This window comes from Pistacia vera, unplaced genomic scaffold (assembly GCF_008641045.1).
Source record: "Pistacia vera cultivar Batoury unplaced genomic scaffold, PisVer_v2 Contig27, whole genome shotgun sequence".
Lineage (NCBI taxonomy): Eukaryota > Viridiplantae > Streptophyta > Magnoliopsida > Sapindales > Anacardiaceae > Pistacia > Pistacia vera.
In genome coordinates, this window is record NW_022196079.1 from 39112 (window position 1) to 100059 (window position 60948).

A 60948-nucleotide genomic window follows, 5' to 3' on the forward strand; every position below is an offset into this window, starting at 1 on the left:
CGGCGGTTTTCTAGTGTTACATTTAATGAGATGCGACTTGATTTGCCATTCCACTTCTGGAAGCATTAGGGGCTGTAGTCGTTTAAGGGATATCAAAGATACACTATAGTGCTTTTTCCCCTATAAATGTAAGCATTTTCTCGGTTTGGGAGTTCATCCTTTACTTTTCTTTTCTTCTTCTAAATCCATTGGGTTGTGGCTCTTCTTGCTTGTTCTTTTTCTTTCTTGCTCTAAACATGTCATCCACTAGCAGATGGTTTGGTGAGGGTGCAAGGTCTTCATATAGTGATGTCCTTGAGACATTGTCAACACCGTCAAAAGAGGCTTGGACTAGTCCATTTCACCATGGCCTTCACCGCGGCGGTGGTGCATGTCCTTCGAATGCTCATCGTGGGCGAGGAGGTTCTTGCTTAGTTCAACATTCACCTTTTATGCCTCTTGCTCCCTTGGGGGATGTAAGAGGCAACACCTGTGGTCGAAGGATTTGATAACATAAAACTTGAAATTGTTAACGTTGAACTTGAAAATCAAAGGATTTGATACTAATGATGTTTTATTTGAAATTAACAATGTTGTACTTCAAACTTTCAACATTAATTTGACAACTATAAATAATACTTAAAAACTAGGATATTAGACATAAAATCTACAATATAAAATGTGAAACCTAGAACATATAACTTGAAATTTAAAAGATTTGATACCAAATTAGAACATTTCTTTTGAAACTTATAACATCTCACTTGAAAACTTTAACATTGATTTAATACCTATACATAGTATTTGAAACCTAAAACAATGTACATGAAACTCATAATATAGAATTTAAAATTAGAGAACTTGAAACTTAGAACATTGAGATTGATGCTAAAAATGACACGCTTAAAACCTTTAAATAGTATGAATAATATTTGAATTTTAAAACAAATATATTGGAAACATTAAAATTGAAATTAACAAGACTTTGATATTAATAAGATTATACTTGAAATTTTTAATATCAAACTTGATACTCTTAATATTTAAGTTGCACGCAATTAATTTAAAATTATATTTTTCTATTTTTAAAACTTAAAATGATTTAAAATGTTTTTTAATTAAATTTGTGGGACAGCCGGTTACAATAACTAACTATCCCAGACAATTTTTTAATCTGGCACCGTATAACCTTGCTCAAAATTTGATTTTGCATAAGGTAACAAGATCCACTTTTTTATTTAATAACTTAAGTTTTAATATGTTGTAATAATTGAAAAAGAATTTAATTAAAATATATTTATTTTGGTCTTTCCACCTTGCTTATATCTTCTCTCTTTAAAAGAAAATTAGTGATGGCAATGGGCCGGGCCGGGACCGGGTACCCCTTGGCCCAGGCCCAAGCCCGACCTCATGACATAGGCCCAAGCCCGGCCCAAGCCCGCTACGGGTATAATACGCAAAGCCCAAGCCCGGACCGACGGGTTTTTTATAACCATGGGCCCGGCCCAAGCCCGTCTTTTTTAATAATGTTTATTTTTAAATATTAATAAATTTCAATTTTTTTTATTTTTAATTTTAGAAATAGTTTTTAAATATTAATTGAAGCTATTTCTGCAAATAATTTAAGCAATAATTGAGCAATTAAAACTCCATAATATTTGATTATACTAACTTTTCAGCTGTGCATAATATGTTATGGTGAAATCCACTTTTATAAGTTGAACCAAACCCATCTAACTCATTTAAAGACAATTTTAACATGTTAAGCCTTCAATATGGGATAAAAATTGAGGTTAGGGTTTGGGAAAAATAGATATATATATATATAGGATAATATTGTAGTTAAATATATAGTATAAGGGTAAATTAGTAAAATTAATACTAAAATTTTCGGGACAGGCCGGGCCGGGCTGGGCCTAAAGATGTACCCATGCCCGGCCCGTACCCGAGGTCGGGCCTTAAAATCAAGCCCAGGCCCAAGCCCAAGCCCGCCAACCTCGGGTAAAGCCTGCCCCTTTCGGGCCGGGCCGGGCCAGGTAACCGAAAATGTCGGGCCCATTGCCATCTCTAAAGAAAATCAATTTTATAACCAAGAAAAACAAACACACTAATAAACTTAATCTAAAACTTGTTCTTTCTAAAGTTAATTTATAAGTAGCTATCGGAAGACAAGCTATATAAATCTCAATATCATGCCTAAAACTCTCTTTAATTATTAAAGACCAAAAAATTTTATTTATATTTGTAGACGGTAAAAATCTACGGGTACGAAGAAGAACTGATCCTGTGAGGTTGAGGCATTTGACGATTCGCTGAACCTACACACAAAGTAAACATGTGCGAAACTTACGTAAAACATCGGTGTGGTGTCTGTCGTAACACTCTGATGCCCAAGTAGCACTACTGAAAGAGGCTATTTAGTGAGGGTTAAGGGGAGAAAGGGTTACTGAAGTCTGATCGGAGACTAGAGCTACGCCGAAAGTGTATAGTTCTTAGAAGCAAGAACTTAGGAGCTAGTAGGTAGTATTGACTATTGCATGCTTAATGAGAGGCAGAACCTCTCTTTTTATAGTGGTAATAGGATCTTCTAATTCTAGTAGGACTCTGAATCCATAATGGTAGAGTTCTAGTAAATAGGAAGGTCCCAATTTACTTGCCCTTGAAGGAGTGAGAGTCCTAATTCATATAAGACACATGATTTTGGGTGAATTAGGATAAAGACCAAATATGATGTAGATATACCAGGGTTTGAGTAGGACTCTTGGACCCTTAGTGGATATCATGGGCCAACGAGCTTGGGCTTGGACGGGCTATTGTTGAGGCCCAATCTGGAGAGGAGCTAGGTTGGTGTTATGAGTCTAGCCTATGACATGAATCTTGATGTAAGCCCAACTGGAATTGGTTCATGGCCTTGGGTCACACAGTAGATGTTTCATACTTGGGCCTGATGAGGCGCAAGACGAATTTTGACCCATACAATATTTTAACAAAATATTTAACAATAGTGTTTTTGTAATTTCTACTTTAATAACGTCACTGCCAAAAGCTTTATCTAAACTTTTATTTTTTAAGTTATTTTAACAATAATCTTTTTTTTTTTTTTTTCCCGGGTATACCTTATATGAAACAATTAGATGAGAAGATTTTTACCGAGGTATGTTTGGTGTGCCGCACTAGAATGAACTAATTTTTTTCGTATTACACTTGATTGAATTATATTTAATACTGTCAGTCTGTCATATGTTTGATATGTAACACCGGCCGAAACATATAAATTATTATTTAAATAAAATATAATTATTTAAAAACTTAAATTATTAAAAAATTAAAACATGTAAAATAAACATTTAAAAAAAAAAAAATTTAATGCGTTTGTTTCCCTATTTTATCCTATCCTATTCCTATCCTACCTAAAATACATATTTGTTTCATTATTCTCAAAATTCAATTCTATTTTATTTTACTATTTTTAAACCCCATAGGTTTGCTTATTTAGCTAAACACCCTCTATAATAAAATATTGAAAATTAACAAAAACACTCCCACCCATCCATTAAATGCCGGAAGCCGACCACCACCGCCAGAGGGTGACCAATTGTCGGCATTTAATGGGTGGATGGGAGTGTTTTTGTTAATTTTCATTGTTTTATTATAGGGGGTGTTTAGCTAAATTAACAAGCTTAGGGGGTGTTTTTGTCAATTTTTAAATCCTACCTCGTAATAATAATTCAACTCAACTTTTTTAAACATACTACTCAAAATAATAAAACAAACACATCCTAGAATTTCTCGATGGTGTCATCGGATGCGACAAAGTCATTGAGCTTGTCGACACTCTACACACTATTTAAATTATTAAGTAAATAAGAATTGTTTTTATTATTTTCTTTTACAAAAAAAAAATTGTAAGAAATTTTAGTCCAAACTAAACTCGAGAGAGAATGCGGGTCAATTTTTTCGAGTTTAGTGCAACCATTAATGTAGTCCCATGAAACTAAAATTGGAGCCTTATAATAGAGTGCAGTCCCCCCTACCAAATGTAGAAGAAACTCCATTTTTTAAACATTATCGTTCACGGGGGCTTTTGATTAAAAGACCATCTTAAGTTTAAATTTAATTAAAAGGCTATCAACTTTCAAACTCTTAACTAAATAGCCTTATTTTTTATTAAGAGTAATTAAACATGATTAAGCACTAATCATGTTTTAATTAGGATTAATGAAGTATTGACTAATCTTTTAAAAATTATACTTTGTCCCCCAAAACCTGAAATTGTTGCAAAGAAACCTAAACCCAAAACAAATTCATTTGCCTCCTCCCTCCCGCCATTAACGTCGGAACTCCCTTTCCCTGGTTGCTGTTTCTTCTTAGCAAAACCGAAGATCTTCTTCTTCCTCTACATCTTCTTCTTCCTCAGCAATTAACACTTCTTCTTCCTCCGCCATTAACATTTTCTCCGTCGAAGATCCACCTCCTCTTCCTCTTGACATTTCGTCCAAGTATGTGTATCTCCTCTTTGCATTTTATATTTCTATTTACAAAGATTTAATGATGGATTGGGTTTGCGTTATGATTTTGATTTAGTGGGTTAGGTTCTTGGGTTGTGTTTAATGTAATGCAAGTTGAAAGGAGTGAAATTTGTTGATGATTTTCTTGCATTGTGGGTAGTTAGGGGTGGTAGCACTGATTATAGGCGGAGATGACTAAAAATGTATTCTGGATCTAATGGATCACTTAAGCGATTTGGTATACGTCTGGGATATGGTAGCAGATCGCTTAAACGTTCAGGTATATGGCAGAAGATCGCTTAAGCGATCTACTATAAGTCTGGTATATGACTGCATATCGCTTAAGCAATCAAGTATATGATAGAAGATCGCTTAAGCGATCAAACTTATTTATACTAGATCACTTAAGTGATCCAGTAAGCGATATACCAGATTGCTTAAACGATGTGGTCGCTTAAGAGACTTTGCAGATGCTTTTAAAAATCTATCAACCCTTAATATATTGGTTAATAATTTTTTTTTCTTGCATTATAGGTACTTGGCTATTATTAGACATGGGACAAGTTGTTTTGGGTGTTGAATATTTTGGTGAGTGGATAGAGGACGAAAGTTGTTGGAAGTGGATTGGGAAGAGCAAACAAGTTAAAGCAATTATTGTGAATATAGAAGTTAGTTTTGATGAAATCATTAGAAGAGGTGGGTTGAGTTGCTCACGTAGTGATATAGTTGTGAAGTATGTTTTAAGCAGAGTTCTTGCAAATTTTAAGGTACCCCCTATTGTCTTAATGTCTGATGAAGATGTGAAGTTATATATACTAGATGTGGTCGGTGATGGTTTGAAGCCAATTTTAACGGTTTTAGTTGTGGATAAACCTTTGGAAGTTGGTTCAAAAGAAGGGGATAACGGGGAAGTTAGTGTGGAGAATGCTGGTTTTAATTTTAACTACGAGGGCATTGATTTCTTTGTTGAAAAATCAAGAGCAGGTGGTGATTTGGGTAGTGAGGAAGACACTATAAAAGAGGTTGGTCATGTGGGGCAGAATGAAACTGTGGATGAGGAGGACATCGTACATGTTCCTACAAATGTAGAGATTCCTATAAATATAGATTATGCAGAAGGTGTAGTTTGTGAGGAAGAGAACACTATGGTCTTATATGTAGGTTTAGAGGTGGCAATTGCGAGTAGTAGTGAATCACCTCATGTTTTTATTGATGGATCGGACTTGCGTGTAGGGTATTTATTTGACAAGGAGGAGGAAGTGGTGAGGAGGCTAAAACTTGTTGTCGTGAGAGGTAATTTTGAGTTAATCACCAAAAAATCTAATTCATCGGTAGTGATGGTTGCATGTCGTGATCGAAAGTGCAAGTGGCGGGTTTATTGTAAAAGGTTGCTGGAGTCTAAAAAATTTATTGTTAGCATATATACCCATGAGAACACATGTGGGTTGGGACATATTTCAGGTGAGCAACGACAAGCCTCCGCTGATATTATTGGACAATCTGTCAAAAGTAAGTTTGTGGAAGGGAAAGGTCCATCTCCTAAGGACATTAGGAGATATGTGCGCACAGAGTTGACATACGATGTCAGTTACTGGAAATGCTGGAAACGGAGACAACATGCACAAGATTTTGTGAAGACACGCCAGAGCACGGGTACGAATTATTAGAAGCGTATCGTTATATACTTGAGTTAACAAACCAAGGTAGCAAGACAAATTTGAAGTGGGACAAGAATATAAGGTTTAAATTTTTTTTTGTTGCTTACAGTGTTGCTATAAGGGGTTTTTTAAACATGAGAAAGGTGTTGGCTGTTGATGGTTGCTTTTTGATGAGAAAGTATGGAGGTACATTATTGGTGGCTACTGCACAAGACTGTGAGAATTACAAATATCTCGTTGCATGGAGTGTGGTTGACTTTGAGAACGACAAGTCGTGGACTTGGTTTTTTAAGCAATTACTTACGATAGTGCTTGGCAATGATGAGTTGTACATAATATCTGACAGGCACAACTCTATAAAGAAGGGAATTTCCATTATTTACCCTCTAGCACATAATAGATTCTATATAAGGCACCTTGGCGAGAACATAAAACAAAAGTTTAAGTGTGTCGGCCTCCTTTAGACATACTACATGACAGCAAAAACTTATTGAGTTGATGAGTTTGAGGACCACTTCCAGCAAATCTGAATCAAGGATGATAAAATCGCCTTAGAGCATGATGTTGGTTTCGAGCGATGGAGTAGAGATTACTTTCTTGGAAGAAGGTTCAATGTCATGACCACGAACATAGCCGAGTCCATAAATTCGAAGTTGTTAATAGAAAGGGAGTTTCTAATTGTTGCCCTTTTTGATGAAATACAGAGGACATTGTCACGGTGGTTCCATGAACGTCGTATGGATTCAGATAATTTTACCACAATCCTAGTTCTGTCGCTTGAAAAATTATTGCGAGAACGTATGGAACTGTCAAATGCATTGTTTGCCTATCCTTTCAATGCTCAAGAGTTCACCGTGCGCAGCTATGGTCCGGATGCCCTAGTTAACCTTCTTAGTAAAACTTGTAGCTAGAAAGTGCTTGACATTCAACGTTTACCTTGTCATCATGCATTAGTAGCATTGAAACAACAACGCAAGCCGGATTTTGGTTCAAGAATTTACACGAAACTTTGCTCCCTTCTCTATGTGGCAAACCACTACACGCTGACTTATTCAGAAATGATATATCCAATTCCTCCAGAAGAGCAGTGGGTGGTGCCGCTAGAGTTACTTGACATTATTATTCATCTGCCATTCAAGAAGATAGAAAAATGGAGAAAAAGAGTTAAGCGTATTCCATCAGCCAGTGAGGTTCCTTGGAGGATGAATAAGTGCTCAATTTGTAAGCAACATGCCCACAAGAAAAGTAGTTGCCAGAATCGATCATATACAGATCAAGAAAATTAACTTCAAATCGATCAGAAGCAAGCAAGCATGCAACCTGCCGTTATTAGATTGCTCAAGCGATCTACTGTTGGCTTAAGCGATCTACTGTTCAGATTTGCATATAACAATAGATCGCTTAAGCGACAGAAGATCGCTTAAGCAATTTGCTGTTATTTGCAGATCTAAACAGCAGATCGCTTAAATCTGGTGAACACCAGATCGTTTAAGCGAACGGCAGATCGTTTAAGCAATCTGATAAAATTATTAATGTTGCTCCGTTTAACAGGTCATAGACACCTAGATTATGTTCCGTTTACCTGTTCACTAGTTTCTCTTGGCTGTATATCAATCTTTTGTGGTGCATAAACTGATTTTATGTCCTTCTATTTCCAGCTATGCCATCAAGAAGAATGATGAAATCGAGAGAGTTTCCAAAGCCAACTGTTGAAGACTTGTTTTTTTTCAAATTTTTATGTTGACAATTGGATATCTTTTTGTTTGAAGTTTTGAATAGATGATATTAAGGATGCTTGTAGTTACTTAATTGTTGCTCTTATTGTGCTACAAGAAAATCTTGTTAACAAGTTTAGAAAGAAAATAATAAAAATAAAATTAATTATTTGGAAAGGAGGACTACAATAAACTCCTTCAAAGTTGTGATGCTAATCTGTATGAGTTGTCTTTCAAACTGATTGATATAGATGGAGCTTGAAATTTGTTGTAGGCTAGTTGGTTGCAACGGTTTAGGGTGGAGAGGGTGGGTTTGGAATTAATGGGGGTTAGGATATTGAAATGAAAAAAATAATTAATAATAATAAATATTAAATAAATGAAAAGGACTAACAAAAATAATAGAATAACGTTAGATCATTTAGTTTTATTTACGGTGATGACTGACAAAGACCTAAGTGTTATTTTCAAATTCTATTGGACCTATGCAAAATTTCAACACCAAGAGAAAAATGTAATTAATTCACTTTTTGACTGTACTGAACAGCAAAATACAAAATTTACATGGAAGACAGCTGTAACTCTGCAAAATCATCTGCACAAACAATCTTTTGACTAGTCATTCAAACTTTGTTTACTCGAAATAACAACTCTTTTTAAAATCAGACCGAGAAGAATCTCAAAAAAGTGTAATATTTGTCAATGCTCTGAAAATTTCACCATCTTCTTCTTCGTCCATATCTCAACTCTCAAGCCATTTTCTTGCTCGAACTCTTAACATCTTTATGTTCTGAAGAAAGAAGAAGAAGATCTGTTCACTAAGCTTGCATGGTTATCTAGTTCTCTTTTACCCAAATCTCTACCCTTCAAGCTTAAGCAATGATGGCTTATCTGTACAAGATCGCTTAAGTGAGAGCTTACATCGCTTAAGCGATCATGAATTTTAGAAGTAATTGTTAAGTACAAAGAAACTTGGCCTTGGTCGCTTAAGCGACGTCAACTATTGCTTAAGCGATCACGGCTTATCTGTACAGAATCGCTTAAGCAAAAGCCCACATCGCTTAAGTGATCTTGAATTTGAGAAGGAATTGTTAAGTACAAAGAAACTTGGCCTTGGTCGCTTAAGCAACGTCAGCTATCGCTTAAGCGATCATGGCTTATCTATACAGAATCACTTAAGCGAGAGCCCACATCGCTTAAGCGATCTTGAATTTGAGAAGGAATTGTTAAGTGCAAAGAAACTTGGCCTTGGTCGCTTAAACGACACCAGCTATTGCTTAAGCGATCACGGCTTATCTGTATAGGAATGCTTAAGCGAGAGCTCACATTGCTTAAGCGATCTTGAATTTGAGAAGGAACAGTCATACAAAGAAAATTGGCCTTGGTCGCGTAAGCGACGGCGGCTATCGTTTAAGCGATCACGGCTTGTCTATACAGGAGCACTTAAGCGAGAGAATACATCGCTTAAGTGATCTTGAATTTGAGAAGGAACAGTCAAGTACAAAGAAAATTGGTCTTGGTCGCTTAAGCGACACAGGCTATCGCTTAAGCAATCACGCCTTATCTATATAGAATCGCTTAAACGAGATCTGACCTCGCTTAAGTGATCAAGGCTAATTTCCTTTTGTACTTGGAATAATCATTCTCAAATACACAATCACTTAAATGATGTCAAATCTCGCTTAAGCGATCCAGTATAGATAAGCTATGATCACTTAAGTGATAGCCTGCGTTGCTTAAGCAACCAAGGCCAAGTTACTTCTTTTCTCCTCAATCTTTTGATATTGTGAACGTTTGAGTGAGAAATTATATTCCGTATTGTGGGTCAGCTTTATATTCAACCATAACCATCCATATTTGTGAAATGAGATACATTTCTATTAATGTGTCAAACTAGTGTGCTATGATATTCCTCCATGTATAATATAGTTGTACATCACATATCGTAGCTCTTATATTTTGATGTTGTGAATGTTCGACATTTAAATTAGCGTTAATAATCTTCTTAAATGGCCTTAATATGTGTTAATAACCAATGTCGCTTAAGCGATCAAGGCTAATTTGCTTCTTTTCTCCCGAATCTTGTGATGTTGTGAACGTCCCAAGTTAACATTAATGTTTTCTTAATGTGGGGTTGTCAAATAATCCATAAAAAAAATATCGCTTAAGCGATCCAGTATATATAAGCCTTCATCGCTTAAGCGATACCCTAAATCACTTAAGTGACCAAGGCCAATTATAGTCAAAATCATCCTCAAGTGCATGATCGCTTAAGCGATGTCATGGCTTGCTTAAGCGATTTAGTATACATAAGCCTTCGTCGCTCAAGTGATATCATACATCGCTTAAGTGATCAAGGTCAAGGAAGTGTCAAAATCCTCAAGTGCACGATCGCTTAAGCGATGTCAGATATCGCTTAAGTGATCCAATATAGATAACCCTTGATCGCTTAAGCGATATCCAACGTCGCTTAAGTGATCAAGTCCAAGGCAGTGTCAAGATCATTCCCAAGTGCACGATTGCTTAAGTGATGATAGATCTCGCTTAAGCGATCCAGTATATTTAACCTTCGTTGCTTAAGTGGTACTTGACATCGCTTAAGTGATCAAGGCCAAGACAGTGTCAAGATCATCCCCAAGTGCACGATTGCTTAAGCAATTCCAGGTCTCGCTTAAGCAATCCAATATATTTAGCCTTCGTTATTTAAGCGATACCCGACATCGGTTAAGCGATCAAGTCCAAGACAGTGTCAAGTTCATCCCCAAGTGCATGATCGCTTAAGCGATTTCAGGATTCGCTTAAGTGATGCATTATGTTTAGCCTTCGTCGCAAGCGATACCCAACATTGCTTAAGCGATCAAGTCCAAGGCAGTGTCAAGTTCATCTCCAAGTGTACGATCACTTAAGCAATGTCAGGTCTTGCTTAAGCGATCTAGTATACATAAGCCTTCATCGCTGAAGCGATACTCGACGTCGCTTAAGCGACCATGGCCAAGGCACTATCAAGATTATCCTGAAGTCCATGATCGCTTAAGCGATGTCAGGTCTGGCTTAAGCGATCCAATATAGGTAACCTTTGATCACTTAAGCGATATTTGGTGTCGCTTAAGCAATCATGACCAACACATATTAATTCTATCTTTTCTCCTCAATTTGACAATCTAATTGCACCAACACATATTAATTCCATCTTTTCTCCTCAATTTGACAACCTAATTCCATCTTTTCTCCTCAATTTGACAATCTAATTGCACCAACACATATTAATTCCATCTTTTCTCCTCAATTTGACAACCTAATTGCATCAACACATATTAATTCCATATTTTCTTCTCAATTTGACAATCTATTTGTGTCAACACATATTAATTCCATTTAACAAGATTACTAAATAAACTCAAAGTCAAAAAAGGGAAAGAAATACTGAATTGCTCTTTTATAAATCTAAAATGTATCAATTACATGAAAATACAACATTATAAGCAAGAAATAAATGTCTTAAAGCAACCCAAAATAACAGCAGCCTCAACTGCCTCTATCATCCTTCTTCATCATTGTCTTCAGCCACTTCCCCATCTTCCAAAATTATCCAGCACCCCTTCAGCATCATCAGCAGCAGCAGCCTCTTCGTCTTCTTCTATAGCCCCTCTTCCAACATTATCCAGCCTTGGTCTTGGCTACAAAGCATATATAACATCAATTTAATGCACCATAACCCAATTATTAATAACCTGATGCCTAACAACACCAATTGATCCAATTAAAGACAACCCAATTATCCATATAAGAAATGCAATTCACATTAACTACAAAACTCTAAGTCCAACTTCCATACCTGTTGATGACAGCATCAACAATGACTTGGATTGGGTTCTGGTCAGTCAAAAGGTTATAATGTCCATGGAGTGCTTCACAATCCTAACAACCATCAGCAGAATTTGTATTAATAATAAAAACAGCATTATAATGAAAATAGCAGAATTTCCATGTTCAAGTTACCTATGCCCCAACAAACAACATTTCATTAGCAAAAACCATGCAATAGACTTGGCCGACTGGTCTATTAAGGCTAAGTTCAGCCGATGACTCAATGATCCATGCCTACAACATCACCAACAAACACAAAATAAAAGAACTGGTACATCAAAAACTGGTACATATTAGTGATCACAAGCATACCTTTCGTAGTAACTAAGGGATCCATATGATCGTGAAAGCACTCAACAGCTATGGGAACAATGTACACAACAGTTGCATCTCCATGTCCAACTGCCTCTCCCGAAAAATACTCGGGTTGCAATCAAGGATTTGTAACAAGCCTTCATCCAGTAGCCAAACGACAGTTATCCAATGCATATCCTTGATCTTCATAATGCAGTATACTCTTTTCACATTTGCCCAACTGTTGCCATATTTGGGCCTTTCCCCCTTTACATACTGCATCATCCTATCATCAAATCGATAATCAGCAAGGACATCGTTAAACTTCTTTACGACTATTCTTTTCCGCTTGCCTCCCCTTGTTGGACCTCCATCATTGGCCTTTTTCATTGACATCTCATATATACTTACTAGGCTTTGGCCAAAGGACACATCAGTGATGGCGTAGTGCAGATAAAAAATATCACCATTAGTGCTCTGACGCAACCTCATAAATGTCTATACCTCATCATGATATATGTCTTGGCAAACACCGTAAAACTATTTTTTCTTAAGCAATATATTTTTTTAACAAATCGCTTACCTCATGGAAAACATAAGAAAAAATAAGGAAAAATACGGGAAAATAACTCACCGAGTCATCCGGCCAGCAACCCATTGTCAAAATTTGATCAACCACTTTCGGGGATAATCCCCGGTCTTGCACTTCACAGAAACATCGCTTCCTTCATCATTGTAATAGGCATAAAAGGATTTTTTTCTCTTTATCATCTACTGGCCTAAACAAATCAAGCTTTAATTGCTTCACTTCCTCCATTTCCTCATTGTTCCTCCTTATCAGCCAATTTAGCTTCCCCACTTCCTCCGGCTTCCTCCTTATTAGTCAATTTAGCTTCCCCACTTCCTCCGGCTTCCTCTTTTTCTTTCGTAACTCTCCTCTTCTTTAGATACCTTATTTCCATGAAAGGGGATTTCACATGCTTGTTTTTTCGGGTCTCTTTTTTCTTCGGTTGAACTTCAACCATTTCCAAGACCACATCAACCTTCTCCTCCACCCTTTGCACCCTCTCTTCCAATTTATCTACCTTCTCATAAACGGTGTTGATCAACATGTCAAATTTGTAACTCAACATGTCAAACTTGTTGTGTAGACCGTTTATGAGGTCAACTAACTTAGACTGAGGATGCGTTGAAAATCCGGTACTTGGTGGCAAACTGATACTTGGTGTATCGGTTTGCCAATTAGGAGGAGGCATACAAACCTCAGCCTCTATGTCTTCCTCCTCATCCATCCCGCTTACTGCACCTTCGGCCTCAAACACATGCTCAACAAGCGGCCCTTCAACTGCAGTGAAATGTGTGACTCCTTTTACGTCCTGCATTAGGCAGTCTATCTTCTCATCAGAAACATCGTCCAATAGTACGAACAATGTAACATAATCCATCATCGATTCAGCCCTAGTAGGAGTGATGAACAAATGGACCACTTCCTACAAAAAGAAAAAAAATCAATCAAATTTACAAAATCATTTAATCTATTCCATATTCAAAAGACAAATCCTTTAATCTCACCCGAGCCACTTGAATTTCCATTTCTATTTTGTCATAGTCCCAATGGGCGCTCTTCTCGGTGTGCGCCACAACATCCTAGGAAATTACAGTGCCTCATCCGAAGTCTCCTTTCACCCCCTCACCTTTGCTAAGACAGGGATGACCTCATACATCCAAGCTTACATTGTAAAAAAACAGTTCATATCAGAATTAAAACACATATAATACAAAATAAATAAGAAAATACCTATTAATATTTACCTGCATTGCCCAAGGGAAGCCAAACAAATTGTATATGTTGGGTTTCTCCTTCTCGACATATTGGTAGTATTTTATCACCATGTCTTTTCCTTGTAGGGAATCAATGTTAATTGAAATGATAACCTTCCTCATGGATAAGAATAAAAGAAGTCATGGTTACCCTTTCTAACCTCTCTTCTAAATTATGACCCGAAACTGACTGTTGCCCTGCGAGAACCTTTCTAACAAACGTTTCGACAGCCTTGCTATTCTTTACCCTTTCTTCAACCTCTACTTCTAGAAATGGCCCACAATTTAGGCTTGTCATTAAGCAGAATTCCATCATCCCAAAACGAATCGGCTTTCCATCAACCACAAGCCACATTTCATTCTTCTTTTTGCATTTAACAAAGTGCACTAAAAGATAATGTGCACCTTGCCCCTAGAAGGCCTTACTCCAATTTTCTCCCAAGTCCACAAAATGACCAAAACATGAGCTTTTGAATCGGTCCATCCCTCTCCGATGCCCACCTAGAATGTCCTCAATTTTCCTAAACACTTGCCAACTAGACCTAATGGTAACCCTTGCCCGGAAGTATGGCACAACATCATTTACAACCTCAAGCCCATAATCCTTATAACTTATGCTCCTAGAACACTGCACAATCGATATACACTACATATCAACACAACAAAAAACCAAAACAAGCAACATGTTGGAGTGCATTGGGGGAGTGGTTGTTTTTGGCTTCCAGAGGTCCAATGAAGACAAGGGAGGCCCTAAGGAGGATGTTGTAGCAGGTTCAGTGCTCTGGGCTTCGCAGAAGAGAGCGGCATAGGGGGTCTCGGGGCTTGCCTAAATATTGCAAGGCTGGCTGCGCGTGGACAACCTTGCAATATGCAGGGTAGCCACTCAACGCCTCCTATTCCGCTCTCTTTGCCAACAAAAGCCATCCAAACTGCCACAAACAACCTCCCTAGGGCCTCCTTTGGCTTCCCTGGTCCTTTGGAATCCCAAAATGTAACAACTACTTTCTTTCTACCAAATTCGTAATATAGATTAATAAAAAGATAGCATATTTATCAAAACAGTTGTGCCCAAAAATTTTCTTTACTTAATAATTACATTCTTTACAAAACAAAACATCATGTGTACAAGGACTTTCAAAAAAAACGAAACAGTGGACAGTGCAGCCAAGTCTCCCCGCTTGCCGACATCCATCCAACCAAGTCCTCACCTATTTCCTATACAACAAAGAAAACAACGGAGTGAGCACAAAGATGCCCAGTAAGTAAAAAGTCTCTTACGCTATCATCCCCGTGCATTACTCATCAATTCTCTTTGTATTCTTATCAATTTTCTAATTCAAATTCTCATTTTTCTTTCTTTTCTTTTCTTTCTATTCTTTTCTTCTTTTTTTTAATCTCATTCCGCTTTCTCATGGCGGAGACCGCTCTCTCTCTCTCTTAGCGGTTTACATGTATTCCGCTCTCTCATGGTGGAGTCCGTCTTTCTCATAACGGATCACATGCATTCCGCTCTCTCATGGCGGAGATCGCTCTTTCTCATAGCGATTTACATGCATTCCGCTCTCTCATGGCGGAGACCGTTCTTTCTCATAACGGTTTACATGAGGGTAACTCTAAACTCGCGAGTTCCCCATCACTCAACTATTTTCTTTTCTCTTCTGTAGCACTTGATAATCATTTTATTTTCTAGTGCTAATTCTTTCTTTCTCTTTACTCTAAGAGAATTGATTCTTTTCTTCATCTCTATTCATAGAGTATTCCTTTCTCATTTCCCATATATTCTTCTCATGTGATTACTCAATTAAACATAAGCATATGGATGGCACATGCCTAAAATCTTTCTTATATGCATTCATGACATGCAAATATGCTATGTTGCATAAAGTAAGGTTCTCTACTTCTACTCATGCTTCTTTTAGACATTTCATCAAACAACATGTGTGCATACATAAACTCTATTCTAACTTTAATTATACTTCTTTCTTAATCATCCAAAGTAGGAGTTCAACTCCTTTAAAACCTCATACAACCTGCAAGGAAAAGTACACTTCAAATAATCTTCTCAAATCCTTCTAATTCTATTCACACTTCTTCCCAACTTTAACAACACAATCCACCCTTCTCATGGTGGGAATTCTTTCTTATTACAACCTTGAATTCATCAACTCATTTTAAACATAGAAATTCAAGCATCAAGCATAGATCTAAAAATCTCTACACATCATTCAATCAAGTAAATCACAACTTAGGTGAATTTACTTACCTTGGACACAAGTAGAAACCACTTAAACTCTCCACTCTTGATGGCTTGACACTTTCTCTTAACCTTCAATACACAACTTAATAAGGATCCCACTCTTTCAACAAATAAAAATTACTTCTAGAGTAAGGATTCTCACCTTTTTGTGCTTAGGATCAACTTGTAACACTTTCTAGTCAAAAGCTCTTCAAAGATCCTTAGAATCTTGAATGAAAAATTGAGAGAAATAAGGGATGAAAGAGGCGGTGGTGAAGAAACAAAATGAAAGGGTTTCTAAAGCTAACCCTTAATATCACATATTTTTCTCCACTCTTTCCCAAAATACCCTTACTCTCTCTTTGAAATCCCATTTAAGACATTTCATTCTTTGCAAACACAACCCCAAACAAACTACTCTCCATGGAATTTCCTTACAATTCACTCCCCACTTTTCCTGCTAAAAAGGGGTAGAATGGTCATTGAGTCTCAAAAGAAAGAAATCTCAAAAACTTAAGGGGAACATTCAGCTGGGTCTTCGCCACGGCGAAGCTATTTTCTTCGCCTCGGCGAAAACTCACAGGGGCTACACGGGTTGTAACACTTCCTCATCGCTGCGGCGACAATTCTTCTTCGCCCCGACGAAGACTGTAACCCTAATATTTCGCCAAGTCTTACAAAATTTCAAGAAAAAACACTCAACGAAACTAAGACACCTTTTCATCCAAGGATAAATCAAACAATATTAACAACATGCAGACTCAAATAAGGATAAATCGATAAACATTCAAACCATTCATCAAATCTTAACTACGTACCTCAAGTAGGGTGTTACACAAAACACCCACTCCTCCGATGGCCTCCAACTGCTCGACAAAATGCAACAATGACCCTAACAACAAACACCAACCAAATATCCCTAAATTGGCACCAACAACCAATAATTTCATAATACATATATATATTATTACTTGTTTTTCATCTTCTTCCACCTCCTCGCCGGAATTTGCATGGCATCCTCCTCTTCATTTTCAATTTCGACTCCTACCCTTCCTTGTTCCACTAGCAAGATATCTTCTGTCGACGCCATCTCCTCTCCTGGTAGAGCAACTTCAATCATCAGAAGTTGCTCCACCGCAACCTCCAATTCTCCAATTTTTGAACCACTAACGTCAAGGATTTGGAGAGGGGTTGGGTCTTTGTCAAAATCTTTGTTTAGGTCAACCATTGTTTCTTTATAAGTAAAAAGGAATGTCTTCAATACAAACAACAAAGGATTTCAACAATGGGTGCCGAAAAACAGGAAGAAAAACGTGGTGAAGGGTGGTTGTTTTTATCGGCCTTTTTTAGGTCGCTTAAGTGATTTGAATGTGTGTGAGGGGTTGAGTCTGTCGCTTAATCGATTTTGATTGGGGGCCGTTTTTAATTTTCAAAATTTAAACCAATTTTTGTTAATTATACTATTACCTATATATGTTTAAATCTTTTGAGTCTAACCCTTTTTGCATGTTTAGTGATTCTTAAGTGTGCTCCGTCAGTTTTTCAAACTTAAAAAAAAAAATACAAAATAATTTCAAGGTCATTTTCTTAAATGCAAACTAGGTCATCACAGTTAAATATCCTCATCGTTCACGCCATCCTTCGCACACTCCACTTCTCTTCCAGCAAAGTCACACACCCGAGATCTAACTAAGAAACACAATTACTAGAGGCTTCTCTTTGGGGCAGTTTATTAAAACAACCTCTAAAGTTTGAATTTAATTAAAAGGTTATCAAGTTTTAAAGTTTTAACTAAATAGCCATATTATTGATTAAGGGTAATTAAACTTATTAGTGCTTAATTAGGATTAAAGAAGTATTATGTAATCTTTTAAAAATTATACTATATTCCCAAAAACCTGAAATTCTTGCAAACAAACCCAAACACCTTTTTCTTCCTCCCGCCATTAACGCATCTCCACCTTGGTTGTTGTTTCTTCTTAGCTTCGTCTGCAACTTCTTCTTCGTCTACATCTTCTTCTTCCTCCTTCCTCTACATCTTCTACTTCCTTATTCCTTTATATCTTCTTGTTCCTCTGCCATTAACACTTTCTTCTTCCTCCACCATTAACATCTTCTCCGCCAAAGATCCCCCTCCTCATCCTCCTGACATTTTGTGTAAGTATGTGTATCTCCTCTTTACATTTTATATTAGATTTACAAAGATTTAATAATGGATAGCGTTTGGGTTATGATTTTGATTTAGTTGTTTAGGTTGTTGGGTTGTGTTTGACGTAATGCAAGTTGAAAAGAGTGAAATTTGTAGAAAATTAATTTTGGGTATGATGGATCGATTGTAGGTGGAGATGACTGAAAATGTGTTCTGGGTACGATGGATCGCTTAAGCGATCTGGTGTATCGCTTATTCGATCTGGTAGGTCTGGTAATGCAGCAGATAGATTGCTTAAACGATCAGGTATGCGGCATAAGATCGCTTAAGCGATCTGGTAAAAGTCTGGTGTATAGGAGCAGATCGCTTAAGTTATCAATAAATGGCATAAGATTGCTTAAGCGATCATGGTTATTTATACTCGATCACTTAGGCGATCAAGTTATCGTTTAACCGATCCAATATAAATAACCATGATTGCTTAAGCGATACAGCAAACCATATAAGCGACTGTGCAGATTCTTTTTAAAAAAATTGAACCCTTAGTATAGCATTTAAGAATTTGTTTTTTTTCTTGCATTACAAGTAGTTGGCTATTATCACACATGTGACAAGTTGTTTTGGGTGTTGAATATTTTGGTGAGTGGGTGGAGGAAGAAAGTAACTGGAAGTGGATTGGGAAGAGCAAAGAAATTATACCAATTGCTGTGAGCACAGAGGTTAGTTTTGATGAGTTGATTGATGAAATAATTAGAAGAGGTAATTTGAGTTGCTCGCGTTGTGATATAGTCGGACGAAAGTGTGAAGTTATATATGATTGATGTGGCCGATAATGGTTCGAGGTCGATTTTAAGGGTTTCTTTTGTAGAAAAACCATTGGAAGTTGGTTCAAAGGAAGAGGATAACGAGGAAGTAGGCGGAGATTTACCTGGTTTTAATTTGAACTACGAGGCCATTGATTTGTTAGTTGAAAAATCAAGAGTAGACGATGAATTGGATGGTGAGGAGGACACTGTAGAAGAGGTTGGTGATGGGGGGCATAATAAAAATGTTGAGGAGGAGGACCTCGTACATGTTCCCACAAATGTAGAGATTCATTTAAATACATATTATGCAGAAGGTGTAGATTGTGAGGAAGAGAACACTATGGTCGTTTATGCAGGTTTAGAGGGGGCAATTGGAGGTAGTAGTGAATCAACTCATGTTTTTACGGATGGATCGGAGTTGCGCATAAGGTATTTATTTGACAACAAAGAAGAAGTGGTGAAGAAGCTAAAACTTGTTGCCGTGAGAGGTAATTTTGAGTTCATCACCAAAAAGTCAAATTCATTGGCTATGACGGTTGCATGTCATGACCGAAAATGCAAGTGGCAGGTTTATTGTAGAAGGTTGGCAAGTCGGAAAAATTTGATCTTAGCACATATACCTGTGAGCACACATGTGGTTTGGGACACATTTCAAGTGAGCATCAACAAGCGTCCGCTGATGTTATTAGACAATTTGTCAAAAGCTGGTTCGTTGAAGGGAAAGGTCCATCTCTTAAAGACATTCAGAGACTTGTGCGCATAGAGTTGGGATGTGCTGTTAGTTACTGGAAATGTTGGAAAGGGAGACAACATGCACAAGATTTTGTGAGGGGCACGTCGGAGCACGGGTACGCAGTATTAGAAGCGTACCGTTATATGCTTGAGTTGACAAACCAAGGTAGTAAGATGGCTTTGAAGTGGGACAGGAATATGATGTTTAAATATTTTTTTGTTGCTTATGGTTTTGCTATAAGGGGTTTTGTAAACATGAGAAAGGTGTTGGCTGTTGATGGTTGCTTTTTTATTTGAAAGTATGGAAGTACATTGTTGGTGGCCACTGCACAGGACAGCGAGAATCACACATATCCTGTTGCATGGTGTGTGGTTGACTCTGAGAATGATGAGTCGTGGACTTGGTTTTTTCGGTAATTACGTACGATAGTGCCTGACAGTGACGAGTTGTGCATAATATCTAATAGGCACAACTCTATAAAGAAGGCGATTGCCACTATTTACCGTCAAGCACATCACGGATTCTGTATGAGGCACCTTGATGAGAACATAAAACAAAAGTTTAAGTGTGCTGGCCTCCTTCAGACATACTACATGGCAGCAAAAGCTTATCGGGTTGATGAGTTCGAGGAGCACTTCTAGCAAATCCGAATCAAGGATGATAGAGTTGTTAAGTATCTTGAGCATAATGTTGGTTTCGAGCGATGGAGTAGAGCTTACTTTCCTGGAAGAAGGTTTGATGTTATGACCACGAATATAGCGGAGTCCATAAATTCGAAGTTGTTAATAGAAAGAGAGTTTCCAATATTTGCACTTTTTGATGCAATCCAAAGGACATTGTCACGGTGGTTCCATGAGCGCCGTAGAGAGTCAGATTATTTTACTACAACCCTTGTTCTATCAGCTGAAAAATTATTGCGAGAACGTATGGAATTGTCAAATGCACTGTTTGCCTATCCTCTTAATCCTCTTGCAGCTGTAAAGTGCTTGACATTCAACGTTTACCTTGTCCTCATGCACTAGCAGCACTGAAACACCAACGGAAGCCGGATTTTGGTTCAAGAATTTACATGGAACTTTGCTCCCCTCTATATATGGCAGATCACTACATGCTAGCTTATTCAGAAATAATATATCCAGTGCCTCCAGAAGAGTAGTGGGTAGTGCCACCAGAGTTGGCTGACATTATCATCCATCCGTCATTCAAGAAGACAATAAAGGGGAGAAAAAGAGTTAAGCATATTCCATCAGCCTCTGAGGTTCCCCGGAAGATGAATAAGTGCTCAATTTGCAAGCAACCTGGCCACAAGAGAAGCAGTTGCCAGAAGTAATCACATGCAGATCCAGAAAATTAGGTTCGAAGAAGAATGAAATTCAGGGAGTTGCGAAGGCCAACCGTTGATGAGTTATTGTTTTCAATTATTGATGTTATAAATTTTATTGTTACCTTTAATAAATAATTCTTTATATTTCTTGTTACATGGCCTAAATATTTGTTGGTGATTTTAGTTTGGAATTAGGTTGTCAAATTGAGGAGAAAGTATGGAATTAATACGTGTTGGTAATTTTAGTTTGTCAAAATTCAGGAGAAAAGCTGGAAAAGTATATATTGCCCATGATCGCTTAAGCGACAAAGGGTTTTTCAAACAGGATCGCTTAAGCGATCCACGATCGCTTAATCGACCAAGACAAAAAGACAACAATCGCTTAAGCGATATCTCGGATCGCTTAAGCGATCATGCACCTGGGCAGATTTGATTCTGCCAATCACATGATCGCTTAAACGATCCACGATCGCTTAATCGACCAAGTGAAAAAGAAAAGAATCACTTAAGTGATATCTACGATTGCTTAAGCGACCCTGTGTAAACGAAGTTCCTTTTATTACGATCGCTTAATCGATGAACGAAAAATTTTAAAATTTAACAAATACACCCCCACCTACCCAACTTCCCAGATTCTGGCCACCACCACCAGAATCCTACCGGGAAAGGGCGTTACGACGCATAGCGGTCGGATCAGGCTGATAGGGTGTCGATATGGCCTTTTTCGGCTAGATCGACCACGGATGTGGCTAGAAAATGCCAGATCATGGCCAGATCTGGCCATCGACGGACAAAAAAGTCGACATCTGGCCGTCATTTTCAGTCAACGATGCCCAAGATTTGGCCGTTGTTGATCGTCAACGTTGGCCATTTATTTGAAAGTCGATGACGGCCAGATATGGCTTTTTCCGGCCAGATCCACAATGGATCTAGCCGAAAAATGTCACATCTATGAATTATCAGCCATTTTCGATCGTTTGTAGCCATCGGTGGTGCCGGAATCTGGGAAGTTGGGTGGGTCGGAGTGTTTTTGTTACTTTTTAAACTTTTTCAGGCGGTATTAATGAAATTAATTCAGTTAATGGGTCTAAAATTTATTAAAAAAATACTAATATTTCCTAAATAATTAAACAAAGAAATATTTTGAGAATAAGATTTGTAATATTTATAGGAATATTCAACCAAACGCACCCTTTATGTTCTGAACAAAGAAGAAGAACATATGTTCACTAAGATTCCATGGTTACCTTTGAAATATAATAACGGTCATGGTCCACTGAACACCTTTGCAAACCCTATATGTTTAGCATAGACGTAAACAGTCTACACCTTACATGTTTCATACTGACGTAAAAGAACTATATGTTTAATATAAATATAATAACGGTCATAGTCCACTGAACGAATTGTAAACCCTATATGTTTAGCATAGATGTAAACATTCTACACCTTATATGTTTCATACTGACGTAAAAGAACTATATGTTTAATATAAATATAATAACGGTCAAGGTCCACTGAACGAATCGTAAACCCTATATGTTTAGCATAGATGTAAACATTACATTCTACACCTTATATGTTTCATACTGACGTAAAAGAACTATATGTTTAATATAAATGTAATAACAGTTAAGGTCCACTGAGGAATCGTAAACCCTATATGTTTAGCATAGATGTAAACATTCTACACCTTATATGTTTCATACTGACGTAAAAGAACTATATGTTTAAAATAAATATAATAACGGTCAAGGTCCACTGAACGAATCGTAAACCCTATATGTTTAGCATAGATGTAAACATTCTACACCTTACATGTTTCATAATGACGTAAAAGAACTATATGTTTAATATAAATATAATAATGGTCATGGTCCATTGAACGAATCATAAACCCTATATGTTTAGTATAGCGTTAATCGCTTAACCGATCTCTGAAATATAATAAATAATATCCAAATACATAGGATCGCTTAAGCGATTCTTTGCTTTTACTCTGGTCGCTTAATCGATCCGTATGTATTGCTTAAGCGATTCTTTGCTTTTATTCCTGGTCGCTTAAGCGATCGTTAATCGCTTAAGCGATTTAGTCTGCAGCAGATGCCCAGATCGAAAATCGCTTAAGCGATCCATTTGTATCGCTTAAGAGATTTTCGTAAAAGACTCTTGGTCGCTTAAGCAATTTGAGATCGCTTAACCAATTTGAGATCGCTTAAGCGATCTTGTCCGAGGCAGAATGAATCTGCTCAGATCTATGATCGCTTAAGCGATCCATTTATATCGCTTAAGCAATCTTCGTAAAAGACTCTTGGTCGCTTAAGTGATCTTGTCCAAGGCTGAATGAATATCTGCCCAAATCTATGATCGCTTAAGCGATCTTATGTATCGCTTAAACGATTCTTCCTAAAAGAGGTTTTGTCGCTGAAGCGATTAGGGATCGCTTAAGCGATATTGTTTGAGTCAGAATGAACATCTGCCCAGATGGTTAATCGCTTAAGCGATCATATGTATCGCTTAAGCAATGCTTCGTAATAGACTCTTGGTCGCTTAAGCGATCGTTTCTGAAAAAGTCTTGGTCGTTTAAGAGATATATATGGTCAGTCATATACGAAATTGTTTGGTACAATGCCTGTCTTTAAGTTAATTAATTTTGAAATGACTGTGATTGGGAAACATTTGTACATCACTCATTTCCCTCCCAAATCCGAAACAAATTTGTATCGCAAAATTAAGTAATTTATATCAATCTAATTCATCACAAATCAAAATATAAGAGACATCAATGTAACCTGTTTATCGAAACACAAAATAAAAAATAGGCATGGGATGCATCAAATATCGAAATATTTGGACAAGCTAACCATTACCCCCAACTGTGGTAAATCAAATAATCACACCAGTACATCACACGTTGTACTGATACACAAAATGAAACAAAACGCTAAAAAACCATTATTCAACTTGGGTGCAGCAAATGATCACACCATACATAGTAAATTCAAACTGCTAATGAATTATCTTATATGGACAAACAAAAATGTCTCCCAAATGTCAGATCCAATTCTTTATAATGATCACACCATACATAGTAAATTATTTACAATTTCCTATACACTGCCCTTAATTTACTTTTTGATGCCAAAGAGTTTAATGTCACTAACACCTTTGCACAATCCCTTTATTGCAGATGCCTCCTCCTGTCAACCAGCCTTTGAGAAGTTTTTGAATTCTGTTTGCCAGCAACCTGCCAGGAACTTGCAAAAAATATCCGGCACACACCTGCAGACACGTTAGCTTTTGTAAATAAAAAAAACACGTAAAAAAGTTACAGAGTGGGTAGGTGAGAAGTTCACTTAGTCTGTCTCTTTCGGTAAAGCTCCATATAAGCATGACACTTGCAGTATCAGCAGCACAACCCAAGTATGAACATCAACATCACATAAAATACAAAATTCAGAGTCCAACTTTCATACCTTCTGATTGGGTTCTGGTCACTCAAAACAGATCCATCTGCCCATGGAAGCAGTCGGCAGCTTAGCACTCATGACAGTCTCTCATTGTTTCATCATTCAAGCTATCCATCGAGTTGTTGGTCATGTCAAACTGAATAAATTTTAGGGCATATGCCCCACATTCAGCACTACAATAGGACGAAGACATTAGCATTAAAATAAACTTATAGACAATTGTATTATGTAAGTTAGTTTTATACAAAATTTACCTTGACTCATTTATTGGGCAGGTAGAGCGCTTAACTGGCCACTTTCCGGTTAGTACCCGATCACCCAAGTGGCCAAACATCCCACTGTCACGCAACAGCTGTGGGAACAACTTGGACAGTGGCTCCAACTCGACCTCCAACTGCTTGTCTCGACAAATAGTTGGGTTGCAGTCAAAGATCTTCAACAACCCCTCCTCTAGATGCGCGATGACTGCTATCCAATGCATCTGCTTGACGAGGATGATGCAGTACACTCTTTTAACAAAGGCCCAACCGTGGCCATATTTGGGTCGATCCCCCCGTACGTATTGCATAATCCTGTCATCAAAATGGAAATCATCAGGGATGCAGTCCAACTGTTGTGGGGCCAATCTTTTTCGCTTCGGTCCTTTTGCTGCACCACTAGCAACGAAATTTTTAATTAAAGTACGATATACTGAAACAAGCGTTTGGCCAAATGCCACATCGGTGATAACACAGTCGGGATACAACAGATCACCATTAGTAGTCTGTCGTAGCCTCATTAGTGCCAATATCTCATCGATGTGCTGCATCAAATAAAAACAATAAGATAAGTATGGAAAACATAGGCAAAAATAAGGAAAATTAAGCGAAAATAACTCACCGAGTCCTCAAGCCACGTGCCCATCGTCAACAACTTCTTAAACCATTCCCAGGGATAATCCCCCGCCTTACACTTTATATGGCCATTACTTCTTGATCCATTGTAATAGGCATAAAAGAGTTTTTTCTTTTCCTTTATTGGCCTATACAAATTGACATTTGAGTCCAATTTCCCTTGCCCACTTCCTCCCCCTTCCTCCATTTTTACATCCTTGCTTCCTTCGCCTCCCACCTCGCCCTCCTCCATTATCACCGCCCTACTTCCTTCACCAACCTCCTCAACCTCCTCCATTTCTGGTTCTTCCTCCATTTGTTTCTTAATTTTCTTCTTCTTTACCTGTGTCACTACCATGTAAGGCGATTTCACAAACTTGCTCTTTCGGCTCTCTCTTTTCAAGCCAGTTTGCACTTCAACCGCCTTTAATTCTCCACCAATTTTCTCCTCCATTATACCAACTTCCGCCTCCACTGTACCAACTTTCTCTCCCAACTTATCCACTTTCTCCTCCACCTTTTTCATACACTCTTCCATCTTGTCAAACCTTGCATAAACAGCTGTTGTAAAACTCTCAAATAGGCCATTTATGAGGTCAACAACCTCATTCTCTTGACGCTGATGTCTCGGCAAAGCGATACTTGTTGTACCTGTTTGCTGAGGCATACAAACCTCTTCCTCCCTCTTCTCCTCCTCATCCTCGGCCCTCCCACCCATTGGAGCTTCATAATCCTTGGCATCAATGACATTGTTAAGCAATGGCACTGTAACTGCCGTCACATGCGTGACCCCTTTTAGGTCTCACATCAGGCGGTTTATCCGTTCATCCCTTTCATCCTCCATTGCTTTGAAAGATGTGACATAGTCCTCTTCCACTTCATCCCTAATAGCGGTGAGAAAGGGACAGACGACTCCCTGCAATAAGAAACAAAATCAATCAGATTGAAGCAAATTCAAAAAGCAACTGTATATTCAAAAGGTTAATCCTTTAATCTTACCCTAGCTGCTTGAATCTTAACCTCTATTTGGCTGTAATCCCAATGGTTACACTTCCTGACATGCCACTGCAACATTCTAGGAAATTGTTGTTGCACATCCAAACTGTTGCTCCCCCCCCCCCCCCGCGGCGTTAGCGAAGACAAGGATGGCCTTGTACATCCAAGCTTACATTGTAAAAAAATAGTCCATATCATAATTCAAACACATATATTATAAAAAAAATATAATAGAGAGCTATTAATATTTACCTGCATTACTCATGGAAAGCCAAACAAATTATACGTGCTTGGCTTAGCCTTCCCGCCCCATTCGGCATGCTTTAACGCCATGTCTAGTTTTTTCAGGCTCTTGATGGTTTGCTCAAATGATATCTGTCCCCACGGATAAGAATTAAAGAACTCCAAGTTGCTTGCAAACAACAACCAATCTTTCTCAATAGCTTTTGTTGAGTCACCAGCCAATAAGATAGAATGTAAAAATAATAGCAGGCACACTTTTATCTTCTCTCCATCATTAAACCGAACTGTTTCTAGCCTTTCCTCTAAAACGTGTCCTATAATAGACTTTGCCCCCTGCAAAACCTTATTACGAAACCTTATGGCTCCCGGACTCGTCCTTATTGCATCTACCTCTGCCTTATTTGGCACTTCCCCGCATCCTAAGCCCGTCACAAGGCATACTCCATCATCCCAAATCATAGTGGCTTTCCGTCCACCACGAACCACATTTCATTTTTTTTGTTGCATTTTATTGAGTGCATCAACATATAATGCACTCCTTGCCCCCAAAATGCCTTTTTCCAATTTGTTCTAATTCTTAAAAATTAATCGAAACAAGTGCGACCGAAATCTCTTTCACCATGCCTCATTCCAGCTAAAATGGCCCTTATTCTGTCAAAAACCTCCCAACTTGACCTTACCGTCACCCTTGTAAGGAAGTAGGGTACCTTCTCATTTATAGGCTCCAACTCGTAGTCTCTACAGTTTACGATCCACACAATCTGCACAATCGATATAGACAAAATGTCAGCAACAAAAACAAACCAAAACAACTAATAAACAAAATATCAGTAACAAAAAATTACCACTGTAGTCGCTTAAGCGATTTCGGATCGCTTAAGAGATCTTGACTCTGCCTCGTGCAAGATCGCTTAAGCGATTTGAAATCGCTTAAACGACCAAGAGTAAACTGAGAATCTCTTAAGCAATACAAAAGATCGCTTATTATATCTGCGATTCTGCCTCGACAAGATCGCTTAAGCGATATAAAATCGCTTAAGCGACCAAGAGTAAACACGCGATCATGAGTAAAACAGATTAATTGCATAAGCGATACAAATGATCGCTTAAGTGACAATACAAGCAATATTCCCAAACAACATACCCTTTCCTCGCCAGCCTCCTCCTCGTCGCCTGAATCCTTGGACGGCTCCTCCTGGCCTGAATTCTCGTCGGAATCCTCTTCCTAGCCTAAATTCTCGCATGACTCCTCATCTTCAGAATTGTTTGCCGGTTCTTCCCTATGTTCTTGTGCCGCCGACATCTCCTCTGCATGTAGACCACCTTCACTGATCGGATGATCCGCCGGAGCAGCCATTGAACTGCTTGCGCCACCGGAATCTAGGATTCAAAGTGGCGTTGGGTTTTCCTCCTCATTGTGAGTGTCAGCCATGGTTTTGGATTGAATTTGGTGTCAAAGTTTACAGTTTCGATCGAAAATGTGGATTGTATCGCCGAAAATCGCACAGATTCCGTTTAGGGTTAAGGAAATCGATTTTAGGGTTCAACAAATCGATAGGAAATAGTGACTATATGACCAGAAATCATGACTGTATTCAGTTTAGGGTTCAAGAAATTGATTTAGGGTACAAATTTGCAGGTGTTTGATCGAAAAAAATCGCGTCTCCCTTTGGTTCAAGATATCGCTTTTTGCCCTAAAGAATTTTGATTAAGCGAGGTGAATAGTGGGGCTTGTTTTGAGAAATTTCAAATTTTAAAAACTTTCATTATTTCTTATTCGGCCCACATATGTTTTAATCTTTTCATTTTAACCCATTTTACATGTTTAATTAATCCTAACTATGCCATGTCATCTTCTCTAAATTAAAAAAAAATGAAAAATAGTTTCAAGGCCATTTTCTTAAATAGAAACTTGGGATGGCTAGGCAGCTAAATTTTCTTTTCATAAACAGACTTTTTTATGAACTGCACATTTTGCACAGACAAAATTTAAGTCTAAATTACTGAATTATAAGAAAAGTTGGACAAATATTAGCATAAATTTAAGGATTACAAGGAAAATTCTATAGAAAATTAAAAAAAAAAAATTTGAAACTTTTTTGCCCTCTTGCTAAGACTGATAAGTATCCAAAGCTATTGAAAATGGAAGTCCTAGATTCGCACTACACATGATCACAACAACATCTCTTTAGATCTACATTTGAGCTTTCATCCTCTGCTCCCATGACCAACGCCGTCAACTTCTCCACCGCTCTTCGCACACCCTCTTCTTTGACCCCTGCTCTCCACAGATCGACGGCGTTTAAGCGATAAAATCTCAGACCCACTCATCTATGTCCTTCACTGAGTCCGACACTGACTTCGAGCTTCAGTCCCCGTCACGGTGAGGAAACACTGTTCTGCTTTTGGATTAAAACTTGAATTTTGCTATTCAATTCAGTTATCAAAATGAAGGATACCTTTTTCTGAGGGAAATTGTTATAACTACTTCGCACTAAAACAACCAAAATAATATCAAATCACACAACACAAATCCAATAGAAAAACACACACATAACACACCAAGATTTATCGTGGTTCACTTGCTCAGTTAGAGCAAGCTACGTCCACGTTGAGCTCAGGAAACCAGCGAGCTCGCTGCACTATATTGATCAAGATTACAGTACACACTTCTTCTCAAGATTAAACCCTTTCCTAATCCTTTCAAAACCCGTAACACCCCAGAGACATAGATCTAGTATCCCAAATACACTATGAACCCTAGCACCCTCAAGTGGCCTGCAAATTAGCCACTCAACTCCCAATTACAAGATTCAAGATCACAAACAAAACCTAAACCCTAGCAGATACAGTTTTGTTTTTCAGAGAAGAGAAAAATACAAATTGGTTTAATATCTCGATTTGGACTGTTTGGTTGTTTTATACCGTTGACTATCAGACTGCTTCGTCATCATTGGATCCTCAACCAACCAATGAACAGGATTGATCTTTACTTGGCTCAAAACGATGTTGCTCTACTTAATGGTGAAATGTCACCGTATAAAGCCATCACTCTAACAGAAATGTTTAGTAAAGTTCGTGGTTTTATGATTATTATTATTATTATTAATTGGAATAAAAAGGTTTAGTTTTAAGAAAAATTGTTATATTTAACAGAGCATGAGCAAGTTGTGCCAGAAAGAAATATACTGAAGGATCAACTGGCTCGGAGAAATGAGGAAATTGAAGGATTTGAGCAATGTAGTTACTCGTTTAAAGGAAGTTTCTCCTTCTAATGAAGAAGAAGATGGAAGAAAAATAGCTCAACAGCCGATATCCCCTGAAGTGAAATCAGCTAACAAATGTCAACCACAAAAAGTTGAGCCAAAAACACCTAAAGTAAGAGCAATAGGAAAACACAGAAACGATATATGGGGACGGTCAAGTGGTGACGATTCGTTGCCACCTTTGAAAAGGTCTCATCTCAGTCGGAGCACAGGTTGGTCCTTTCCTTAGTTTTAGATTTTCTCAAGTGCTTGGGGTTTCTCTATGGAGTTTGAAGTCTTTTTGCTATAGAGGATTTTCTCATTGTACTTTTACTTAGTTTAAAGCAATAATGTTGGCTAATATGCCTCCCATTATTTAATTATCATCGGCTCCTTTGAGTAATAAAATCTAAAAGCAGGTTCATAGATACAAAATACAAACTCATAAAATATGTTTTTTTCTCACAAATTAGAACATAAAACCCAAAAAAAAAAAAAAAAAAAAAAAGCATAATTTAACCTTAAAATAAACTAAATTGAAATAAGCAATACACATACTTAAAACAATAAAACAAAAAACTTGGCTAATTGTTGCATCTTGAGTAGTGAAAACTTTAATAATTTCAGTCTTCAAAAGAGCAAATAGTATGAGAAAGGAATGAGAGAGTAAAGAATTATTGACTTGTTTGCAAATGGCAATTAAATAAGTAATCACATGGAGTTTATGTCTTGTTTAAATATATAGTAAACAATTTATGGTAATTCACAATTTAAATTTATTGATATAAGTAATGCATGTGACATGTATACTAATTTTTTATTAATAACAGATGAGCTGTCTTATAATACCACACAAGATGAGTCTCAAATTATTAGGACTTATCTTATACAAAATGAATCATATAATTAATTAATATACTAAACATCACCAATTGCATAATCACAAAATTTGATGGTTGACATTATACATTTATAAATACAAATTTGAATTTATGAATGGTGATTGATGTCATGTGCTTATTTCATGGCAATTTTCTTGTTCTCTCTCAATATATGTTGAAAGTTTAAGACTACCTAACTTCATTTAAACATATGTGAAATAAGTTGATGAGTTCATTTGTGCTTGTGGGAATGATCATTCATCATCAACACATTACCAATCATTAAAGACATAAAGTAAAGCACATAAGAGGTTTTTACAGGGTTTGGCAAATTGCCTACATCCATGGGATTGTTCAATGAAGGAAATCCAGTATACGAAACATTCCAAATTCATTATAAAGTCGAAGTTAAGCAAAACAAATGTAGAATACTCCCTGTTTCAAAACACTCTAACTACACCCTTTGGTTGATCCAATGTTTTGTCACAGCTTGCTTGAATCCTAGAAACCTCTTGAATAGCTTGACCTCCACTCAAACTTCAAATACCAAAGACAACCTTCAGCTCCACAACTTGAAATCCCTAGAAGCTTTCATCAATGGAACCATGTTCCAACAACACTCAAACAACAAAGTTAAGATAAGTATTTTGAACATCAAAAAAATAAAATGAACTAACCTAAAATGAATAAACTCTCTAAAGAAGATAATATAGAATCCTTGCTCAACAATCCACTAAACATCCAACAGACAAAGCCTTACACATGTTTGGCTATTTTAGGAAAGTTTTCAATACCTTGTTAGGACCACTTCTGAAAAGACAAAACAAATTTCCAAGACCACATTTGAAATACTTGATACTTGTATTTGGACCACTCACCCATATTTCATAACTGGAGAAAATACTAACAACCAATGAAAACTCAACATCTGTACTAAAGGTCTTATTGGACAACTGATTATACATTTGACTATAATGTGTTCACATATTTTGCGAGAAGATAAGATTAAGAAAATGTACACACATTTATACAAAATGTTATGACGTGTAAACTATGGACACAAATTGTGCTTAATCAAATAAATGTGCAAATATCATATGGTTGTCAATATTATTAACTCATATTGACGAAAGCTCACGTCAAGGAGTTATATGTTACCCTAACGATCTTTTCAATCCGTCTATTAAAAATTAAAACCTCAGGGTGCTCAATATCATCAACTCGTATTTATAATTACAGTTTTAGATTTTGAATCAACATTATCCTGTTTTGCGGTCACATAACAAAGATAGCAAACCATTCAATTCTCTGTGGCCTAACATAAGGGGTTGCTTCCACTTTGCCTCGAGTCGGTGGCAACTTTTTGTTCTTGTTAACCTTTTTGATCTCAGATGCTGCAGCAAAACGGGGAGTTGTGTTCCACTTCATACTTCATCTTATTAACCTTTTATAAGTTTGAAGCAACACCTTTATGTATTAAAGGTAATGTAATACTTAAACTTCACACCTTTATTCTGTGAAGTTTAATCAAGATTGTAAAAGAAACAAAACTCTAGGGATTGAATACAGATAAGAAAAACAAGAGAAGATTATTTATTTTCAATTGACTGAGAACATCTTTTTTATTACAAAGACAGCAATCCAAGTGAACCCTGATCTGAACCGTTGGTTCATACAACAAGAAACACAAGTTGAGTGTGAGCTATTCGTAGGATCTGCTGTGCTTTCTGCACTAGTGATTAACAGGGCTCTTTCACCAGGAAGATGACAGGTCGTTTAATGGGAAAGATTTGAAGTAACACTTCCAGTAACAGAGTTAGAAAACTAAAGCTCTAAATTACAACTTAGACGTTAATGTCTTTTTCTTTTACCAGCGGTAGCTTAATAACTTTGAACCTATATGAGAAAGTTTGTATGAAAAATTGTAGTCTTATTCGAAAAACAACTTCATCATTCTTGATGTTCCAGTCATTCCTTTAACTACGGAGCCTGTGCCTCTTCCGGAATGAAGTTTGAATGAAGCTAGCACACTGTCCTCAACATATTCACTGAAACATCAATATAACTGCGACTTTTAGTTATTGAATTAAAAATTCAATCATAATATTCTTTTATTATTATTTTAAGGAAAGCCAAAAAAAGGTAACACAGTGCTACCATTCATCATAAGATCAATAATCAATCTAGTTAGTAAGACATGGTTCTAGTAAGACAAAATATATTACATGCATTATGTAAAATAAGTAAATAATGTCACCTGTTTTTATTGACGGAATGCCTCACTTCTTCAGTGACAGTCCAAGTTTTACTCACGTACATTAACATTGTGAAAACAGCCATTACCGTTAAAAGAACGGGCACCCATAGCCACCCATCTTTGAAGACAATGAACATAGTTGCAGAAAACACTACCCCCATTGCTTCTACGGAGTATAGAAGTAAGTTTATGCCAACACCCAAATCAGTAGTTAACCGCCAAAAGAAATCTGCTTCTTCACATCGGGAAGAGATAACCGATAAGAACATCGTTATGGAGAAAGAGGACAATAGTAATGCTATAGTATCTGATATTGCAAAAACTATGAAGGAAGCTCTTCGTAAAAAATTTGGAGTCCCTTTATTTTTGTTGGTGCCACCTGGCACAGTGAAAAGTGCAGCAAAAAGCATGGTGGCAATAATTGCTGACACCATGATGCCGGCATTTGCAATGTCCTTGGTCCATTTACTAGCATTTTCCCTTAACTCTTTGTGCTGTTCAGTAAATAAAGCTCTAGGAGTTTTCCCTTCCTTATTTTTAGCTTCAGCTACCACTGGATGTAAAATTTTCTTCACTCCCTACAATACTTACGAAACATCTATCAATCAAGGGAAATAAATATTATTTTTTCAAACCAAAGAGGGGAGTAAATTAATATTCACCTCGAACCACCACATCTCCCTTTCCATTTTATTAGGTAATGCAGGCGATTCAATATCGGGTGAATCTACTGGTGGCAACTTTGCAGCCAAATGCAAGATATTGTTCCCTTCTTTATCTGTGTCTTGAACTATAAAATCCTTAAATAGACCGATGCCATACATGGTGTTGAAAATGTTATTGCGACGATACATAACAGCAACGTGAAGTATGGTGTGATTATTTTCGTCAACTTCAAACATTAGGTCAGGATATCTGGAGAAAATTATGTCTAGAAACCGAAGGCTTCCTTGTTTTGCAGCCTCGAATATTAGAGACCGAGGTTTTTTAATAATTTCCAGAATCTGGAAGTCATCCAAAACCAAAAGCATAACTTGTTTCCAAAGACATTCGACTAGTTCAAAAGCTGAATCGGGAATCTCTTCACCAATATCTGAAACAAGAAGTTTAGTTTAACCAAAGCCAACATTAGTTTCAGAAAGTTGAGGATGAGGAAAATACTAGAGAGGAACTTGACTTATCTTGTTAACGAGACACTGAAAATGCTCATAGACAATAATTAACTTTTGTTGACTGAAATTTAATTCTATATTTTAAGTTACACATGAGAATTTTCATTTGTATTTAATATTGGGGTGATTCTAGTAGTGCACCCATCAATATTAAATACCTCCATTTTCACTATTTTTATACCTGACTATTAATAAATAATTAAAAACCTCGTCAAAGCTAAGGTATTAAAAAAAACAAAACAAAACAAAACAAATACCCACAATGCACTTGACTTTGCGCCTCATAAACCTGATACCTCCAGCCCAGCCTTTTCTTCCTGCTTTGCTTTTTCTCATTCATCTGTTGCTCATTCTCATTCATTTGATCCCTTAAGCTCAGCTTATTCCTCTCCTTCACCCGCTGCATCCGAAGCATTGACTGACATCTATTTATCACGTCTCTTTTTACTTCATTATCTGTTTTAAAACAAAATGAAATTAAACACCTTTTCTCTTACTTACAACTATATATATTAATATTATGATTAAAAAAAAAAAAAAACTAATTAAGGCAATCTGAAAGTTATAATGATTAGAGAGAACTAACACAGGTAGATGGCTGAATTCTTGCAAACTTTAATGCTGTTGAAGTCTAAAATACGCGTCAATACAGGTAATCGTGCCAAGCGATGCAATGCTGTCTCCTCATTTTTATCACGTGCAAGAGCTATCTGTGGGTGCCTCTCCACCAATTGCAATGCAACATCTAGGAGAACAGTGATCACCATTATAAATTATAGAGACTCAAGTTTACACAAGTTGGATTCAGATATTTGCTAGCCCGAATATAATTATAAATACAAACCATGATTTATCAGATATAATTAATAGCACTTACCATACCAGCCGCGGTTTATAAGGCTGATAAGCAATTCGATGTGATCATTATCATGATCTAATATCTCATCTGCATTGGCTTCATAAAGGTATTCTACCGTCTCTTTGTCTCCAATTAGAGCTGCCTTGTGGAGCTGTAAAATATCATTGTCTCCTCTAATCTTTACTATGTCTTCATTCTTCTTCATCATAGCCTTGACAATTTCAACCTTTTTGGATGCAGCTGCAAGAAAAAAGGCCGTATTGCCAGCATTATTTTTTACGGCTAAATCCTCCTTATTCATTTGTTCAAGCAGCTTTTTGACAAAACCAGTGTGCCCTGCTGCAGCTGCAATATGGAGATCCGTGCCCCCATCCTTTGATAGCATAACTGGTATATTTATTTCATCTTCCTTGTAAATTCTTTCAGCAGTGTTCCAGTCACCTCTCGACGCAGCCCTGTACAATTTGAAGCGCCTATTTCTCCTTTCAATTTCTGTCAAGTAGAAAAAAGAACAAGTTTATGCATAGAATTTTGGTTACACATAATAAAAGGGATGCTATAGCCTATAATCAATATAATAAAAAGACTTCACCTTTTGAGAATGAGATAGAATTTTGCGGCTGCAACACTGTTTCTTCCCCTATCGTGGAAGAGTTCACGAATACAATCACATTAAACTCTGATGATTAAACTTAAAAGAAGATAATTAAGTATAGTTAACAAAGGTTACAGGTAGGTTTTTGATATATAAAAAGTTTATTATGTTAACTTTGTATTTCTCCTGATAACTTTATTGAATAGACCATTATAACCTATTAAAACAATTTTTTTTTTTTAAATTATGTTAAAAAAAAAACATTTATGGATAGATTATTAGCCATAAATAAATAAATGAAAAAAAAATATATTTATATAAAGGAAATAATAAATGCAATATGTGACAATATGTGTAGGTGAAGATATCAGGACATCCTCTAAAATAAATAAAATGGTCACATGGTTTGTTATCTAAGTTTTAATGCATGTACTATAGAATTATATCTTGTGTGCTAATATAAATCTTCTATCTTTATTTTGTTAGAGTCTTACACTGACTAGGCACACTCAAGTCTACTAGTTTACAAGAAGAGATAATCCTCCCATTCAACAATGCCTTATTGGGTGAAAAGTTAAGCACATCTCAAATTTTATCATGGTATCCTTATTAGCTGAGAAGTTAGGCCCACCTCAAATTCTATCATGGTATCAGAGCTATGCCCAATCAAGCTGGGTGCTTGATCAATAGGTGAGGAGTTGGAGCTAACAACTACCTCCATCAATAAGCATGACCTAACATATGAGCTTGACCTTGAAGGGGAGTGTTGAAGTCTCACACTAACTAAGCACGCTCAAGCCTATTGGTTTATAAGAGGGGGTAATCCTCCTATTCAACAACAAAGCCTTATTAGGTGAGGAGTCAGACCTACCTCAAATTATATTATATTTCCTTAAAGAAAAAAGAGTCTTAAATTGACATATCAATTTCCCCCCAAATATATAAAAAAAAAAAAAAAAAAGTGTTTTACGATTGAGAGATTCAATTTCACACATGATCGTTTTAAGATGAGAAAGTCTTCGGTACATTTTGTTGTAATAAAAAAATCTAATGATTAAACAAGTATATATATTTTACTTGGATTGATGTGATATATAAACATCAGCTAATTGTATTATAACATTATGTATATATAATGTTTTCTTATAATACAAAGTGAATCAAGAATAGAAACAAGAATTTGTGTCAATAAAAATTTAATATCTACTTTTAACTGTGGAACTTCATAAGCACTTCATAATTACATTAAAAGAAGAGAGAGATTAATGGAAAAAAAATTAACGCCAACTTAGACACTAAATGATATTCAGAAAATGCATCTCAAAAAAAAAAAAAAAAAAAAAAAAACAAATGCAGCATTCAATGCAATGTCAAATCGTACCATCCATTTGTTTATTAGGTGGAACAATCACAATCTCAACATTTTCTTCAATTGAGGTGCTTCCTGAAGCAGCAGCGTAATACTCCATGATTTATTTTCTCGTTTATTCGTGGTAAATCTACAATGAACTTTGTAAGTATTAGACAATGAATTTTGCAGCATAATATGAACCTTATATTCTAATTGGATTCAAATTGGGAATGAATATTAATTAGAATAACAGTCATTCATCTCAAGTACGTCAAGATCTTATATATATGTAGGATAATAAGAAAAATCTTAGCTACTATAATAAATATATATGCACATCAGCAAACTGAAAGAACAAAAATAATGAGTCTAACTTAAGACTCTACAAATTAAAGTTGAAGAGGTGGGTTGAGAACTTACCTTCTTTTGGAGTTTGGCCTGCTATATATATATATATATATATATATATATATATATTACCACAATGGGTTAGTGCAAATAAAGACAACGCACAAATAAGAAGAGTTTTGCTTCATTAGACTTATTTGAAGTCATGAGCATTTAAATTTTTTAAGATTGTTTGATTGCATCTTAAATAAGTTATTTTATGTTTACTGGGAGAAGGTTAAAATTTGAGCTTCTTCCATAAACATTTTTTTGAGTTTATTTTGAAGTAGTGAAATTTTAAAACTATGCTTGTACTATCTTTCTAAATTTGACCTGATCTTTTTCTTCTATATTGAATTTTTTTTTTTTTTGTTTTTTAAAAACTAATACGGAAAAGCTCTTTTATGTTATTCTAATCAAACAACAAATAATTTTTAAAAGCTATATTTTCAAAAATAAACCACTCTAATAATTTTTTTCTTTTTCATATATAAGTTCTACTTCAACAACTTCACTTAATTTGCAAGTGGGTCTTAATTTATTAATATTAATTCTGAATGATATCATAAGTGACATTATATAAAATTAATATTAGTTGTCTAATTCTAAAGACTGCTAATTTCCAGATCGGAATATTTACACTAAACAAAGTACTCTTCACACCCATTTACTAAATTCACGAACCATTAATTTGAAAAAAAAAATATAGATTTTTTATTCACATTTCTTTATTATTTAAACGAATATATAGTAATATTGATGTTAATTGAGTAAAAAAATAATAAAAATTTAAACAAATCAACACTTGATAGTATAGAAATTATCCCAAAATAATGTGAAGAAATGGGTTGAAAGACAGAATTACCTCTTTTGGTACCTTACTAGGATGCAATCAGAAGCTGCTAATTAATGGAGTGGAGAGAATGAGAACAATACTACTCTTATAGAAAGACATCAAAGAGTAATGTTATAGTCACCGAAGTAGTGTACCGAATTCATACACCGAATGACGTGATAAAATCATGACCGTTGATTAATTTTAATTTAATATTAATCGATGATCAGGATTTTATCACGTCATTCGGTGCATGAATTCAGTGCACTACCTTCGATGACTATATCTTTTCCGAACGTCAAAAGTAGATAGATGGAACTAACCATTAACTAAAGGACAACTGTCTTCCAAATAAATGATACTTAGCGTACTCCTTAAGTGAATAAAGCAAAAATGATAAGTGATTAATACTTAGAGATGAACTGTATGTTTGGCTTAATATTTTTATCCCTATTCTAAATCCTATTCTCCAAATAATGTTTGACACATTATTCTAGAAATATTACCCTATTTTTTTAATTACATTTAAACCCCATAAGGTTATTAATTTCACTAAAAACCCCCTGAAAAAAGTTTAAAAATGAACAAAAACACCCCCATCAACCCAACTTGTCAGAATCTGTACAACGGCCTAACTTCCGACTAGAAATGGCCGGAAGTTCACTGCTGTGGCCTTTTCCGGCCAGATCCACCACGGATCTGGCCGGAAAAGGCCAGATTTGGCCGTTAGCGATGGCCAAAGAAATGGCCGTCGTTGAACGAAAATGACAGCCACATCTTTGGCCGTCGCTGACGGCCAAAGATGGCCCTCGTTTGGCCTTTTCTGGTCGTCGACGGCCATAACAAACCGTAGATCTAGCCTTTTCCGGCCAGATCCACCATGGATCTGGCCGGAAAAGGCTAGATCTACGGTCTGTTATCATGGATCTGGCCGGAAAAGGCCATAACGACATGTTACGGCACAGATCCGACTGGTTTGTGCCGTAACGAAATTTTCCGGCCAGATACCGGCGGTGGTGGCCGGAATCTGACACTGCAGGTGGTGGGGGTGTTTTTGTCATTTTATATGTTAGGGTCTTTAGTTAAATTAGTAAACCTAAGGGCTTTTTCACAAATTTTTAAAATTTACCTCGTAATACTCCCTTATCCAATAACCCAATACTATCCCTAAAATCATATCCAAAATACTAAACCAAACGCAGCTATTAAAGAATTATTTTGCTATCACTTTCAAAGTTACTTTTCGTACGTGTAAGTCATCAATTGGTCAAAAAGAATAAACTTTAAAAGAATTAAAGAAATAAAGAATTAAAGGCAAAGGGTTTGAACCACCCTTCTTGTCTGATGGAGTGAAGGGTGGTTAGGGGAGTCAAAAGATCAAGGATATTGGGTTCAAGCTGTAAGAAGGGAAAGGGCGATCAAGGATTGGAATATTTGCACCAAACAAAGTACTCTTGACACCCTTTNTGGTCTTGAGTCAAACCGAACCCGTAGCGACAACGCTTTTAATATTGTGTTTAGTTAGCAATTTATTTAATGCTTTTAATTTCCTGCAAGTAATTAGTTTCCTTAGTTTTAATCAATCATTTTGCCAATTTCTCTTTCGTTAACTCAAATATACATTAGGTCGTTAGTCTTGCTCTCTGTGGATTCGACCCTGCTTACCGCTAACTACGGTATTTAGGTTTAATTTTGTGACCGTGACGACCGGTCTAACAATCTCAGCCCTTCAACATTCATACAACAACCACAAAATGAAGATCTCCAGACCATAGGATCTGTGTTTTTTCTAAGTAGGAACAGTAGGAAGAAGATGCAAAACCCCGTAGGATCTGTGTTTTCTCTAAGTAGGAACACTAGGAAGAAGATGCAAAACCCCATAGATCACTGCTGTATTTATAATCTAATCTTACAAACTTTCTTTCATAATCCTAACATGTTAGTTTATAATTAATTAGTTGATAATGGATCTAACCTATCTAGTAATAGGTCTTATCTATCCCATTAGAATTGACTAATTGTAAGTTGTTATGTAAAAATTATGAGAAAAAATTTATAAGATTGGATTCTTAGTGAATCTTTATTGAACCCCAAAAGTCAGTTGCCTTGTTAAGTTTTTTCACTTTCATTGTGTAAAGAAAACGGTGCCGTTGGGCTTATGAGAATTATCACCCATGTGACAGAATTTGACCTTGTGCCGTTAATAGGACCGTTGCTCAGTGCAGAATTTTGAATTCTTTGACTTGCCGTTAACTGTACTGTTGTACAGTAAATTTGTTCAAACAAAAATTTTCCAGAATTTGAACAAAGACATGCCAGTAGCAGGAGCCACATACCAGTAGCAGAATATATCAGTAGCAGAAATCACATACCAGTAGCAGGAACCATATACCAGTATCAAAGAACATACCAGTAATAGAAATTACATACCAGTAGCAAGAGCCAGATTCCAGAACGAACATATCAGTAGCAGATTTCAGGCTGTTATTTTCTGAAATATCTTTTGATTTTTTGATTTTTATTTTATTTTTTATTTACTAACAAGCTGGAAGGAGCTTAATGGGGAGAATAACTGGTCAAGTCTCTTGACGCCTTTCAGGAGAAGTCTCAGCCAAACTTTAATTCATTATTGTAAAAGAGTTGAGGCTATTTATGACACCGTGGAGGACAGTATAACTTCTTCGAGGTATGGGCAACCCAAATACGATGAAAAAGAATTTTTTTTTTTTTTCCAAATTTGGCCTAGGACTTTACAGCATGAACAACTACGTTTATGGTGACTGGAAAATTGATTTCTTTACTAAAGGCTCTCGTGCTTGGATTGGCCACCGTGGCCAGAGATGAAGGAAAGAGAAAATTGTTAGAGTTGTCGACTACTTCAGCGTTAATAAATCACGTAGATGCATTTGGGGTCCCGTTGGTCAGTCAGTGGGAGGGGCCTGATCCCCGATGAGCAGGCGGGGCTTTAGGAGGCAGCATCCTTGGCCCGTAGATAGTTTAGACTTTTTTCATGTATAAGCGATGAAGGATTTCTTTTAAGTTATATATTAATCCTTATTGGGTTTGAGCTTAAGAACAAAAATCCTTATAATACTAGATTTTAGTCTTTTAAACCTAGTATATAAACATTATTTTCTCTTATAATGAGTGATAATAAATAATAGGGTAAATTCATTCAGTGTAAATGAGAGAAGTATAACAGTAGTGAAATAATATTGACTCTGCTAAACATAATCTTTTAATTGGGTAAATTAGGGTAAATAATACTTATTATGTTTTTCTCTGTGTTTGTATGTTTACTGCTATGTTGGTTTCGTAATAGTCTCAATTTCCTTAAAAAAAAAAAAAAATATTAGGAAGGAGAGACATTATGATTTGCTGGAGAGGAACAGTGTCAATCGGGGATTGGGTAACAAATGTCCAGTTCGGTCAAAGCTCAGCTCCACGAATTTTAGGGTAGCACACCGGAAATTCTCGTGTACATGCAGGGTTTTTCTCCATATACATATCAGCTAGACATCAGGTAAATAATTTATATTTAAATATAACTTAAAACAAATTATTTTGTTTTGTATACGTTATGTTAAAAATCCAGCCGTTATTATCTTTATTGTTGTTATGTACGTAGGTTCTTGCCACAGTTAAGAACTGATGAATGAGTAACACGAGGAAATCAGTATAACAGTACTAGTCCATTCTTTGGGAAGTGCGTTTGCTATATTTTACAGCAGCTGACGTAGTTGTCAATGGATATAATAAGTCAGATTGTTCTTTCTTCCATGCCCAACGCATGGTAACAGTCTTTGCCTTTTCACGTCCCAAGGTTGGAAACTCAGCCGTCGTGAACGTGTTCAATAAATTCAGCAATCTTCATCTCTTGGACATTAGACATTATATTGACATTGTTCTTAGACTTCCACCGACTACTAATTATTCGAAAATGGGAACTCTGTTAAAATATCACCTATACCAATTTCAAAATAAGGGATTTTCTACGCCCTGTTATCTTCTCTACTGCTGAAATTCTAACCAGGTTTCATTGTTTGAAGAATTTACAAATGGCAATTGAAAAACAACAAGAGATTAAATGGAGTCCTATTACCTACTACGCCCTTTCGTCGCTACTGCCCCTACATCCTGGGGCAAATTTTGAAGCAGCACCTCAAGGTGCTCCCCTTGTGGCAAATTTTGCTGCTAACGGTACTGTCATTCTTGATGATGAGGTTGATGAGTCGAATGTGGTAATGGAACAACTTGGAAATGGCAATTACAAGTTGCATCGGCGAACTCCTCAAGTCAGACTGCCTAATAATCCTGGGAAAACAATAATTAGTTATTACTAAATAAGGTTTGTGTTACCAGTTTGAAGAAACACTAATAATAAGTTGTGAGAATAAGTTCCTCCTCTCATGGAGAAGTTAGAGCTTTGTTTAGTGTACATCGTGTCATTGGTTTGCTTTGGCCTGAGTCCGGATTGCATATATATGGCTGTTTGTGTCCCATTATATATCAAAAAGAAAATTTTATCTAATACTTTTTTTAAGAACACTTGTTGAAGAGGTTAGTCTGAAAGTCAAGAAGATTTGCTTCCTTCATTGACTTACTTGAAACATTAGACTTGTAGGATGTTCAATGGGTCTTATGGATTAGTTAAGGCGTGCGTAAACTAACCCAGACATCCTGGTTATCAAAAAAAAAAAAAATTGCCAAAAGCAAATTATTTTATTTGGCGACAGAAGTAAAAAAAATCAGGTTATTTTAGTTGTATAGAAAATTTGAAAAATAAAAATTAAATTTGTTTCTGCACTTATAACAGAAATCAAACCAGACAATTTCTATGTTAATTAAGCAACAAATCAATCTTAGTAAGTTAAAACCAAGGTGATTTCCATATCAATTAAGCAACAAACACACACTAAAATTGCCAGCCACAGAAAAAAAAGCATTATATGGGAAAAGCAAGTCAATGCAAGTCTTTATATAAGTATACGCAGGAGTCCAGCCACCGCAATAATCCTGAAAAACAATTCAAGTCAAGTCAATGCATGGCGTGCAATTCTTTAGCAAGAGCTGTGGACCCTAAACAAATCCCATCCCTCCTTTAAATTCCTGATACCAAATTCTTTATCCGAGTTATTGGTAATCTTACTTTCAACACTATCTCTAACTTTATGACCCTTCCGGTTTCTAGCTTTATATAAATTTCTCCGCAAGATCCTGAAAGATCAGTTCCTTTAGTGGTGGAATTTTTGGAAAGCTCTTCAATACATCCATGTTTCAGGATCCATTCGTTTGACCAACAATAGTAGTAATTTATATATGCATGACTTGTATATAGAACATGGATGATATTCTCACAGATTCTCTTTCTTCAATTATTGCTGGAAAATAAAATTTATGCAAAGCCGCCTCGACTTTATGGTAAAAGGAGAGATTCTAGTTAATTTCTGTGTCTTTATTATGTGTATTCTTTATAGAAATCCACAGGAACCGACCTCAAAGTTTATAATAATTTAAAAGATAGTAGTGAGAATTTATAAAAATTTAATATCTATTTTTGACTCTCCAACTTCATAAGCACTTCATAATTACATAAAAACAAGAGAGATTAATGGAAAAAAATTAACACAAACTTAGGGAGTGCATATCACATTTGCCCTAAGACACTAAAGGGTATTCAGAAAATGCATCTTACTAAAAAAGAAAAATGTAGCATTAATTGCAATGTCAAATCGTACAATCCATTTTTTGATAAGGTGGAGCAATCACAATCTCAACATTTTCTTCAGTTGAGGTGCTTCCTGATGCAGCAGCGTAATCCTTCATGATTTATTTTCTCGTTTATTCTTGGTAAATTTACAGTGAACATTATAAGCATTAGATAATGAATTTTGCAGCATAATATGAACCTTGTGTTTTAATTGGATTCAAATTGGGAATGAATATTAATTAGAATAATAGTCATTCATCTCAAGTACTCCAAGATCTTATATATATGTACCATAATAAGAAAAATCTTAGCTACTATAATAATTATATATGCACATGTAGCAAACTGAAAGAACAAAAATAATGAATCTAACTTAGGACTCTACAAATCAAACAAGAAGAAGAAGTGGGTTGAAAGACTTGCCTCTTTTGGCACCTTGGATACAATCTGCAGCTAGTTAAATTTATATTTAAAAAAAAAAAGGCCCGAAGTGAGAGTAAGAGAAGAATATAGGGCTCAAATGGCCTGAAGTGAAAAGTAAGAGAAGAATATATGGCTCAAATTGCCTGAGTGAAGAGTAAGAGAAGAATATAGGCTCAAATTGCCTGAAGTGAAGAGTAAGAGAAGAATATATGGCTCAAATGGCCGGAAGTGAAGAATAAGAGAAGAATATATGGCTCAAATGGCCTGAAGTGAAGTTTAAGAGAAGAATATATGGCTCAAGGCCTCATAAAGTGAAGGAGATGCCAAATGATGATAACATTTCCTAAGAAGAATGCAGGGATTTCTGCAATTTGTGTCTTCCTAAAGGAGAAATATCATGTCTAATTAAATTCCCATGTGGGATATATTAAAGTTGTTCTATGTTTTTTACCAAACTACTTATCAAATTCTTTCAAGTTTTGTTTGAGAAATATTTCAAGTTGTTATATTTTAGTTTTAGCATTTATCTATAGGTGTCAAACATTGGTTTCAATGAAGCAAACTTAATATGAAGTTTATAAGTTGGTTACATGATTAAGAGGTTTTAGGTGTGAGTGACTGGGCAATTAGATAAAGAGTTGGGATTTGTTTATCATGATTTGATAAATTAAATGAATCTTTGTTCATTACTCCACATTTCCAATACGTAATGAAAAGATTGTTTTGCAGTGAGCTAATACAAGTGATGATTTGAACTAGAAAAAATACTAACATTTACAAGTGACTAATCATATCAAAAAGAAGGGGGAATTGGAGCAGAGGAAACAGGGTGACAGAAACACAAGCAACAATGGCTATTGGAATAGCTATCCATGCAAATTCATCACTTAGAACAATGAAAAGAGTGGCTCCAAATGCTGCCATCATGGTTGCTATAGAGATGAAGGGAGTTGCAAGCCCTATTATCAGCCTGTTTGGTAATGAATGCAGGAAATCTTCTTCTGCATAGCGCGAGGTGAGAATGGAGAGGAACATCAATATTGAAGTGGCAGAGCAAAATAGTGCCAATGTATCCGATATGGCGAAAACCAAAAATGACCCATGATGTAGAAAAACAGGCTTGCCTGTAAGATTGTTATTGCCACCTGAAGATGCAGTGTCTTTCATCCACTTTTCCCCTTCGTGAACAAGTCTTCTATGCTCCGCCGAAAACAATATATGAGGTGTCCTCCCCTCGGAATTTTTGGTTTCTCTATAAGACGGTTGAACAACTTTTTCAACTTCCTGCCGGATCAAAAGGAACAGTTCATCAAGATTCAAACCTAGAAAGAAAATGGTTAATTGGGTTCAGGTTTTGCTTCATTTACATGTTATTTCCAAACAAAGCTAATTACAGTGAAGTGCAAGTTTTATAGTTGAAAAGTAATTATTAAACTTGAACCAATGCAACTCTCGTCTAAGTTGCAGAGCTGCACTAGAATCAATTTTGAGTCTATCTGGGTGGGCAAGCTTTCCAGCCAAATGCAACATGTTATTGTTATTTTCATCTTCATAAGCCGCTATCAAATCTTTATGAGCGCCAATCTCATGAATCAGATTAAAAATGTTTTCGTGATGATGCAACACTGCAATGTGAAATATGCTTCAACTGTGATCATCTACTTTCCAAATAAGGTCAGGATACTTCCAAATCAGCACTTTTATGAATTCAACATTCCCTAACTCTGCAGCAGTAAACAACAATCTTGAAGGTTTCCGAAGTAGTTCTCTAATTTTGAAATCATCTAGCAACAACACTTGCTCCCACAGTTGCTTCACCAATTCTAGAGCTTGAAGAGGCATCAACTTTTTTGTCAAGGATTGCCTTGAAACGTGGAACTGAATATGCAGGATACAGTAACCTCTTTGTCCAAAATCTTTTGTTTTTTAGAAGGAATAAATAAGCAGATAATGATTAATGTGCAAGAGTAATGGCAGTGAGAAATGGCCAGTAGTGGAGTTACTAACAAGAGTAAACGCATCTCTGCCAAATTCCAAGCCGACTTCCACTTACAAATGCTGAAGGCTTTCGTGCCAATACATGAAGAGCCGTCTCTCTTCTTCCATCTCGAGCAACAGCTAACTCAGGATAATGCTTAATTAAGTCCAATGCCACATCTGTCAAATTAACACAACACAATCATCAATTTGCTCCTCTAGAAGTTATAAAGTTGCAACATAAAAATAGCGAAGGTAAAAGGTGGGTACCATAGAGGTCTGCATTGATGATAGCAACAAGAAGCTCAACATGATCTTCTTCTTTTAGATACTCTTCCTCAGTCACAGAATAAAGATACCAGACCATTTCTCTGCGGCCCAACAACGCAGCCATACACAACGGTGTTGATCCCTTACTGCCTCGAATTGATGGCAGCCTTCTATCTTATTAACCATCACTTCTGCAATCTTTTTTATTCTGGATATGGCAGCAAAATAGAGGGTTGTGTTCCCAACCTTGTTCGGCAGTGCCAGGTCTTCAGCTTTCATAATGTTCACAAGCTCTTGGACAAATATTGTATGTCTAGCTCAAGCAGCAATGTGAAGAGTTGTTTCCTGGTTTCTTGTGATGCTAGCACATACTGCTTGTGGATTCAAAATCAAAAACTCCCTTGCAAACTCCCAATCGCCTTTAAGCGCCGCATTATGCAGAGGAACAAAAGCAGTAAAGTAATTCCTTTGTAATTACTTCAAGAGTTTGATTTAGAGATTAAAGATCGAAAGGGGATAGAATATCAAGTTGCTAATCATTTATCTCGATTAGATTATTCAATCCTTGAAGAGGGAGATATTAGTGTAGAATTTCCTGATGAGCAAATTCTATCTCTTAACTCTTTTTTTTCTAAATCTCCATGGTTTGCTGATTTGGCTAATTTTCTTGCAAGAGGCTAAATCCCAAAGCATTTTAAATTCTAGCAAAGGAAGAAATTTTTGGTTGATGTCAAATATTATTTGTGGGAAGACCTTTACTTGTACAAACTATGTGCAGATCAAGTTGTTCAAAAATGTGTGTTGGAAGAAGAGATTAGAGTTATTTTGAGTCATTGCCATGATAGAGAAACCAGAGGGCATTTTGGGGCGAATCCCACAGAGGCAAAGGTGTTGCAATCAGGTTTTTATTGGCCCACTGTGTTTTGGGATGCTCAAAGGTATGTGTCCTCTTGTGATCGTTGCCAAAGAACATGTAATATTTTTAAGAAAGATGAGATGCCCTTAAATAATATATTGGTATGTGAAATTTTTGATATTTGGGGTATTGATTTCATGGGACTGTTTCCATCATCGTATAGGAACGCTTTTATACTTGTGACAGAAGATTGCGTTTCTAAATGGGTGGAGGCAATTACCACCAAGACTAATGATTCTAGAACATTACTCCAATTCCTTAGGCATAATATTTTCACCAGATATGGAACTCCTAGTGCAATCATTAGTGATGGTGGAAAGCATTTTTGTAATCACCAATTTAATGCACTCTTAAAGAAATATGGAGTCACACACAAGGTAGCCACTCCTTACCATGCCCAAACTAGTGGTCAAGTAGAGGTCTCTAATAGAGAGCTAAAACAAATTTTAGAAAAGATCGTTAGTGCCTCTAAACAACATTGGGCGACAAAGTTAGACAATGCTTTATGGTCATATAGGACAACCTTTAAAACACCTATAGGTATGTCACCTTATAGGTTATATTTGAAAAAGCATGTCACCTACTAGTAGAATTGGCGCACAAAGTTTATTGGGCTACTAAATTTTTTAATTTTGATGTGCAAAGTGCAAGTGATAAACGTCTTTTGGAGGCGAGTGAGCTAGATGAATTTCATCATTAGGCAAACGAGAGTGCTAGTTTGTACAAGGAGAAGACAAAGAGATGGCATGATAGGCCCATTGTGAAAAAGGAGTTCGAGCCGGGACAACAGCATACCAGTCTCTGCTGCTCGTGTGTTTGGTTCCACAGGAATAGAGGGCATTTGATTGCTTGAATCTTGAAAGGGCCAAACTGATGGATCTAAAACGACATGGTCATCAAATCCTTTAGGTTCCAAAAAGTCTACTGGGCTTTTTATAGCTTGATGATGTGGTTGAAGATGAGAGTGTTGAATATCAGAGGCAAAATTGAAGGAAGATTCATGATGGCCATGATCAAATGTTCCTGGCCCAAAAGCATCTTTCAGGCTCAAGTCATCGTCATCATCTTCCCCAGAAGATTTGCAAGAGGAATTTGCAACAGATTTGATCTCAGGGAAACAAGATTGAATTGAAAGTCCCCTCCCATATTGTGATGAGGGAAGGTTGTTCAATATCATTATCTTCAATGAAAAGCACTGCCTGAGAACAAGCAAAATCAGTAGTACAACAAAAAGAACAACAAAAGAATGTAGTGCTTTATTAGGAGTTAGGACATCATCGTTTCTGGTTTTGAGCAGCTCAATCAGATAAAAGACTTTGAACCTCCAAGCAACTACAACCAAGAACAAGATGAATTATAAATCCAAACATGTAGTGCCGTAAAATGATTGGAATGTCAAAAGCAAAAGTTGAAACAAAGAGTAAAGTTATTTTTTTGTGTTTGAAAACTGATGGTTGAGATCTTCTTCCACCAACTTTGTTGAAGTGAAGACTAAATACGGTGCCGCTTTACAGTTAAATGAAACGCAGAGTATAGGCCTGAGTCATTTGTGCATCCTGTCCATCTAATCTTCAAAGATCCAACGGCTGAGGCATTTCATTGAGTCAACAGTATAAAAAAAGAGAAATTGTTCACTGTGCATCAGATCTGAATTTTTGCGTTTTTCTGCAGTTTTCGTCTTCAGTTCTTGATTGATTTTCTGCACTTTTTAGAATCATTGTAACTAGGTAGTTTGATCAGCTATTGTTAGTTAATCTGAGGGTAGTTTTACTCTTGTGGCTTGAGGGTTCCAGGTGAGAGTTCTTGGGTGAGTTACGGGTTGATTCTTGGGTAGAAATAGAGAGAATTTGATCTGGTTGTGTTGGATCTTGTACTGTATTGATATTATTCAGATTAGTAGTGCTGTGAGCTCTCCATTTCCGGAGCTCAACGTGGACGTAGATTATCCAAATAGGATAATCGAACCACGGTAAAAATCTTGCGTTTCTTGTGTGGATGTTTTGTGTAATCTGTGTAGAGTTGAAATCTGGTTTATGTTTGTGTTTGTTGGCTCAATTGCATGTCTAACCCTGGCAGTGAACATTGGACTACCCTTAAATGGGTTCTAAGATACATTAATATTCCTTTGAATGTTGGTTTAAAGTATAGTAAGAATTATTGTGCTTGATCTTGTTGGGTTTGTAGATTCAGATTTCGCAGTGATAAAGACACCAGAAAATCCACACTGCTTACTACTTTACCTAGGAGGAACCGCATATCTGGAAATCTCAGTTGCAGCCTATAGTTGCACTTTCATCAACTGAGGCGAGTACATAGCCATTGCTGATGTGATTAAGGAGGTTGTGGTTACAGGGGTTATGAACAAGCAAATCTTACTGAAGGGAAGGTCACAATTTACTCAGATAGCCAGTGGTATACATCTGAGTAAGAACCCAGTTTATCAGGAGAGACCAAACATGTGACTTAAGATTTCACTTTGTAAGAGATGTGGTAGCCCAAAGATTAATTGAGCTGAAGAAAGTCCCCATTGAAGAAAATCCAGCCGATATGGACCAAGATCATCACACCAGAAATTCAAGCACTGCTTGAAGTTGCTGTCCATGGAGTAATTCAATACCAACTAGAGCTATGAGGGATATGGTTAGAGCCTACTGCACTACTGTTAGTTTTTCAAGTCTTCAAGGTGAGATTGTTGAGTGAAGACTTTGAAACGCAGTTCAGGGGTTTACTTACTGAGCCTTGTTTGTGCTCATCCAGTTGTTCCCTATGTTTTTGCAGGTTCTAGATGAGGACACAGTCGGATGGACATCGGCACACGAAGAGAAATGGCTACACTGTCCACCCTATTTTGATAGTTTTGCATATGTCACAAACCTTGTATATATTTGTATAAAGAATGCATATGTTTAATAAAAGAAAAATTTTGGGCCCAACCTTTTTATATTATGGTTACGTGTATTTTTACTATGCATGTTTTTATAAGAACAGAGCCGTTACATTAGCACAGTTCTGTCACCCACCAAACTTACTATAACTGAAAAATGGCACCTTAGGCTAGGACACATGAGTCAAAAGGGCATGCACATCCTTAGTAATCAGGGAGGTTTTGGAAAGGACACCATCAGTAACCTGGAATTCTGTGAAACTTGTGTGTTAGGAAAACAACATAGACTTAGTTTTTCAAAAGGTACTCACCTAGCCAAGAACTGCTTAGAGTACTTACACTCTGACCTCTGGGGACCTGAAAAAATTAAATCCCATGGTGGGAACAGCTATTTCTTATCCATTGTAGATGACCATAGTAGAAAGGTTTGGACCTTCCTCCTAAAGACCAAAGATCAGGCTTTGACCAAGTTTAGGGATTGGAAAACACTAGTAGAAAACCAATCAGGAAAGAAAGTTAAGGCACTTCGCATAGACAATGGTCTGGAATTCTGCAATTCTGAATTTAACAACTTTTGTAAAGAACATCGTATTTTGAGACATAGAACTGTAGCTAGAACACCCCAACAGAATGGTGTGGCAGAAAGGATGAACCGTACCTTACTAGAAAAGGTTAGGTGTCTTTTGTTTACTTCAGAGTTACCAAACACTTTTTGGGGGGAAGCCCTAGCCACCACAGTCTATCTTGTGAATAGGAGTCCTTCTACTGCTATTAATGGAAAGTGTCCCGAAGAAATCTGGTCTGGTAGAATACCAGACTTATGCCATTTGAGGATTTTTGGGTGTTCTGCCTATGCACACACTGTAGGAGGAAAACTTGAACCTAGGTCTACCAAGTGCATATTTCTAGGTTACCAAGAAGGCACTAAAGGGTATAGATTATGGGATAGGGAGACTCCAGGGGTAAAGATTATTGTAAGCAGAGATGTTGTGTTTAATGAATGTGAATTCCCTTGCAAAGGATCTACCATTGATCAAGGAAGCATTAAAAACACTAATCTTGACCCTAACCCAACTGGAAGTACATCAATTGAGGTGGAGCAACTCACACATCAGTCTCACTCCATCCAAGCTGAAACTAAAACCCAAACAGAATCTGAAACTGGACTTTAACAACCAGCAGAAGAAACCACTGAAGAGACATTTGAACACCAACCAACTGACCTCCAATAGTAACAACTGGCAAGGGACAGAGCCAGAAGAGAGGTAAAGCCACCAGCTCATTATTCTTATGCAGAACTGATTTTTTCTGCTTTGCTTACAGGTATAGAGGTCCAGAGAACAGAACCAGAGACTTATGATGAAGCTATGAAGTCCAAGGATAAAGAAAAATGGGAAGCAGCAATGAGGACAGTTATGCACTCTCTAGAGGTAAACAGAACCTAGACTTTGGTACCCAAATCCAAAGATCAGAAGCTGATCCAATGTAAGTGGCTCTATAAACTTAAGGATGTTATTTCAATTTCTGACCCACCTAGGTATAAAGCCAGGCTAGTTGCCAAAGGCTACACCCAAAGAGAGGGAATGGACTTCAATGAAGTATTTTCCCTAGTAGTGAAATATAAAACAATCAGATTAATGTTAGCTATTGCTGCTCACCATAATCTAGAATTAGAACAACTAGATGTGATACTGCTTTTTTGCATGGAAATTTGGATGAGAAAATTTATATGAGCCAACCTATAGGATTCATTGATGTTAGGGCCCCTGACCATGTATGCTTTCTCCATAAGTCCCTATATGGTGTTAAACAGGCCCCCATGCAGTGGTACAAAAGGTTTGACACCTTTATAACAGGCTTGGGATTTAGGAGAAGCAAGTATGATAGCTGCTTCTACTTTGACCTTGATAAAAATCTGCCCATTTATCTTTTGTTATATGTTGATGATATGCTGTTAATCAGTAGATCCAAGCCTAGGATACAAGATCTGAAAAAGAAATTAAATTTAGAATTTGACATGATAGATTTGGGAAATGCTAAGAAAATATTAGGAATGGTAATATCTAGAGATAGGAGGAACAACTACTTAAAACTAGGACAGAGTGCTTATTTGCATAAAGTAATAAACAAATTTGGTATGAATGACTCAAAACTTGTCACAATGCCATTGGCAAATCATTTCATACTTAGTAAAGAACAGTGTCCTAAATCTGAAGCTGAGTTGATAAAAATGAATGATATCCCCTACTCAAATGTGATTGGCTCTTTAATGTATGTTATGATAAGCACTAGACCTGATCTGTCATTTGCTATATCACTTCTTAGTAGATTCATGTCTAACCCTGGCAGTGAACATTGGACTACCCTTAAATGGGTTCTAAGATACATTAATAGTCCTTTGAATGTTGGTTTAAAGTATAGTAAGAATAATATTGTGCTTGATCTTGTTGGGTTTGTAGATTCAGATTTCGCAGGTGATAAAGACACCAGAAAATCCACAACTGCTTACTACTTTACACTAGGAGGAAACCGCATATGCTGGAAATCTCAGTTGCAGCCTATAGTTGCACTTTCATCAACTGAGGCAGAGTACATAGCCATTGCTGATGTGATTAAGGAGGTTGTGTGGTTACAGGGGTTATTGACAGAAGCAAATCTTACTGAAGGGAAGGTCACAATTTACTCAGATAGCCAGAGTGGTATACATCTGAGTAAGAACCCAGTTTATCAGGAGAGGACCAAACATGCTGACGTAAGATTTCACTTTGTAAGAGATGTGGTAGCCCAAAGATTAATTGAGCTGAAGAAAGTCCCCATTGAAGAAAATCCAGCCGATATAGGGACCAAGATCATCACACCAGCAAAATTCAAGCACTGCTTGAAGTTGCTGTCCATGGAGTAATTCAATACCAACTAGAGCTATGAGGGATATGGTTAGAGCCTACTGCACTACTGATTAGTCTTCAAGTCTTCAAGGTGGAGATTGTTGGAGTGAAGACTGAAAACGCTGCCGCTTTACAGTTAAATGAAACACAGAGTTTTGGCCTGAGTCATTTGTACATCCTGTCCATCCAATCTGCAGAAATCCAACGGCTGAGGCATTTTACAGAGTCAACAGTATAAAAGAGGGAATTGTTCACTATACATCAGATCTGAATTTTTTGCGTTTTTCTGCAGTTTGTGTTATCAGTTCTTCTTGGTTTTTTTTGCATTTTTAGAATCATTGTAACTAGGAAGATTGATTAGTGAATGATAGTTAATCTGAGGGTAGTTTTACTCTTGTGGCTTGAGGATTCCAAGTGAGAGTTCTTGGGTGAGTTACAGGTTGATTCTTGGGTAGAAATAGAGAGGATTTGATCTGGTTGTGTTGGATCTTGTACTGTATTGATATTATTCAGATTAGTAGTGCTGTGAGCTCTCCATTTCCAGAGCTCAACGTGGACGTAGATTATCCAAATAGGATAATCGAACCATGGTAAAAATCTTGCGTTTCTTGTGTGGATGTTTTGTGTAATCTATGTGGAGTTGAAATATGGTTTATGTTTGTGTTTGTTGGCTCAGTATAACACATACCAATCCATTTCTAAAATGGTCATGTATTTAATACCCAAACTTCTATTTCTTTGATGTTTCTTTTGATATTTATACTTGGGAAAGCTTTTCTATTCTTTATGCAATAAAATCACTTAGTACATTTTTTTGTAATTAATCTCAAAACAAGAAACAACAATATACTCATTTGGCCAAGCCATTATTTGGATGATCTTTCTAAATTCAAGTACACAAACTTGAGAATTTATTATGGCATATTGATATGTCATGACATAATTCTACCATTCTCTACTATCAACAATGCCATATCAAAGTAACAATTTAACATACAATTCCTTTCTAACACTTTCCCAAGGCCATAAGTTTCACAATTTCTAATTCAATAACTAATAAATATAATGTGCTATTCAAGAAATATTAAAGGTTCAAGTAACTTGAACCATGGACTAAGAGTCATTTACCTCATTGAACTAACATGACCAAGTAATATTCTAAATTTTAGAATAACAAAATGCACTCTTGAATACTAAAATTTACATTTGGTTAAGGCTAACATAACCTTTATACTCCAATTCTTCCATTTCTCTAACAATTTCTTCAATAAAATTTAACCAACTCATGCATGCATTTCTCTTTGAATTTTTGTCAAACAATTCATATACACATGCAAATACTTAGTTAGCCACACTTCCACATCTCTCCAAATCCACCAAAATTGGAGCAAAAACTTTTTAACTTTAGCTTTAAATCTGGCCAGTTTCAACAATTTTCAACACTTCAAAATTTCATCAATAATTCTTCCATATTTCATCCATAATTCACCAAATCACCATATACTCAAGCACTACTTCTCATGGCTGGAAATTTACACATCATTCAACATCAAAACAACCAATAATTCCCACCATATAATCACATACAAACATACAAGAATCAATCTACACAATTATTGCTCAAATTAAAACTAAAATTGGGTTTACTTACTGAGCATTTATAGCTTACCTCGTTGCTTTCCTTATTTTTGCAAGTATTAGATTGTAGTGGTCAGGAGACGTCAAGCTGGCGAGAGGATTGCACACACTGTCTCAGTGAAGAAATTTAATGTAGATTTATGTATGTGAGAAATAATCTTTCTGTAATAGTATGTTATAACTGGATTAAGGATAAAAATTTTAAACGAACACCTCTTTTAAACTATCAATTCTCTGGATTCTCTGTATAGGATACTCAGTGAATACTTGCCTGGTAAGACATTACATTTTTCATAGTGAATATATTTAACTAGTTTTATAGAGGAATTCCATAAAAGTTTCAATAGGGGCAAAATGGTCATTTCACACAGAATCACGTGTTCAAGTGAAAAGTGAGTATGATAAATATAATGTATTAAGTGTGTTAGCCATGAGAATAGAGTGGTAGAAAGGTTATGGACAATACATGTGATGTGATACTGAGATAAATACGTGTTCGTAAAGTAATAGAAAGAAATTAAAGAATAAGGGTATATCGGTAAATGCACGTATGGTATAATTGGAATTATCATAAAAGTGCAAGGGCAAAATGGGAATATATATATATATATAAAGTTTCAATAAACTAAACCCTAGTCATTCGATCCCTTGTACACACCAACCCTCATCAAATTTCTCTCAAACTTCTTCACCAAATTTCAAAGAGAATTCATAGGAATTGGCTTAAATTTTTGTAGATTTTCAATCTTAAAGCATCCAAAGATTCTAGCACAAAGGTGTGTGATTAAACTTTAAAGTTTTAAATTCTTATGGTTTTACATGATTTAGGTCCAAGAGGAAGAGAATTTAAGCAAAGGGAGGTTATATCATTAGTGTTGCACAAATTCAAGGTAAGTAAATCCAATTTTAGTTTTGATTTGAGCAATAATTGTGTAGATTGACTCTTGTATATTTGTATGTGATTGTATGGTGAGAATTATTGGCTGTTTTAATGTTGAATGATGTGTAAAATTCCAGCCATGAGAAGTAGTTCATGTGTATGTGGTGATTTGGTGGAATTATGGATGAAATATGGAAGAATTGTTGATGAAATTTTAAAGTGTTGAATCCTACCAGATTTGAAGTTAAATTTAGTGAGTTTTTGCTCCAATTTTGGTGGATTTGGAGAGATGTGGAAGTGTGGCCAACTAAGTATTTGCATGTGCATGTGAATTGTTTGATGAAAATTCAAAGAGAAATGCATGCATGAGCTTGTTAAATTTTATTGAAGAAATTGTTAGAGAAAGGGAAGAATTGGAGTATAAAGGTTATGTTAGCCTTAACCAAATGCAAATTTTAGTATTCAAGAGTGCATTTTGTTATGCTAAAATTTAGAATTTTACTTGGTCATGTTAGTTCAATGAGGTAAATGAATCTTAGTGCATGGTTCAACTTACTTGAACCTTTAATATTTCTTGAATAGCACATTATATTTTAGTTATTGAATTAGAAATTGTGAAACTAATGGCCTTGGGAAAGTGTTAGAAAGGAATTGTATGTTAAATTGTTACTTTGATATGGCATTGTTGATAGTAGAGAATGGTAGAATTATGTCATGACATATCAATATGCCATAATAAATTCTCAAGTTTGTATACTTGAATTTAGAAAGATCATCCAAATAATGGCTTGGCCAAATGAGTATATTGTTGTTTCTTGTTTTGAGATTAATTACAAAAAATATGTACTAAGTGATTTTATTGCATAAAGAATAGAAAAGCTTTCCCAAGTATAGATATCAAAAGAAACATCAAAGAAATAGAAGTTTGGTTTTGTATTAAATACATGACCATTTTAGATGCCTTATTATATATTACAAGTTATAGAATTGTGCTAGAAGATCTTGAGAATAGGTTGTATTGGCCAAAAGTTTAGTTAAGAATGTTAGAAAGAAATCAGAATTTAGCCAAAGTATATATGTGGTGCCATATGTTAGATTGAATCTACAATGCTTAATATGGCAATATAGATTAATGTATAGAATGTAGCCAAAAGAAAAGAAGAAAGAAGGGCATGTATAACAATTGAAGTTGATGGTCATGTAAGAGAATACAAATTTATGGCATTAAGATTTGTATTTAGAAAGTTGTACGAGGCATGTTTGTTACATTAGAAAAATATTAGAGAGTTGTTTAATGACATGATTATGTGAGATATAAGTTTGAGAAAAACTAGTAGCATAATTGGGCAAGTTAGTAGACTTAATACCTAAGTTGTGGCATAGATTTTAGTAGGAGAAATTAGATTGCCCAAAATGTAGAATTCATTCCCTAGTTGAATTGTGCCGTTTTAATATCCCACTAATAGAATTATAGAAGAGTAGAATTTGTGAGAGCTAATGCACTTGTGTACGTGTACATTTTACATATCATGATAGAATTGAAGAAGAATTTTGTAAAAATTATAGAATGGCGTACGTACACACGATGCATAGAATTCAGAAATAAAGAATAAAATAGAAAAAAATTTAAGTTAAGCGTGTCATTAGGATAGAACTTTGGGCTTTTCAGAAAAGTATAGAAATGAAAGCCTTAGAATTAATAGAGTACATGCCAAAGTTAGACACGTATTTTGGATCATGCATAAACAACATATAAATGCATGACATAGCATAACATAGCATATATTTCAAAAAATTTATAATTATTGGAAATGTCTAGCTAGTTATTTTGTAGATTTACAAAGCGTGTTTTCAGAGGACTGCTGCGATGGGGAACCTGTGAGCATTTGCTGCGTTAGCTAGTGGCGACAGAGATGCAGAAGTTTCCCACATGCATCTCGTCATCAGTGAGCGGCCTCAGAATAGAAAAAAGAATTGTACGGTCCGCTAAAAGTGCATGTGGATGAGGATAGTACCTAGAAAGAATTTCATAATACACTCACATAGCCAAGGTTCCAAATCCATGCCTCAGCCTAGTCCGATCGGCAAACCAGAACAGAAAACAGAAAGAGTTTCAGAAAGAAAGAAAAATAGAATAAGAAAACAGAAAACAGAAAGAATTTCAGAAAGAAAAGAAAAGAATTTTCAAAAGAATACAAACATGATCATTTGCATATGCATCAGGCATTTTATCTGCATTGCATCTTATGCATTTATGCATATATTAAATAGTTTATTTATTATTGTGTGTCTAGCTAGCCAAGAAAAGAAAATAGAAGCCCATGAGAATAGAGAAGAAAAGAAAATAGAAACCCATGAGAATAGAGAAGAAAAGAAAATAGAAGCCTACGAGAATAGAAAAGAAATTAGAGATATATAAGAAAAGAATAGAAATTAGATACATGCTAGAAAAGAACATAAATTAGAAAGATGACAAATAGCAAGAAAACTTAGAGATTTGTTGAGTAGAGAAAGAAACAGAAAGTTATAATCTAGTAGAGAAGAGAAATAAAATGATAAAGAATAGCACATCCCTAGAAGGATTTAGAAAGATTTGAGAAAAATAGAAGACTGCTAAGTAGTACGCCTGAGAATAAAGAGAGAAAGCAAGTAGAAATTTAGAAGTAGTACTGCGAAAATGGGGACAACGGAGTAAAAGCATAATTAGATTCAGTTTACTTACTGAGCATTTATAGCTTACCCCGTTGCTTTCCTTATTTTTGCAGGTATTAGATTGTACTGGTCGAAAGACATCAAGCTGGCGAGAGGATTGCACACACTGTCTCAGTGAATAAATTTAATGTGGATTTATAAATACGAGAAATATTTTTTGTGTAATAATATGTTATAACTAGATTAAGGATAAAAAATTTAGACGAACACCCTTTTTAAACTAGTAATTCTCTGGATTCTCTCTATAGGATACTCAGTGAATACTGAATACTTGCCTAGTGAGACATTACATTTTTGGTATCAGAGCAAGATTTTGGAGACCTTAAGATGTTTTCTAAAAGAAAGTTAGATCAGAAGCTGGTTAAGAAAAGTGACAGTGTACCTCTCAAGCCACAATGACATGCTCCGTAAGCTGACCACTATAAGTAATTTTCTTTTTACTTGTGTGGGGTGATTGTTATTAATGACTAATAGTAGTTGTGTTTTGATCTGATAGTAAGAATCAGTAGAGAATATGGGTGAGATGCCTAATCCCACTAGGGTTGTACACACGAGTTTAGACGAAGCAAGGTTGCAGTCTCATATATTTAGTAGCGAGAGAGTAAGCCTCTAAGTTAGCAAGATCAGTTTTGAATCCAATGACTGCAAACCTATTGGGAAGTTAACCTTAGAAAGAAAAAACTTGAAGGTAAGTGGGCGCAAGGCCTACATAGTGGTTCAAAGAGAATGGTAGTCTATTAGAGATGTGGTACAGTAAGAGACTCACACTTGAGAAGCATACAGTGCTAGCCACTAACATTAGTTACAAATCCATGGGGTTCTAGAGAGCCATGGTTAAATAACCGATCCAGATAGAGTTGTTAAAATGGGGAGAGGTAAGTATGAATCTAGTTATATTAAGTGTCCCCAATTTAGAAGATTATTTTAAGTATAAATTTCCTAAGGAGACATAAAGTAGAGAATGAGTACCGTTAGAGAAGAGTGAGATTCAATTTAGAAGAATGTGATAAGTTTAGTTTTAGAAATGGCTATCAGTTAGTGTGATGATCAATAATATGAGGGTCAGGAAGCAATTGAGAAAAAGATGTATGGAGTATTTTTGCCCAAATGGTGCGTAGCAAGGTGGTTCCCAATCAAGAGATCAAAGATGTGTTAGTAGTCCAAGAGTTTTCAGACATATTCCCAGATAGAGGTGGAAAAATAACACGCCTGGCCTGACCCGACCTGGCCCGCAGCGAGTTATGGAAATTGGTAGGCCGGGCCTAACTCGACCCGCCAACAACCAAGCCTGCCTCTTGGCCAAAAGGGTTGGCCCAGCCCGGCCCATCAACCCTAACCTAACGAGTTTTGGTGAGGGTCGAGCCGGGCTAGCCCATAATTTTTTTAATTTTAATTTTTTTTCTTTTGTGTAATTGTTTTTAGTTAACTTTTCAAATATCAACACTACAAGAAATATATTATATTGTGACAAAATTAATTTTGTCAAAAGCTATTTCGTCACAAGTAATATAGGTATTATGATAAAATAAAAAAACCTCTCATTAAGTATGACAAAAGGAATATATAGTGATAAATAATTCTTTTGTGACAAATTAGTTTGTAATTATAACATGTATTACTAAATATAGTGACTAAAGTTTTTGATGACAAATATGGTTTGTCACGATAAACAATTTATCTCGGCGCTTAAATTTTGACTCAAACATTTTGTTATTAATACCTCCATTTCAGCGTATATTATGACAAATTATTTTTGTAGCAATAAATAAATTCTTTTGTGACAAAATAATTTGTAGTTATAGCATGTATAACTAAATATAATGACTAAAATGTTTTATGACAAAATATGTTTGTCACAATAAACAATTTACCTAGGTGCCAAAATTTGGCNAAATTGAAATATCTTAATCAGCTGAATCCTACTTTATATTTGTTATTTAATCAGATCCTACAGCAAATGGGGTGGTGGCGCAGTTGGCTAGCGCGTAGGTCTCATAGCTTAGAGTGATCCTGAGGTCGAGAGTTCGAGCCTCTCTCACCCCACTCACCTTTTTTAATTTCTATTAGGTTAGTGGTTATGGGCTGTTTGGCTTATTATTTATATTTGTACTCTCAAACGGATTTTCCCAATAGTGTTTGGCTTATTATTTAGAGAATAGCATTTTGAAAATTTGATCCTGACAGCTTTTGACCGTTATAGTTTGCAACGTTAATTTTCTTAGTTTTTCTTCATTGACCGTTACAGTTTGCAGCTTTTATTCTCTCTCATTTGTTTTTCATTTTCTCAATTTTCTTCATTGCAATATTTCATTTTCTCAGTTTTCTTCACACCGTGAAGCACCCACCACCTGCATTTGTATTTCATTTTCTCAGTTTTCTTCACTGTATTTGTGTTCCATA

The 60948-nt window shown here is 36.2% G+C and overlaps 1 protein-coding gene, 1 non-coding gene and 1 pseudogene across 2 annotated transcripts; 1 reads left to right on the forward strand and 2 right to left on the reverse strand.

The window, feature by feature from the left end:
* Positions 1-33050: 33050 nt before the first annotated feature.
* Positions 33051-37149, reverse strand: LOC116133448 (ankyrin repeat-containing protein NPR4-like). The gene is made up of 6 exons (XM_031419155.1): positions 37062-37149; positions 35104-35577; positions 34813-34971; positions 34488-34682; positions 33717-34147; positions 33051-33632 (listed from the first exon to the last, which is right to left on the reverse strand). The coding sequence occupies exons 1-6, from the start codon at positions 37147-37149 to the stop codon at positions 33051-33053; spliced, it is 1929 nt and encodes a 642-aa protein (XP_031275015.1).
* A 7965-nt stretch (positions 37150-45114) lies between these two features.
* LOC116133449 lies at positions 45115-48726 on the reverse strand (annotated as a pseudogene).
* An 11781-nt stretch (positions 48727-60507) lies between these two features.
* Positions 60508-60591, forward strand: TRNAM-CAU. The gene is given in 2 exon segments: positions 60508-60545; positions 60556-60591. It is a non-coding gene; the product is annotated as a tRNA-Met (tRNA).
* The last annotated feature ends 357 nt before the right edge of the window (positions 60592-60948 follow it).

What these genes read in the sequence shown, in the direction of transcription:
- LOC116133448 (XM_031419155.1), bottom strand. Translation starts at nt 37,149, where the DNA reads ATGGAGTATTACGCTGCTGCTTCAGGAAGCACCTCAATTGAAGAAAAT. An exon ending in TATAAACCGCGGCTGGTATG is followed by an intron (nt 34,972 to 35,103) that starts GTAAGTGCTATT and finishes CTGTTCTCCTAG; the next exon opens with ATGTTGCATTGCAATTGGTG. An exon ending in GAATTCAGCCATCTACCTGT is followed by an intron (nt 34,683 to 34,812) that starts GTTAGTTCTCTC and finishes GTTTTAAAACAG; the next exon opens with ATAATGAAGTAAAAAGAGAC.